Source organism: Engystomops pustulosus, chromosome 1 (assembly GCF_040894005.1).
Source record: "Engystomops pustulosus chromosome 1, aEngPut4.maternal, whole genome shotgun sequence".
Lineage (NCBI taxonomy): Eukaryota > Metazoa > Chordata > Amphibia > Anura > Leptodactylidae > Engystomops > Engystomops pustulosus.
In genome coordinates this window covers 239,294,726-239,366,814 of record NC_092411.1, presented here as the reverse complement: position 1 = coordinate 239,366,814, position 72,089 = coordinate 239,294,726, and positions in this window count along the sequence as shown.

Below are 72,089 nucleotides of genomic sequence, written 5' to 3'. Positions count from 1 at the left end.
AGGGGGGCAGCGGGAGCAAACAGAGGACCACGGGTGCGCCTGCCCTGCATTGCCCCTATTTCTAGAAACGTGTGACATTTTGCCTTTAAATACAGCCTTCTTGAATTTTATTTGGCAGGGGAAAAAATCCTGCACCTTACTGCAATGACTGAGAGCACAAAAATCAAGGGGTGGGGTTGGGGAGCGTTTCAATTTCCAAGATATACGCCGGGAATGAATAGAGCAATCCAGCCCCCAGCATAGGTACATGTTTCAGTACTTCCCTTGTCAGGACCAGATTCTTTTAGGGACTTTTATGGCACATATCTAGTATGTAGGGAGCATTTGGGAAATCGTCCTAACTAACCTGGACCAATCTCTGGACCCCTTCCCAGTGAGGCTGCTGTGTTTATTAAATTCCTGCATATACATATCCATGGTAAGATCCAACCATTATTGTACTTTTTTAAGTTGATTCATTGCTCATCTGTTGCTACCTTGGTGTTGATTTTTTTGAATATTGTGTTCAATTTTTTTCATGTAAAAGTTTTTAAAAGTAAAAGTTATGTTTTAATCTTACATTCTGTACCATTATTTGTTGTATGCTGTGGTCTCCAGTAATTTGTTTTTTACTTTTATATTAGTAGTTTACTAGTGCGGCCCCTTGAAGTTGAGCTGTATGACAGTGTGGCCCCTTGAAGTTGATCTGTATAACAATGCAGCCTTTGGAGCGATAAAGGTTGTGCACCCCTGCTTCAAGGCATATGAGCATTTCTATTCTGCATTTTAGCTACTTTTGAAGTAGTGCATTGAACAATACCCTCCACTGCCCTTTTAATAACATACTTTAAAAAAGAACAATGAATTTTCATAGTAATTAATTCCAATTTTCCAGTATTACGATGATTGATAACACAATTATAACTACAGTAGAACACCATCCAGAAAAGCAATTTAATGGAAAAGACATGAGACATCAGCCAGCATTGTGATGCAAAATACAGATTAATTCAAACTCCAAGAATTTAATAAACATGATTTTGAATTTTGTTTCTAAATAAGAAATGGAACAGTGATATCAAATATGACATTCAATTTGATCTCATAATATTATTCATTTCAGCCATTAAGATGGCAAAAACTGCTTTGATGGAAAATGGAATCTTCAAACGGTTTATGTCACAAATGCACATCTGCTGTCAAGATATTCTTCTAATGAGGCAAGAGCTGACAAAAGCAGGATGCAAGAGAACATATTTTTCAAAAAAAAAATTGTGTGTTGTACATGAAGAGTAAAATGTTTTTTTGTAATGAAAATATCAAATTTTAATTTTACAATTGACATGATAAGAATTTAGACATACTAATAAGCATAGACTTAGCAATATTATGTTCGTTTTTCATTGTTGATCAGTCATTCTTCTTAGCCATATTTTTGGATTTGAGCCCAGATCTGGCAATTATTATGGACAAACAATGAAATAGTAACTTGGACTAACTGTCATTGACAAAATTAACAGAATTAATTCCACAACTGTTAAATATTTGGGAAGGTCAATCCAAGAACAGTAGCATTAGATAAAGTATCAATGACTAGAAAATGGAAAACAGGACGTTAAATGGATTTCCAAGCTAAAATATTGATATCCGTTCGGAAAGTGTTGCAACTTATTCATTCATTTAAATGGGGAACTGATCTGTAGTAACTTTACCACTACGCAAAATGGAACTGTCTGCTACTTACTCCAATGAAAACATTAAAGTATTAAGAAGGAGCTACAGCTCTAATACCAAAGTCAGTATTATTAATCATATGCAAGTTCAGGAGGAAGTATCCAGCACACAAATTCTTTTCCATTAAAATGTTTCTTTAATTTTTTATAATGTTTTGTAACCCTCGTTGTTAATGTATTATCAAAATTTTTTCAAATTAAAAAAAAAAAGTTTCTTTATTCCGTATCGATTTAAAGGTCATGGCTATGAAAACTGCCATGTTTTTATAGCCATGATCTTTTAAGTGATAGGGAATAAATAAACATTTTAATGGAAAAGAATTTGTGTGCTGGATATTTTCTCCATTACTGACCTGTGGCCAGCGGAGTCTATTCTTTGAAAAAGCATGCGTTTTCAGTCCGTTTAAAAATGCATGTGTTTTAAAATCCATCAGTTAACCATTTACCATGCGTTTGGCTGCTTTGAACCTGTTTATCTGAATAGACAGACAGGTTTAAAGCAGCCAAACGCACGGTAAACAGTAAAAAGCGGTTGTGCTTTAAAAACGCATGGGTTTTTAAAACGTGTACGTTTCTACACGGACTGAAAACACAAAATAACACATTCTTGACTTCAATGTTAGTAACAAAAATACAGCATTTCACAGATTTACTCCCAACCTGTCTCTATCAGTCCTGCTGTATACAATTTTGGTTTTCCGGGGGTCAGAGAAATCTTCTGATTATGGACGGGCGTGCAAATTTCAAATATTTGCCAAGTTAGTAATTCCCTTTAGCCACTAACTAATCTCTGTTTAATTTTATTTTACTCTCTTTCAAACCAATCAGGAGGTAGGTTTAGGAAATATGCACATTGTTTAATTTGTGTTGTATACAATTTTGCTATTTTTTTCTGATGCATATAGTAAAATAAAAAGCTGTCTTAAAGGACATCTACCACTAGGATGAAGGTTGTAAACCGAGCACACTGACGTATCGGTGTGTACCCCCTATGGCAGGGTCTGCTCTGATTTTACTTCTTATACTTCTTATTCCCATTGGCTTAATTTGCATACTTTTAACCCCTTCCCGCCGCAGCCCTTTTTCGTTATTTGCGGTTTCATTTTTCACTCCCCACATTCAAAAATCTGAAACTTTTTTATTTTTCCATGTACAAAGCTGTGTTACAGCTTATTTTCTGCGTAACAAATTATACTTCAAAATGGTGGTATTTAATATTCCATGCCGTGTACTGGGAAGCGGGAAAAAAATTCCAAATGCAGTGAAATTGGTAAAAAAGCGCATTTGTGCCGTATTCTTGTGGGCTTGGATTTTACGGATTTCCTTGTATGCCCCAAATGACATGTCTATTTTATTCTTTGGGTCGGTACGATTATGGGGATAACAAATTTATATAGGTTTTATAATGTTTCATACATTTAAAAAAATTAAAACCTCCTGTACAAATTTTTTTGGGGGGATTTTGCCATCTTAACTTTTTTAAACTTTGGTGTACAGAGCTGTGGGTGGTGCTGTACGATCCTATCATATACTGCCATACTACAGTATGGCATTAAACTCAAAATAACAAAACAACACAACAACGTTTAACAGTACTAGCAGTAACAGAGGTCACTTAAGACCTAATCATAAAGGTAACTCCATTATGTCAGAGGTCACAATTATTGAATAAATACTAGACAAAAAAACTAGACAAAAAGATATACTACAAATAAACATGCAGTTATTTGAGAAAATATCAGACCCAAACAAGGATGAAAATCTGTGAGAGGGAAATCCCGTGGACCACAGTACCTGGTGTTCAGCCCCCGATGCTCGTTTCAACTCGCTGGTCTTTCTCAAGGGGTGAAACGAGAAAGACCAGCGAGTTGAAACGAGCGTCGGGGGCTGAACACCAGGTACTGTGGTCCATGGGATTTCCTTCTCACAGATTTTCATCCTTGTTTGGGTCTGATACTTTTTCAAATAACTGCATGTTTATATGTAGTATTTATTTGCTTATCTTCTGTGTCTGGGTATGAGTTTTTGTTATGTTGTGCAGTACACATTACTGCCAATAGGAGCTGCGCTCCCTTTGCACTACTCTATATACAGCTGTGTACCCTTACCTGGGTTGTTCATGCATTGTCTCTCCTGGAATTTTTTAGTGAATTTTTTAGTACATTTTAAAGAATCAATTTGTTATCAATAAAGTTTCTTTATTTTATAAGATTATTATTTGCATGGATTTCCTTCTTTTCGTCTAGTTTTTACAGTATGGCAGTATATGGGGATTTTACTCCTCATATATTACAATGTGCTGATAGCACATTTTAATGAATGGGTTAACCCAAAGTAACTTTGGGTCTTCATGAGACCCGACGCTACCATGGCGACAGATCGCCGCTTCCCGATGACGTCACAGGGAATGGCGATCCTCGGAAAGATGGTTGTGCCGGCACCGATCGCGGGTGTTACCGGTAAGCCTTTGCTGCAATATGCAGCAAAGACTTACCGGCTATGGAGAGGGCTCGGCCCGCTAGCCCTCTCCATGCACCGGGACCCCGCATGTGACGTACTGATACGTCACATGTCGGTAAGGGGTTCAAGTAATTTATTCTTAAAAACCAGGGAATAAGAAGCTTAAAGATACTGCCCGAGGAGACACACACCAGTATGTCAGTAGGCTTGGTTCACAATCCTTCATCCTGGTGATAGCTTTCCTTCAAATGAATTTTCTAAAAAGAAATTAAAGTGTTCAAAATTGTTTTATTTCAGTTTGTTCCGTTTGTTTTAATGATCTGTTATTTCAGACTTTAAAAGTTCTTTTTGGGAAAATGTCAAGTTAGTTTTCTCAAATTCTACTAATTTCTTATAAACGTTGCAATGGGGATAATAATAGTATGTTTTATTTTAATTTGGAATCCGAATTCATTGTTACAACAGGATGGCAAATTTGAAAGGGCATACTAGAGCAAACACAAAGAGGTTCCTAACACGAGAATAAATGAGAATCTGTTCATGTTTCTGATGGTTTGGAGACAAACCTCCTTCTTGAGATCAGAATTCTAATATGCAATGCATTGGCAGGAGGTAAGTATAGCACTGTAGAATTTGTTTCAAATAATTTGGACAACAAACTAGAGCAGATGGTATCTAACATCAATAATTTACATGACTGGTGTTAGCAGGACTGGAGGAAAATTTAGAATGATAAACGGAGACTGAATTTCATTTGAAAAAACAAAACAGTTGATTCTGTTTATAAATATGTCCTGTATTTGCTTAATGAAGATTTTTATTGCAGATTGTATAAGTTGTGGGCTAGAAACCATTTTTCAAGGAGTATTAAAATTCTTGTGCTTTATTATGAATTTATAATCGCATGCATAAAATCAGCCATGATTAAGAGTGTTGGGTGACACTAGAAATGCGTTGGCCTAGGAGGGCTGACTCTTGTGTCCTGTAATATAGCTGTTTCACCCTCTCCCATGCTTCCCCCTCCCTCTGCTCGCCGTAATCTCACAGCAGCAGAAACATTTTCAGCAAAAGTGGGAGGGGGAAGTGCTGTGCCACATTGTAACAGCCTTTGAAGTTGCAGTATAGAGGAGCTCTGGTAACGCCTTGTTAAAAGTTGAATCTATAGAGAAGGAGGTCATAGATAACAAATATAAGAAGATTACCACAGTAACAGTGCTTGGATCTATGAGTATTATCATGCTTGTTTTGTTGACACATTTCCTTGCATTGGCATTGTAAAAAATTTATATTGATATCTACCTTCCCTGACTGTTTTACACTTTTAGAAGTTTTACAAACTTTTTTTGCAAGCAAGCCCAAAATTAATGTTTAATGTTACTGTTTAACTGGATCCCGCTGCATGGAGAGGGCTCACGGGCTGAGCCCTCTCCATAGCCAGTAAGTCTTTGCTGCATATTGCAGCAAAGACTTACCGGTAACACCCGCGAGCGGTGTTATCACAGCCTCAAAAAGATAGCATCTTGCCTAAGATCGTCGCTCCCCGTCTCCATGGTAGCCTCTGGTCTACCCGAGGCTATTTCATTTTAACCCCTTCATTTCAATATGCTGATAGCACATTGTAATGAATGAAGAGGAAAATCCCCATATACTGCCATACTGTAGTATGGCAGTATATGATAGGATCGATCAGACAACCTAGGGTTAAAGAACCCTAGGGAGTCTGAAAAATAGTAAAAAGAAAACTAAAAAAAAAAACTGACATAAATATAAATACACAGTAAAAATCATAAACACATTAGGTATCGACGCGTCCGAAAATGCACTATCTATCAAAATATATTAACGGTTTTTCACTGCGTTTAACCCCGTAACGGAAAATAGCGCCCAAAGTCGAAAATGGCATTTTTTTGCCATTTTGAAAAATATTTTAAAAATCCATAAAAAGTGATCAAAAGGTCGTACAGTCCTAAAAATGATATCATGGAAAATATTATCAAATGTCTCAAAAAATGACACCATCCACAGCTCCGTACAACAAAGTATAAAAAAGTTATTAGCGCCAGAAGATGGCAAAATAAAAAAAAAAAATTGTACAAGAGGTTTTAATTTTTGTAAATGCATGAAAGCATTATAAAACCTTTACAAATTTGGTATCCCCGTAATCGTACCAACCCAAAGAATAAAGTAAACCTGTCATTTGGGGCGCTCAGTGAAAGCCGTAATATCCAAGCCCATAAGAAAATGGCGCAAATGCGTTTTTTCACCTTTTTCACTGCATTTGGAATTTTTTTCCCGCTTCCCAGTACATGGCATGGAATATTCAATACCATCACTATGAAGTGTAATTTGTTACGCAGAAAACAAGCCATCACACAGCTCTTTACGTGTAAAAATAAAAAAGTTATAGATTTTTAAAGGTGGGGAGTGAAAAATGGAAATGAAAAAACAGAAAGGGCCCTGTCCTTAACCGGTTAAAGGAAATCTGCTATCAAAATCCATCATGATAAACCAGGGGCACTTACTTATAGATCTAGGCACCGTGACTGTGGTAATCTTCTTATACTTTTTAGATCCATCCATTAACCCCTTAACGCCAAAGCCACTTTTCACCTTACTGGCACGGCCCATTTTTTCACATCAGCCCTGTGTCACTACAAGTGGTTATAACTTCGGAACACGTTAACATATCTAAGTGAATTTGAAATTGTTTTCTCGTGACACTTTGTACTTCATGTTGGTTGAAAAATTTTGGTGATATGTTTTGCGTTTATTTATGGAAAAAAACTGATATTTTGTAAAAATTTTGAAAAATTCTCGATTTTCGAAATTCAAAATGTTCTACTTTTCTCACACATAGTCATAACAGCAAAAACACTTGATAACTAAAATTAACCGAATGTCTGGTTTATGTCTCCATGTTTTTTTATGTATCCTCTCAATTTTGTAAGATCTAATGGGACTTTGAAAATTAGGTGCAATTTTTCACATTTTCATAAAAAACACAAACTTACGATATTGCGGGACCTGCTCAGATTTCAAGTCACTTTAAGAAGCCTGAATAAAAGTAAACCCCCATAAATTACCCCATTATAGAAACTACAAACCTTAATGTATGCAAAACAATGTTCATAAAGTTTGTTAATACTTTAATTGTTTTACAGGGGATAAAACAAAATTGTGTGCAATTTTGAAATTTTATTTTTTTTGGCTAAATGAATGTGTTTTTCAAAAAATGCTCAATTCTCCACAATTCTCAGCGGATAAAATACCAAATCTCTCCACAAAATTTGATACCCAATACCTCCTTAGTGCGCGAATACTCCATTTAAAGGTGTTAACCTGCTGTATGGGCACACGCCAGGACATTTAAGGGAAGCTGCGCCATTCAGAGCAGATTATGCATTGTCACCTTTTATTGGCTATACAATCTTTATTTTTGTTGGCATTTGGACAAATAAGGGCTTATTTTCAGCGACATTAGATGCACTTTACAAATAGTATTTTTAGTTGGTTCATTATCTTATTAATGAGATTTTATTAACTGTACATAGGGAAAGAAAATTGTTGACTTCTTTTCTTCTTGTATTTTTTTGGGGCTGTACACCGTAACATAAAAATAACATATTGGAGGTCATTTACTAAGGGCCCGAATTGCGTTTTCCCGACGTGTTACCCGAATATTTCTGATTTGCGCCGATTTCCCCTAAATTGCCCCAGAATTTTTGCGCATGCGATCGGATTGTGATGCATCAGCGCTGGCATGCACGTGACGGAAATCGGGGGGCGTGGCTGAACGAAAACCCGACGGATTCGGAAAAACCACCGCATTTAAAAAAAAAAAAGTTGGTAGTTTTTCCGAGTAGTGGACCCCCCAGTAAGTGCTGCCCGGGGGGGCGGGGGCTGTCTAGTGCAAAGGATATGCCGCGGACAGCGCTTCCTCCGATCGCAGGTGTTTGCGAACGCTGTTCGGTATAATATACAGCCGACACCCGCAACTTCTTGCACCGGCCCAATTTGGCAGCCGGTGCCAGAACCTGGACAAAGTACTATGTCACCATTTCCTTTCTGTCCTTGAAGTAGTACTACGTCCAAAGTCGGGAAGGGGTTAAGTACTTGTGCAGTGAGCACTTCCTTTGGTATTTTCCGTGCTGAGGGAGCAAGGGGAGAGTGTCACAGTGTAACAGTCTGTTTAGCCAGAGCACAGAGGGGATAGGGTAGTCCCTCAGAGGCATTAGCATCATTTTATGTTTAATTTATAAAGTTTATAAGGAAGGAGGCTATGGATACCAATTGATTTTGATGATTGATTTCCTTTAAGGAATATCATATTGATAAAACATCATGCCACACATGAACACATTGCAAAAAATTAAAGGCTCATCTTATTTATTAGGAGAGTTTAATGCTCCCTGTCTTCACATCAATAGAATTGTGTGTAAAATTAAGAAGCCCTGCAAACTACTTAATCTTCCGACTATCTTTAAAATGACACAGCTCTAGTAATACGTTTAATCCTGTAGATCATAACCCAAATATTTACGATATATACATAAAACTGTAATAACCAAATGTAGCTTTTATAGCCTTAAATCATATCACCAATAAATACACTTATAATAAGTTTTTAGTTTTAGCCCAAATTTTTTTTTAAAAAAGATGACTTGTAAAAGGCTATGCCTGTATAATAAATAAAGCATTATCTGAAGAGGTTGTTGAATCAGATGCATAAGATTACCATAATCATGGGGCACAGGGGAATAGCCATCATGACATTCCTTGTAATTTAAGCCACATTATTTATTGTCCATTCTGCAATTTTCTTAGCACTGCAATGCACAATCATTAATGATAATGGCTCCATATGTATTAGCTGAAATGTTTATGCGTTATAAATGTGAGCAGAAGTGTTTCTATTCCTGACAAAGATCCTGACTCATGCATCATTACAGTATTTTACTTGATGCTGCAAGATATATATATATATGGGAATTCATTACAGAGATTCCCCTTAACATATGTGCCCACATAGTATAATTTCATTGTAACAATGGTAATAGTAAAGAGCTAATAGTAGCACAAGCTGTGCAAGAATTGTAATGGCTTAATACTAGGTATGGGGTATATATTGTAGATTCCATAAGACACATACAAAAGTGGATCCAACCTCTTGGATGAAGTGCCAGCAGTAGTTATACTTGAAAAGACCATATTATTCAAGGAGTATGGCTAAGCAGGGCCACATCTGTCATGAGGCGGGATAAAGATCTAGTCTCACACGGTAGATTGCGGGCCCCTGAGAATTTGGCATTATATACCTACGGCTGGTGAACTGGCTGCATATAGTATCTATGGTGGAGTACTGGCTGTATATAGTATCTATGGTGGGGTACTGGCTGTATATACTAATGATGGGGTTGGTTGGCTGCATATACTTTCTATAGGGAGAATGTGACATTATATACTATATACTATTAAGAGTGGTAGGCTGGGTCCCTAGAAGAAGCCGGGAGACCTGGCGAAACATGGGACATTGTTTGTTCCAAATAGCAACTCAGGGACAGTACAATTATGAGGGTGATCATAGGTTGAATAATGTGGTGTAATAACGAGCGCATCACACACCACTCCTTACTCTGTTTCCGTATGACAGCGTAGACGCACACTGTCTCGTACTAGTGGGATAGATCTTACCTGACACAGGAAACTCCTGCATATTCAGTTAACAGATGAGAATAATTGGCATACAGCACTACTATTTATAATTTGATCTTACAGCACAATGGGCTCCCGAGACTGGGGTGTTTTCCTCCCTAAAACTGGGACCGGCCTACCACCCTCAATAACCCCTGGATGTGTTATCCTTATAAGTGTGGGGTTGTTTCATTTTGGAAGTGTTATACTACACAATTGGAGGACCTCCCTCTTATACTATACCTATTAATTAATGAGGTTCTGTGGTTTTTAAGTGACCCAGAAGAAATTATACTGGTGTCACTTATTTATATATATATGTATGTGAAAACATAAAAAAGTACACTTTTTTAATAAATAATAAATAAAAGTCTGACAAGGATGAACTCTGCCGCGATTCACTAAGATCGTGCACCCGATATCCTGCATGTGTCGATTCCCCGATATTGTCTGCCACCTTCTTCTTCTCAGTGTATGTAAGTGCATGGCTTGCGACACAATTTTGAAGTTAAATCCTGCGGTTTGTCCTAATCCGCCAGGAACACAATCCTTTTGCAGGTATGTAGGCAAAACTGTGTCAGCTGTGTCAAAATCCTGACCGCAGGCTTACACCTAAAACCTGAGCTCAGTAATTGTGTGGCCTCTGTAAACTGCGTGTCCTTAGGGGACCGGGGGTGTTCCAATAAGTGACACCTAGACGTCATACACTAAGGTAAGACGGCAGGTATAATGTATGTACTATATGTACCATTTATGTGTATTATATTGCCATCTAGGTGACACGTTTTCGAACAAATTTTCAGGCCTAGATGCTAGGAATGGATTACAGGACATGACACCATACCTTTCCCTTACAGACAGTCGGTTTAAGGGCGTGAGGTACCAACTGTACAGTCTTCATTTTTGTGTATCCAGTACATCAACAACCCGGGTGCCTGTGTCCAGATCCGTGGGCAGTTTGTCTCCCCTGCACTGCACATAGCCAGCACTTCCCAGAAAGTGCACCTTACCATCTGCACCCCTACATGCTGTAGTGTCCATGGACCATCTTTGCATATGGCATGGCCATATGCTGCTGGCCAGCTTTGGTTTTCCTTCTCATCTGATCCATAGATGAGCCGTGGGCGGCTCTTTCAATTACCTAGGGGGTATGCAACATCCCTACCACCTGACCAGGAGAATAAAACCCCTGGGCAGGGAGGAGCACCTGCCCCTTTACCACCAGCTCTCTTGAGCACAAGGTCTTAGCACATGGACTGAGTGAAGAGGGAGACAGGGTTCAGTACACCCTCAGTACTGACACTTAATCTAATCCCAGGACCAGAGTCAGAAGACTCAGAGCTGCAGCTTCCACAGTTTGGACAAAGCTTCACACAAATTTTCCCAGCCTGCATCTACTACCAGGGTGGTGCACTATTCCTGAAGACCACTCTCCATGACCACTTCAGTAATCCGAATCTGCTGTGAGACCGTTAAGGCCTGTTGCCTGCTTTTTGTTCAATAAAGAACCGTGAGTTATTTTGCACAACATTGCCTCCGTCTGATCCCTGGATACGACTGTCACCACCACAGGCTCCGCATCCATTACCCAGGGACTCATCCTACAGACACATAGGGGTTGCCCCAGGGAGATCCAGTACATCAGCCTCTCCCTCCATATTTCTTGCACACACCACCTGCTGGAGACCTGCCAGACTTTAGGTCCGCCCTCCGGTCCCCATACCAAGCACCGTGACATCAGCGTGCCCTAGGCCACAACCCCCAGCCACTTCGGTATTCTGGGCCTCGGATGCCTCCAGGCCCCAAGAACAGGCTAGGCCCCGGTGGGGGATGTTGCACATGCAATGCCCTAGGTATATCATAGTATTTGCACTAAAAAGGTGCATCTGTGTGCATATCCTGAAACAGTCCATATTTACTAAAAGCAAGCAACACTATTGTATTATCTGGGACAAACTGCACATGAGTGAGGTAAACTGCTCTACGGCAGATTGCACCAGTTTTCTTTACTTTATGTGTATCCAGCCAAGTGGGGCTTTATATTAGTTAATGTGAGACCAGAAATGGGAAGGGGAAATGGGCAGATTGGACAGGATGGAAAAGAAAGAGATTTTAAAAGATATCAAAAGATTGGCAAAAAAAATCTCACAAAGAGTTACTCTGATGTTTATTATAAACCGGATGTATTATGCAAAAATAAATAGGGAATTTTCCAGCGGTAAGAAAAAGACAAGATGTGCCAGATGTGAAGAAGAAGGTATAGATGACTTGCATATTCTCTAGGGTTGTAGTAAAATGAAGGATTTTTTGGAATAAGGTATTAGAAGAATTAAGGTAGTGTACAATATTTATCTGTCAAATACTTTACAGGGAATCTGTGATACAGAAGTGAATTCAACGGCCACAATAATAGTAGTAAAAAAGTGATACTTAATTCAAGAGTAGCTATAGCTAGGAAATGGATAGATAAAAATGCTCCCTCAATATCTTAGTGGAAAAGGATAGCAAAGTATTCCATGATAAATTAAATGGTTAACATACAGATAGAGGGGGGAGGTCAAAGACAACTCAAGGAGCCTGTTGACACTTGGAGTCCTTGGGCTGTGGAAAATATTTTATCTGAAGAGGCTTTGTCTATGATATCTAGATAATGGATTAGGGGGAGGGTAATTGGGGGAGTGAGGAGAGAGAGGAGTTATGGTTTTTTTTGCTTTGAGGGTATTGTTAGTGTGATGGGATAGGAAGAAAACATAAAACAGAATTAGAATAATCATTATTCAGGAAAGGTTGTGTTAAACTGTAAAACAATGATGATTCATTTGTATTTTTCAAAAAGTTTAAATATAAAAATATATGTAAAAACATTATGCGGTTCTGTATGTAATCAGTTCATGGAGTCTGGTATATATAATATATGGTGGGGCTGTACATATTATAGTTTATTTGGGGGACTATATAAAGGATGTTTATGTGGGGAATAGCATGTTCAGTCGTGTTGTGAGAATAATATATATTTAGGAACACAATCCTTTATAAAGTAGGATTTTTTAGGGGCGTAGTGTGGAGATGTACTGCATGAAGACGAAGACATTTGGCAGTGAATTCAACAGTGATAGACCATTGCTTGAAGACATCATAATGAAGTCCTTTTCCTGATGGAGAAGATTATATCCTGAAGGTTACTTGACGCTACTAATGGTTGTGTCACCAACTGACAACATAATGGGGGTCATTTACTAAGGGCCCGATTCGCGTTTTCCCGACGTGTTACCTGAATATTTCCGATTTGCGCCAATTTTCCCTGAATTGCCCCGGGATTTTGGCGCACGCAATCGGATTTTGGCGCACCGGCATGCACGCGACGGAAACCGGGGGGGGGGCGTGGCCGAAAGAAAACCCGACGGATTCGGAAAACCCACCGCATTTAAAAAAAAAATGCGTAGCGAAAATTGCACTTAGCTTCACTAGGAATAGGCTGGTGAATTTCAGGGCATTCCAGCGGACTTCAGCGCAGCAGCGCCAGGAGGAACTATCTTAGTGAATCCGACCGGACCCAAATCCACCGCACAGAACGCGCCGCTGGATCTCGAATGGGCCGGGTAAGTAAATCTGCCCCAATGTGTGAGGCAGTTCTCCTCACGTCTGTCTGTGGTGTTGTCAGCATATTGTCATTGGGTTGTAGATACTTTTTAAAGATTTTACTGCAATTTCATTGAGAAACGGATCAGTAAGCTGGGGCTCAATTTGGCAGGCATTTCGAATTTCAACTTAGGCAGCATAAAGGCTAGAATCGTACCTATACTGTATGTACAAAGAAATAAATATTGTATGTGAAATATTAAAAGGGTTGTCTACCTTCAGCAAATAATTGATATTGTTTCTGTAATGAAAAGTTCCGGTATATTATTTTCCATTATACTTTCTGTATCTGTTCCTCATGGTTTCTAAGTCTCTGCTTGCTGTTCTTCTATTGAAATCTTCATTGTTTATTTTCTGTGGATAAAAATGGTCCATGGTCATGTGATGTCATACAGGAGTGAGGCTTGTTATATCACACAGCTTTGATTACTCTCTGTGATATATTGAGCCATGCACTTGTGTAACATCAAATGACCATGGACCGTGCAGATTTCTCGAAATCCCTGAGCAATTGATACAAAAGTATATGGGAAAATTGTGCAACTTTTCATTACACAAACAAGATCAAAATGTAAATAGCATAGAATATGCTGGTCAAGAAGTTGACTGTGACATATACTTGAAAAACATTTTCCAAAAGGATATATTTAGCAGACATTATATCTCTGATGTAGTAGTAAAGTATATTTAATGTGTTAAAAATTTAACATGACCCTCTTCACCTTGATTACTTTCTGGAGAGTTAAATCAGAATAAAAAAAAAATCCCTTGAAAACAAAAACTTTGCTACAACGGAATATTGGATAATAAGTCTGAAGATGGGGCTTTGCTAGGTCTAAAGATCTCCTACTGGCAGCCCCATTTATCTCCTGGGCTTCCATTCTGAAGCCACACAGAAATCCTAATAACCACAGAGTTGCACAACTGATTAAAACCAACACTAACACAACATCTGTTGGGGAAGGGTGCCCTATATTACCAGGGGTGTGTACTTATTGGCAAGGGAGAAATTTGGTATGGGTGCACGAGCTGTTTAACCCCTTAACGGGTTATAAGGGATGTATGAAGAGGGCTCACGGGCTGAGTCCTCTTCATACAGAGGTGGGGGTTGTTGCATATTGCAGCAAACCCCCACCGCTAATAACCGCGGTTGGTGCTTGCTAGCAAAGTCGCCGGCGGCGCTTAAAAGACGGCGGCGCGCGGGCGCCGGCATCTTTATTACGATCGCTGCGCCCCCGAACGTCATCGGGGGGCGGCGATCGGTTGCCTTGGTAGCCTCGGGTAGCATCTGCAGATTCGTTACAATGAGCCAGTGGCTCATTGTATTGAATGTGCTGCAAAAATGCCATATATTGCAATACAGAAGTATTGCAGTATATGGTAGGAGCAATCTGACTATCTAGAGTTAATGTACCCTAGATGGTCTAAAAAATAGTGAAAAAAAAAAAAATAAAAAAAAAAGTTTAAAAAAATAAAAAAAATTAATAAAATATTAAAAGTTCAAATCACCCCCCTTTCCCTAGAACGGATATAAAACATAATAAACAGTAAAAATCACAAACATATTAGGTATCGCTGCATCCCAAAATGCCCGATCTATCAAAATATAAAAACTGTTATGGGTGGCGGTGACCTCCGAGGCGGGAAATGGCGCCCAAATGTCCGAAATGCGACTTTTACACCTTTTTACATAACATAAAAAATGAAATAAAAAATGATCAAAATGTCACACAGACCTCAAAATGGTAGCAATGAAAACGTCGCCTCATTTCGCAAAAAATGACCTCTCACCCATCTCCGTGCGCCAAAGTATGAAAAAGTTATTAGCATCAGAAGATGGCAAAATTTTTTTTTTCTTTTTTGTACACATTCGTTTAATTTTTGAAAATGTATTAAAACACAATAAAACCTATATAAATTTGGTATCACCGCGATCGCACCAAACCAAAGAATAAAGTAGGCATGTTATTTGGAGCGAAGAGTGAAAGTCGTAAAAACTGAGCCCACAAGAACGTTTTTTTTCAATTTTTCCACATTTGGAAATTTTTTTCAGCTTCGCAGTATTAAGCTTCGCATGTTAAAATAAATAACATCACGGGAAACTAAAATTTGTTACGCACAAAATAAGCCCTCACATAGGTCTGTACACTTAAAAATGAAAAAGTTATGTATTTTTGAAGTTGGAGAGCGAGAAATGAGCCAAAAAACCCTGCGTCCTTAAGGGGTTAAAATCTAGGAAAGTGAGCTATAGTATTAAGAATTTGGTGCAGTACATTTGTATACAGCCATCTTTTATGAGCTCCTGGTCTCAAGATTTGTGATGAGCGGACCCAAAACCAGATTTCAGTCGGAAGTTGGGATTTGGCTCACCCTTAATGCTGGTAACACCCATGATCATAAAGGGAAATGACAATAGTAGCACATGTGCCGCTGGCATTAAAATTCCATCTGGCACCATTGAAAGATTAACACCCATGATCGGTGGAAGTGTTACTATAAGGGTGAGAATTCCTGAGCCAAACATTCAGGTTTGGGTTTGCCCCAATTTGCCCAAACCCGAGCTTGAATGTTCTGTTCATACTTATTCAAGATTTCTCAGTGTAAATTCCTCCGCCGGAGTTCACGATCCATTGCCGGGTGAAAGTAAGTGCGTGTCCAGCGAGACTTTTTTTTTAAAAAATGCGGCGGTTTCTCCGAATCCGTCGGGTTTTCGTACAGCCACGCCCCCTGATTTCCATCGCGTGCGTGCCGGCGCCAATGTGCCACAATCCAATCGCGTGTGCCAATATCCCGGGGCAATACACGTAAAATCGGCGCAAAACTGATAAATTTGGCTAACCCGTCACAAAAACGCGAATCGGGCCCTTAGTAAATGACCCCCATTGTGTATGTATGATACTGTAGTTGTATGGCTTTGTTTACGCTGCTGTCATGTTACTCAAACCATGGCAACAGTGTGAACCATCACATTATGGCCCTAGCAGTACCTGGAAGACCCCATTGACCTATAATGCAGTCATTCTGGGATCTGTTGTGGTGGCTTTTGTTTGCACGTTTTGCTTGAGTGTTGCATGTGAAGTGGTTAAATATCACAATGAACTAGATACACCCTACCCCAGTGCAGCAAGGGGTAGACCTCATTACTTAATGTACTTGGCCTTTCTACAGTGGACTCCATTAAGGGACTGGAGTAAGTGATAGAGCTCTGTCATGTTAGAAAACTATTGTGACAGTAAGTAAATCTTGTCCCCCTCCTCTCCACACTAACTTTTGTGAAGATTGGTAGAAAACTAAATTTGTGCAAAGCTTTTTTTGCGCAACTGAAGTAGAAAAAAGTGAATCAATGCTTTGTACCTTTTTCTAAGCCATTACCACTGTAGCACATAATTGAATATTATTGGATGTAGGGTTCTCATACAGCCCAGGGCCCATGGAAACCTTAATATGCTCCAGTTGTTGTCACTGGTGAGAATTCATGTCAGTAGCACCTTTAGAAATAGGTTCTAATAGATTCTAAACCTAGCACACCGACATACTGGTGCGTGCCCCTCTGGCAGGATAAACTCTTCTTCTAACTTCTTATGCCCCTGCTGCTTTAAAATACCATGTGGGGGGGGGGACCAGAATGTAGCATGCTTGGTTTATGGATAATCCTTGATCCTGGTGGTAGATTTCCTTTAAAAATATTTTATATACAGTATATTATGAAAACAATATGTAAATCTATCATTTTTCATGTACAATATAATAAAGTTAGCTTTATAATTATTTCTTCATGAGCCGTAATCTTATTTTTTTCGTGAATGTCTTTCTTTAGCGTATGTAATTCTCTTTTTATTTGTTTTATGTATCAAGACATGAAGATTTCCAGATTGATTGCACAGAAGAGAAGCATAAGAAGAGAATAAAAAGCAAGTTGTCTTATCTGATCCTTTAGTTTTAACGTCCATGTGGATAAACTGTTCTCAAAAAGAGGCTCAAAGAACATTGAATCTGTTCCTTGAACACAAAGTATTAATATAATAAAACATTATAACAGGTAAAACTCTATAGTTGCCTGTCTCCCACTTTGATGAATATTTACTCGGTTACCTAAATTTGGTCCTAAGGGTCTGTCCTCAGAAATGCAGATGAAGATTAACTCATTTTTATGTTATAGTCTGTATACATTATTAATTTGTATAGAATTATCTCTTGTTTCAGGAACTGAGTGCTGCTTCTATGTAACTATATTTCCAAAGCACCTCAATAATCTACTAGCTAACCCAAAAGAGAGAAAAGGGGAAAAATAATTATTAAGTATTTGGATGAGTGGGTTTGGGTAAAGCAGGAGGGGTGGATCTACTGTATCTCTAAACTTATTTATCTTATGACTAATCAGAGTGCTTTGTCTAAGTGATCCTGAAAACTTCTCAGTTTTGTTGCAGGGTACCTACCTCCGTTTTAGGATCAGTTTGATGATGATTGATACACAAAGGTCCAAAAAAATCTGATGTATAGTATGGAAGGAACAGGGTGAGATACGATATAAAAACAGACCATAGTCATTGTAAGAGGAATTCGGTCATAAATGAAGAAGGGCTGGTAACACAGATGGTAAAAGAGACAATTAAAGAATGAACAGGCTAGATAAATGCCTTTTCAGGAACGCTAGTCAACTAATATCACTTTAGTAACTTCACTAGCAAAGGAAAGATTTCTTGGATTCATAGCCAATCCTGTATATAAAAAAAGAGGTTCATCTACATGGTAATTTTATGATTCCTATACTTAGAGTTGTACATGTACAGATTTAGGTGTACAGCTCCATAAAATATCTATATGTGAAGCATATAGATCTGATTTGGCGATCCTGCTATGATCCTGGCTAGGCCATGTGCTGTTCCCAGGATTCTGCCAGATCTTTGAGCTACTTAGCCTAAGAGAAAGCTTCCTGTGAGTTCCTGTACTTGTTCCTTCCCTGCTCTGCTGAATACCTGTTGTGACCTCGGACCTGACCTCCACATCTCAGCCACCTGCCCTGACTCTTTGCCTGTGTCTGACCACGAGCCTGGACTCCGAGTCTGTACCTTCACCTTGGCTGCCACCGCGCGTTGGTTGCACCTGTGGAACGGCCTGGTGGTATCCTGCTGCAGCAAGACCATCCTGCTTTGCGGTGGACTCTGGTGAAAACCAGGTGCCACTTAGACTCCGGTCCCAGGTGTTGGTCCATGGACCCCGTCGAGGTGCCGCTTCCGATACAGGCTGATATTTCCAGGGTTGTCGCCCAGCAGTCCCTGCAGATTGCTGCACATGGAGAACTACTTGGTCAAGCCACCGTCACACTCCAACAGCTGATTTGCTCTGTGCACCAGCTTCTGGTTCCAGTGACCACTCCCGCGGCACTTCCTGCAACCCCTCCCATTACTCCTACTTGTCCACCTGTGGCAGAACCTAGGCTCAGTCTCTCTATGCCTGAGAAGTATGATAGCGATCCCAAGTTGTGCAGGGTCATTATTACCCAGTGCTTGCTGCACATAGAACTGATGCCTTCCCAGTTTGTCACCGAACACTCTTAGGTGGCATTCATCGTCAGTCTACTTTCCGGGAAGGCCCTAGCCTGGGCTACACATGAATGGGACAGAGGCGATCCTGTCACAGCCACTTATATTGCATTCCTGGCTCAATTCCGCTCCGTGTTTGAGGAACCCACACGAGCCTCCTCTGCTAAAACTTCGCTGCTGGACCTGCATCAAGGAGACTCGACTGTGGGCGAGTAAGATGTCAAGTTCCATACGCTGGCTTCTGAGCTCTCCTGGGACGACGCTGCCCTGGCTGCTTTCAAAAAGGGATTGTCTACCCAGGTCAAGGACGCTTTGGCTGCTCATGATCTGCCGTCTACTCTGAGTAGTCTCGTCACCCTGGCCACCCGGATAGACGTGCAGTTCATGGAGCGTTTTGGGGAATTGCATCACAAGCAACCATAGACTCCGCTTCCACAGCCACCTTGTTTGGGTCCAGTCTCCCAAAGGCAGATCAAGCCTCCGGATGCACAGTCAGAAGTGTAGCCTATGCAAGTCGACAGAGCCTTTCTCTCAGTCAAGAAACGTTCCAGACATTGTTAGGAGAGCCTCTGTCTGTAATGTGCCTGTCCCGAGCACTTCATTGGGGCTTTTACTGTCCGTCCCCCTCTTCCAGAAGATGCCAGCACCTAGGGCTCCTGGGAATAATATCCCTGGGTGTGAATTCAGCTTCTCCACGCCTGACTTTTCCTGTGCTTCTTAGTGTCGGTACCAGTGCTCCTGTGCAAGTCTTGGCATTCTTGCACTCTGGTTCCGCAGGGAACTTTGTGGATGCCGCTCTTGTCTCCCGGCATCACATTCCAGTGGTTCCCCTCAAGCAACCCCTTGTCATCTCTTCAGTCAGTGGACAGCTTCTCTCCGATCCGATCCAGTACCGCTCTGAGCCTATCTGTCTTCAAGTTGGAGATCTTCACAAAGAACAGCTGTCATTCTACGTGCTGCCATGATCCACTTCACCGTTCCTCCTGGGTCTCGCACGGCTGCAACAACATGCTCCGGTCCTCAAGTGGAAAACGGGTGAGATCCTGCGTTGGGGTCCAGATTGCCACTCACGCTGCATGGTGTCACCCCCACATGTGATGACGTCTTCGGATGTTGTGGGAGTAGGGCCAGTTCCTCAGCATATCATCTCTCTTGTAGAACCTTCTCTATGGAAGAGGTTTCTTGGGACAAAGAAGAAGAGAAAGAGACCGAAGGAGGGAGGTACTGTCACGATTTCCCCAGTGATCCATGTCTCAGATTGTGGGCACACCTGTGCCCCTCTCTGTTGTGGCGCTGACCTGGTCCCTGGCCTGCTCTTACCTCTCCACGATCCCACTATGCTCCTGGCTGGTGCCGGTGCGCGTGCGCATGTCGGCACTCGAGGATTTAAAGGGCCAATGCACTGCTGATTGGCGCTGGCACTCCCTGGTTTCCTTATAGGCTGGCTGTTCCCAGGATTTCTTGCCGAATCTTCGAGCTACCTACCCTAAGAGAAAGCTTCCTGTGAGTTCCTGTACCTGTTCCTTCCCTGTTCTGCTGGGAAGGACCCGACCTCTGTGGCCTCGGACCCGACCTCTGACCTCCGCATCTCTGCCGGCCTGCCCTGACTTTCTGCCTGTGGATGACCACCAGCCTGCACTCCGATTCTGTACCTTCACCTCGGCACAATAGGACTACCTATAAATGTGTCTTTTTAATGCTATCAAATCATCTGTTGGATTTCACTTTTACAGTGATGACATGGGCACATATGGTATCTACAGCCAATCACTGGTGTAAGTGGGTCAGCGCTGTGGCCAATGATACATTATACTCTTTAACTGCAATATTATTAAAACATCTATATTTCTGCTACATTTTTGTTAATATGCCTCTCAGTCTATCATGTATAATGAATATATCACAAACTACTTATACAATTAATGTTTCTTGCAGTCAAATCAGCTCTGATTGCCATTAACCTAACATTAGCTTTTCAATAAGTTTAAATATCTATTATCTCAAAATCTTAATTTACGACCTGATTGGTCTGGACTTGAATGCTACTGTAAGGCTTGAAATACAGGTTTTAAAATGTAAGAGAGTCATAAAAAATATTCACAAACACACACATATGCAACAATGGACGATTAAAGAAAAAACATAATGAATTTAATCAGGTAGTAACCAGGAGGAGGTCATGTTATAAGTATAATTACACTTAGCGAGGCACCCACATGTGCCCTACACTCAAGTAAACTAAATCAAATGGCTGTAATTAAAATTATGAGTAATAAAAAATAACCACTTATATCATGGGCATAATTATACTCGGCATGGGAACCACAAAATCTATGGCCTGGCGAAGTAACCAAGCATGCATTAAAAGTAAAAAAAAAATTAAAGATCTGCAAAATTTCATAAAATCCTCCATACTAAATGAAAATGAGAATGAGTATATTTTAGTCATTTTACAAATATAGCAGTTGGAAATATCACCATTAGGCTAATGCTTTCAACTATTACACTTAGGGGAGACTACATAGCTATAAGAGAATGCACAGGAATGATTATTGTAATAACATTTTATAGGAGCATGAATTACATTGTAGGAGATCTTGTAAAACACAATCCAAAATAAAAGGAATTTACGTTCTGCTTACTGAATATAAGTATAAGTTATTTATCGAAGAAAAAAACTTACTGTAAATATGCAACTTATTATAAAGACTCTTAAAGAGACAATAATAACTCTTCAGGTTGAATATTACAGAGAAGGTTAAAGTACAGTTTTGTTTTGTAGCTCGTATACATTCGTTCGACATATTTGCAATTTCTAGGCTCAGGAGTCCAGTGGTTGGTCCTGCATTGTGATTGATAACTATCTGTATATGTACTTGAAGGCTGTCAATCAATAAGTGCAATCTGCCATTGGAATAAGCATGGAGGAACACAATCTTAAAGGGATATATATATACAACAATGTTCCCATGTGAAGATAATTCCCTATAAATGTAGCCATGTTGCCACATAGAACAAAATAGCTGTCCTTGGATTAAAAAATTAACTTTCATCTGAACACAACACCTTGGACCACTGAGCAACAGTCCACTTCTTTTTCTCCTTGGATCAGTTAATATGCGTCTGACATTGTCTATAGGTCAGGAATGGCGTGACACATGGAAAGCGATACTTTCAGCCATTGCCCTGAGTAGCTCTGTGTGTGGTGGCTCTTGAATCACTTACTCCTGCAGCAGTTCACTCCTTGTGAATCATGACAAAGGCTTTGGTTATCCAGGTTGCTTGTGCACCTTTTTCTACCACACTTTTTCCTTGCACTCAACTTTCCATTAATATGCTTTCATGCAGCACTCTGTGAACATCCAGCTTCTTTAGCAATGACCTTTTGTGGCTTATCCTCCTTTTGGAGTGCTCTGTGCAGAATGACTGCCTTCTGGACATCGGCCAAGTCAGCATCCTTCCTAATGATTGTGTCACCTACTGAACCAAACTAAATGATTAATTTTCTAATAATTTTAATTTTCTGAGATAATGGGGCTCATTTACTAAGGGTCTGAACGCCACACTTTCGTTGGGTTTCCCGAATATTTCCGATTTGCGCCGAATTTCCCCGGGATTTTGGCGCACACGATCGGATTGTGTCACATCGACGCTTCGTTTCACATGACAGAAATCGGGGGCGTTGCCTTCAGACAACCCTGACGGATTTGGAAAAACCACGGAATTTAAGATCAAGATCAGCACTTACATGCACCGGGATGAAGAAGGTGAACTCCGGCGGACCTCGGTACAGCAGCGACACCTGCTGGATATCGGGCGCAGGATCTTAGTGAATGCCGGCAGACCCTAATCAGTGTCGGACAAGTGCCGCGGTATCACAACTGGACCGGGTAAGTAAATGTGCCCCAATAACTTTTTGGGTTTCACAACATTAACATGAATAAACACTTGAAAAACTTCTCTCCGTTTGTAGCTACAGAATTTGATGGCTCTATATAAATATTATTAAAGATTATTGTTACTAATGATTATTATTATTAATATTTTTAATGTATCTGTCAAAGGAGTTGTGGAGGAGAGAATGCTTCAATTTGTTGCTCTGTACTGTTCTCTGTCCCCATACAGGTGCTGATTGTGTGTGCACCTTTTTAGTGGTTTTTATGTTTTTTGTGTCATTGCATTATGTATATTGAATGATTAAATGCATTGTGATATCGGTCCTTTGTTGCATAACTTTTTCTTTTGTTAATTTGGATTCTGCAGATCCCGACAAGTGAGTACAAGCGGAGAGATTGGGAGCGGGAAGCAAGAAGGCTAACAGCCTATGAGTTCCATGCCACTACTCTTGCGGAGTACTATCGGGTTGGCAGGATTCCGAGGGGAATCAGAGTGCATCTGCGTCCCACCTTCTTTGCAGAAAACCAGGAATACACAAAGAAATTTGAAGGGATTATAAACAAATGTTCTCTGGACATTATTCTATTAACAATTGATTTACAACAGTCTATTATCAAACTAAAAGAGATAATTAAAACTACTGAACAGCAGTGGATTCCCTATCCACAGAGGAATTTGAGAAATTGAAGACCACAATAGATAAATACTTGGAAGATTTTCGGGTGGAAATACAAGAAAAAAAGAAGAAGAAGTTCATCCGTGATTCTGAGGACTACTTACTTAAAAGGGTCTATAAATGGCAGGAATTACCAGGATCATCTTACCCGATATGGAGATCTATAAGAAGCGGATATGATTCATCCACTTCTGGCAGCGATCGCCAATATTTAAACAAAGATGGCCATCCTTTTTCCAGGCGAGGACGACCTCCAGGATGTACAAGAGGACTAGGAGAGCGGGGAGACATCACCAAAGATCGAGAGAATCCAGTAATGACGCAGGTATCCGACCACAACTCCCCTTCCTAGTTATAAACATTTCCTCTTAAAGTTTATCCTCGGATGAAAGGGACTTTCCTTTAGCCCAACAGAGACTTTAGACACCTTCAGTCTGGACATTGATCTTCAAAAGTTTTTTCATAACGTACGATTGAAGCGCATTTTTCAGCTGAGCCGAATTTATGGCCAACGGAAAGATCCGCAGAATCAGGAACAATGTTTAAATTATCAGATTTGGGTTTAACTAATAAGAGTCATTATAATCCACCGAAATCATACCACCCAGTAGAAACTTTTGTACAACTTGTGAATAGGGATATAGAAAAAGAAGTAACTAAAATAAAAAAGGTCTATATCATGTCAATCAAAACCTGTCTCCAACAGAGAGGCTGGCTCTTAAAGGTTTATTACATAATGATAAAATAACTATAAAACAGGCCGACAAAGGCGGATCCATCGTGGTGATGGACAAGACCGCCTATATAGATGAAATTATACGCCAGCTCTCTGATGGGGGCACGTATGAAAAATTGTCAAGAAATCCTTCTTCTGAAGTTAAGAAAAAAATTGATGCCTTAATCTGTAAAAATGTAAGTGATTCTGTTATTAAGTACATAAAACCCTACAAAATCCACCAGGGAGGCCTATAATGTCCTCCATGGATTCTTTGCTTTCACCATTGGAAATCACACTGGAAAAATTATTGACTCCGTTAACAAAGAAAATGCCTTCTTATCTCCTAGATACAGGAGATTTCCTAGGGGTCTTACATAATGTTGTTGTCTCAGATGAAAGTTGGCTAGTGACCATTGATGTTACTAGCCTATATACATCAATTGATCATTGTAAACGCACAAAGAAATTTCATACTGGAGAGTTTAAAATTGACTTTGGAAAGCAACTTTTTCATGTTCCAGGATGACTTCTATTTGCAGAAATGTGGAACCGCCATGGGGTCGAACATGGCCCCCCAATATGCAAATTTGTTCATGGCCTTTTTTGAAGATCGATTTGTTTATAATCACCCTTTATTTGAGAGACATATAAAAACTTGGAGACGCTTTATAGACGATATTTTGTGCATATGGGAGGGGCCACACAATGCCCTATTAAGTTTCCTAAATGACCTAAACTCAGTTTGGGAGGAGTTGAAATTTACCAGCTTGCGGTAAGCTTTCTAGATACCAAAGTAACAAAAGGAAGAGATGGCATCCTATTTTCAGACATTTATAGAAAAGAGACAGACAGAAATAGTCTTTTACATTTTGATAGTGCCCACCCATATTCAGTAAAAAAATAAATCCCTAGATCACAATTTTAGTGGGTGAATCACATAGTTACGGATCCCGCACTTAAACAAGAAAGAATTCTTGAGATGAAGAATAGATTCACACGGAGAGGATACCCCGTGAAATTGTTAGAAGAATCGAGTCAGGCACTAGCGACAGAAACTAGAGGGATTTTACCGTTTACCCATTGTCAGAAAGTTTCCCCCATTAATTTACAGAATTGACAAAGTAATTTGAAAACATTGGCATGTGATAAAGGAAACATACCCACAGATTTTGGAGTTTCAAGAGCCCCAACAGATAAGCAATAAGAGATTACCAACATTAAAAAATAAATTATTGAGAGCAGACTTCGGTAGTGAAAAGAAGGTGAGGCGCTAGACTCTATTAGCAATAAGAAAAAATAGTACTTTTTCGTGCCTGGCTTGCCAACAATGTAGTAATGTGAACAAGGCAGACTCCTTTTTTCATCCACACTCAGGGAAGACATATAAAATTAAAAGTTACTTCACATGTAATTCAAAGGATGTTATATACATTATAAAATGTCCATGTGGCCTTCTATATGTGGGTGAAACACGCCAGCGTGTAGCAGACCGCCTAGGTCAACACAAATCCACAATTAGGAGGGAAAACCTATTACTCCCACTGCCGGCACATTTCAAAAACCATAATCATTCTTTACCCCAGTTAAAATATCAAGTAATCGATAAAGTGGATCCACCGAGACGGGGGGGAGACATAATGAAACTTTTGCTACAAAAAGAGGCTTTCTGGATACATGAATTAAAAACCTTGGAGCCACATGGCTTAAATTCTGATTATGAAAGCTCATGTAACCTCATCACTAATTATTATTTTCTCCTACAGACACAGAATGTTTGAGCGCATCAGAATAGTGGGGAGAAGACACGGTATAGAAAAAAACTTCTTACACTGACATACTAATAACATGTTCAGTGAAGTTGCTAACCTTGTACTAACAGTATCATAATATTTGTATTATAATATTGAAAAACGTGATAACAATATTGTATTCTTGAAGGTTTTTTGTTAAAGTAAGGTTTTCGAATATATAGGAACGATGGTTCCGTTTTGAATGTTAGATTGTTAATGGTCACATGATCAATGCCGGGTCACGTGACATAGTCATGTGATCGTGACGTGACTGACGTGAGTGAATGAAGCGGCTCACCGGAAGTGACATACTTTGATTGTCGTGGCTCACCGGAAGTGACATACTTTGATTGACACAGCTCACCGGAAGTTACATACTTTGCAGGAATGTCAGATGCCTTAAAAGCTCACACATGGGAGGAAGACGCCAGCTGATGAAGGCCCAGGAGAGCCGAAAAAACGTGTTTTACTGCGTGACTTGTGTATACTTGATTTGTTACATGCTCCGAAAATAAAAGGAGGAATTTTGCTTTCACCTCGAGGTGCCGGGATTTTTTCATTTTTATACTGTTAATTTGTATCATGGTTTGATGCAGTGCCTGCCTTAAACTGTATGCTCCTTCACTTAAGGACACTTTCAAAGTTTTCCCAATTTTTCAGACTGACTGACATACCTTTCTAGCCATAATACAAATTCTAACAGTCTATTCAGTAGGACCATCAGCTGTGTATCCACCTGACTTCTGCACAACACAACTGATGGCCCCATCCCCATTTATAAGACAAGAAATCCCACCTATTAAACCTGACAGGGCACACCTGTGATGTGAAAACCTTTTCAGGTGACTACCTCTTGAAGCTCATTAAGAGAATGCCAAGAGCGTGCAAAGCATTAATCAAAGGGAAAGGTGGCTACTTTGAAGAATCTAGAGTATAAGACATAATTTCAGTTGTTTCACACTTTTTTGTTAAGTATATAATTCATAGTTGTTAAGTGTGGTAATTCATAGCTGTGATGACTTCAATGTGAATCTACAATTTTTAAAGTCATGAAAATATAGAAAACACTTTGAATGAGAAGGTGTGTTCAAACACGATCCGCTGACCCTAAGGGTCAATGCGATCCGCTGACCCTTAGTAAATAATGAATCTGATGTGCCCAAATGTGTTACACAGAAAACAAGCCTCATACAGCTCTGCACATGGAAAATGAATAGGTAGGGAAGGGTAGGGAGTGAAAAAAGAAAACAAAAGAAAAAATTCTGCGTTCTTAAGGGGTTAATATTACATTTTTTTATCAATATGTGGTCAACTTGAACGTTCTATTGCAGAAAAAAATAAAGTATTAAACAATCAAAAAGGATGATTTGTAACTCATTTTATATTGTCATTTCAGGTATTCATTAAATTATTTCATGCTAGTTTTACATTAGATATTTTTGAACAAATTATAAAATTAATGATCGAATGTGCACAAAAATCATCCCTATAATTAAGTGAACTATTATTTAATTGAACTATGAAATGATTTCAAAATGTAACCTCCACTTTTTGCTACTTTTTTAAACCAAATATGTCAGTGTAGTCTATTTCCATGGCAACTACAGTACAGTGCCAATATTGAATATGCACTTTTATCTACAGACTAGAAATGATGAAGCTGGTGTTGCATTCTTACAAAAGTTAGAAAATTATGTATCCCTTTGTAGAATGGTAGACTAGCCCAGGAAAGTGTGGAGTTTTCTTTTTTGAGGAAATACTATCTGGAGGCTTATAATCTAGGGAGCACAGCCTTTCTATTACTATGGACACATGCAATAAAATATTCATATTTTATATAAGTGATAGGTACACATATCTGAATGCACTATATGATGTAGGTTTTTGTGACATTCTAAGCAGTTGTACACATTTGTATTGGATTTGTCTTGATGCTAAATGCATGAAATGCTAATGTATAGATATGAAAAATAACAGCACTATATAAAAATACTCTTGAAATTATTATGGCTTCATCTGTTATTCTAACTTTAAAAGCAAGCATCTAATACTAGATATGCAGTAGTAATCATGGAGTCTAAGGTGTCTAAGTGTCAGTATTTCTATATAATAATTGAGTTTATCTTCTGTTAAAATTTATTCAAATGTAAAGATTTTGTTTAATATTCATGAAATAATGTATATATGCATCTCCTGAAAACCTTTTGCGTTCATTTACAATGCCCACTGTGGCCCCTCGATGAATAGTTATACTATTCCAGATTTTTTGAAATTCTTCTCACTACACACAGTATTCTAGTGTCTAAGTCATGGATTATGTGGAAAAACATAGTTATAAAATCAAGTCCCCTAGAATGGGATTTAAAAGAAAAAAAAAACCTAGAAGTTTATGGACTTTGAAAGGTGTTCTTGAATGAAACCCACAGTGATTCTGCCAAATTTTCAAAAACTAAACTAAGGTTCACAAACACTTTATATTTTTTGGTATTGTAACAGCGTTTGATTCATTTTTTGAGCCCTAAAAAAGAAGAATAAGCATAAACTTCCTTAATAATAAGTGAAACAACTTTGAGAACCCAGAGCATGGTATTGGACCAGAGGAATCAGAATAATAGATTTCAAATACGCCAACCTTATGTATGTTTACTGATTTAGCTCCTATACCCCCCCCCCCCCTTTTAAAGTGATATCTGCTGATCATACACTATGGAAAAGGCACAGCTAAGACAGACATAGTCCTACAGTATGTTACTAGGCTTCACTATCAGTCCCAACTCTGTGATTTACATGACATGAATTCCAGCACCTTGATTTTATGCTTCATAGAAGGATAGAAAAAGGTAGAGGCATTTTCAAAAGTTGTCATCCATGATGCATGATGAAATAAATAAATAAATAAAAAATAAAAATGCTACTGTTTGAACCAGTCACAAGATGCAATCATATATACGGAGTCCAAAGTCAATTGGACTGTAGAGAAACCTGGAGCTTGATATCTGGTATTTGCTGGATAACAGATGGGAGAAGAAAACAGGATGGGTTAGTAAAGAGAGAGTTGAAGTTTCTTGCGTTTAGGGAATGTGATGGGTTTTAAGAATAGATTGAGGTTAGTACTTGAATAGAGAGTTTAGTATGTGGAAGACTTAATGTTAGAGATTTTAACTGTATGAAATGGGCAGATTCTAAAGATGTTTTTCTTTAGCGGCATGAGGGCATAAGGGATTGAATAGTGCAAAGGAGAGGTCAGGGTCCAGTACAAACCCAAGACTTCGGGCCTGCTACCAGAAATGGAGAGGTCAGGGTTGGGTGCCGGATAGTAGATGGTGGAAAGACAAGAAGTTCAGTCTAAGAAAGATTATGTTTCATGTTAAAGACAGCAAAGAGAAAATCAATGGTGTTGTGAAGTATGGCAGGGGTGATATTATGTGCAGAAATATACAGATCGGTATCATCAGCATAAAGATAACACTGAAAACCAAATCTGCAGATGGTTTGTTGTCAGTCTATATTCTCAGTATGCTGGATATACTAGGACAGCTTTACTTACAGTGACTCATACTGATAACTTTAATGCATTTAGACACTGACATGTTGGTTTGTTAACATGCAAGGCACAAAAATATTATAGGAAGCACATTTTACATGTAATGCAAATTATTTACCAGTTATCTTTTCCTAATATTTATATATATATTATTAATATATTAGTAGCAAAAAAAGGGAAAAGTCACTACTAAACCTGATTACATCTTGAGTCACGTCCATAGGGGATTGGACGATCATCTGGCCTAAGATTGATCCATGTAAGGAAACAGGATTGCTTGTGGTGCATCTGAATTAATGGGAACCTTATATGCCGGTGGATTAGTGTTCACCTCGTCTCTCTTTTCCTCATGCAAGTGAAGCTGACGTATTGTACGTGTACGTACGGCGCATGCGCAATTAAACTGGAGTACTATCTCAGCTTTACTTGCCACATCGCTAGAAGAGGTGCCGGTCTAGGATCTGCAGATGTGAGTCCGATGTGTCTCGTCAGACTTACATCAAAGTGGGTGATGTACAGCCGTCCTACAGGTCAATTTTGGACTCTAAAATACAGGTCCATATGCATCTTCAGCTGTTTGAGGGTCCCAAATCAACCTGTCAGGTCCTCTTCAAGCAAGGCTAGAATAAGCTGAAATGCGTAGGTTTTTCCTCTCACCTACCATGCATGATCTGTATGTGTTTTGAATACATCTTTAATAAAGACTTTTCATTTGTAGGTTCCATAGCAATCCTGTTTGTGCACTTGTATAATTAATACAAGTTATTATAATCATGACAGTTTCAGCCAAATAATCTCTAATTTATACAAATATTTTGAGATTTTATTTTTTTGAGTTCATGCATTTTAGATGTTATGCAGAGTATTCATCTCCTGCAAACCTATTGTGTTCATTTACATAACCCCAGGTGGCACTTTGAAATAGAGATACAACTTCAGCCTTATCAAAATTCCATCCGAAAGCATACTCTAGGGCCAAGTTTATGGTTTATATGTGGAAAGACATACAAATAAATTTCCATTAATATATCAGAGTTGCATACAGATTACTGAAAATTGAAATGTGGACCCGGCCCCGTAATCTTGTATTCTAAGTTAAGGTTTAAATCCTTGATTGAAAATGTCGATAGATGAAAACATTTCTGACTCCTGAAAATAACATATTTAAAAAATAATTTTTAAATCTTCTTAAACTTAAATCTGTTCTGATACAGACATAGGGAAACATTGGAAGTACTGTAGCAATGGCTGCTAACAAGACATTATGCAGCTGTGGATGCTGGTGCTAAGAATAGCCCTGCAAAAATGTTTTCTGCAGCTCAGCACCTGCACATTGTGCATGTCATGTGGGGACACACTACTTAATCAAAGGTTACAATACACTTTTTGGTATAATGAAATAAAATACAAGGATATGCTATATCTACAGTAACTGTAGCATCGTAATGCTATGACAAATATATGCTAGAAATGATGAAAAAGCCAAACAATTGTTAATAGGCAATTTACAACAAACTAGAAATATTGTAAGTGATTACTATAAAATGTATGTAACAAAGGAAAGGAAAGTGTGAATTAATATCAAAATCTATTTTAATTAATAGTACACTGATAATTCAGCCCCACTGCATATGACATGCATTTTCATAGTGTTCTGAGGATTCAAAATATCAAATATTAGTGAGTGGTATCAGTGCTTCACCTTTACTTTAAAGTTCATGATACCTACGGGCAGATGTAAGCAACTCAGGACTTTAAGGAACCTAATACCAAACAACCCCTTCCCCCACAAACCACACAACATACATTTTAGATGTCTTTTTTACATGCTCTCAATTCATGTGATTAGAGTCACCATTCTTCTAAAAGAGACTGTTATTGATGGGCAGCTGCAATATAGAGTCAATGTAGAAAAAGAATTCTGGCATTCTGCACCAGATATAGGTTAGAAATCCTTAGCCTTATTGTTCATCCATATTGTTAAACTTTACATACAGCATACAATGACCAAATTCAGGTGGAAAACAAATGGCCTGCGAGTTTCAGGCATGCACTACTCCCTTACTCATGGCTGAAAACCCGAGATGGACATCTTTGCAGATAGAACAGTGTACACACATGCAAAGTTACATCTTGAACTTCAAACTACGGGAACAAGTTGAACCCAAAACAACATCAAAATCATAGAGCAACGCGTGAGTTAATTATTTCTGCAGGAAGTACATTGTACATTACAGTAAGGTCTTAAACTTGGTTGTGATGACCCTATCTGTAAAAAAGTCTACAGATAATGAAACACAAGTTTGTTTCTAACATTCATGCCAATAGGTATTAGTTTAAAACTTATATCCAGTGAGCTTCAAGTGCCCACAAAATCCTCTATCTATCTATCTATCTATCTATCTATCTATCTATCTATCTATCTATCTATCTATCTATCTATCTAATCAAGGTGTACCTGTTTAACAACAGTTGTTTCCAAAGAAGAAACCCTACCCTGGTGGCAATTGATAAAATGTGATGCCCTGGATAGAGATGTTTTCCTTTCTAACAGCTGCATGTTTTTAGTCTAGAACGATTCTGGATATCCCTAACATGTTCCAAAAACGTTGTTTAAAACAACTCACATAAACCTTAGCACAAAGTGAACACCTAACAGTAAATATCATAAAATCACTATTACAGTTTAGATAATCATTAGAGATGAGCGAACATACTCGTCCGAGCTTGATGCTCGTTCGAGCATTAGCGTACTCGAAACTGCTCGTTGCTCGGACGAATACTTCGCCTGCTCGAGAAAATGGCATCTCCCGCCGTTTTGCTTTTTGGCGGCCAGAAACAGAGCCAATCACAAGCCAGGAGACTCTGCACTCCACCCAGCATGACGTGGTACCCTTACACGTCGATAACAGTGGTTGGCTGGCCAGATCAGGTGACCCTGGAATAGACTAGCCCCTGCCCGCGCTGCTCGGATCATTCTGTGTCTGGATGCCGCTAGGGAGAGAGCTGCTGCTGGTCAGGGAAAGCGTTAGGGTGTTCTATTAGAATAGTGTTAGGCAGGAGTGATTCTACAAGAACCCAACAGTCCTTCTTAGGGCTACAATAACGTTATACATTTTTTTTTTATTTGCTTGTGGCTGGGCTAGCTGGCACTGGTAGTGCAGCTAGTACCATATTGTGAGGAATTTGCAGGGGGACTTGCTACCGTTGTGTTTAGCTCTTAGTGACACACATATCCACCTCAAACACCAAAGTGGGACAATTTATTAGGGGTTTGATTAGAAAGAGTCTGCTGATTTTTTTTTTTTTTACCTTTATTTCATTTTATAGCTCAAACTCATCTTGCAAAGCAGTGTGCTTTCAGTGTCGGCTACAAAATAGCCATAGGAGAACCCCAACGGCTTACTTAGGCCTACAATAGCGTTATATTTTCCTTTTTTTTTGTTTGCTTGTGGCTGGGCTTGCTGGCATTAGTAGTGCAGCTAGTAACATATTGTGAGGAATTTTCTGGGAGACCTGCTACCGTTGTGTTTAGCTCTTAGTGACACACATATCCACCTCAAACACCGCAGTGGGACAATTTATTAGGGGTTTGATTAGAATTAGACAGAGTCTTCTGATTTTTTATTTTTTTTTACCTTTATTTCATTTTATAGCTCAAACTCATCTTGCAAAGCAGTGTGCTTTCAGTGTCGGCTACAAAATAGCCATAGGAGAATCCCAACGGCTTACTTAGGCCTACAATAGCGTTATATTTTCCTTTTTTTTGTTTGCTTGTGGCTGGGCTTGCTGGCATTAGTAGTGCAGCTAGTACCATATTGTGAGGAATTTGCTGGGAGACCTGCGACCGTTGTGTTTAGCTCTTAGTGACACGCATATCCACCTCAAACACCGTAGTGGGACAATTTATTAGGGGTTTGATTAGAATTAGGCAGAGTCTGCTGATTTTTTTTTTTTTTTTTTACCTTTATTTCATTTTATAGCTCAAACTCATCAGGCACAGCACAAAATCCAGTTGTGTGCTGTCAGTGTAGGTTAGAAACTAGCCATAGCAATAGGATAGCATCGTTTTGTTAAAAAAAAATAAAAATAAAAAAAAATAAACACAAAAAAAAAAAAAATTAAACGTTTACACTTTAATTTGGAAAATGTTTAACCCGAGGGCTAGGGTTGAGGACGAGGGCGTGGACGTGGGCGTCCAACTACTGCAGGGGTCAGAGGCTGTGGTCCTGGGCGGGGTGAGACACCACCTGCTGATGAGGGAGCAGGGGAACGCCGCAGCGCTACACTCCCTAGGTTCATCATGTCTCAAGTTACTGGGACTCGTGGTAGAGCACTGTTGAGGCCAGAACAGTGTGAAGAGGTGATGTCGTGGATTGCGGACAATGCTTCTAGCCATTTGTCCACCAGTCAGTCTTCCACGCAGTCCACCATGTCACCGAAATCAGCACTCCTCCGGCTCCTCCACCTCAGCCTCCTTCCCCCCAGTCTGCCCCCTCCCAGCAAAATTTGGCATTTGAAGCGGCATACTCTGAGGAACTGTTTTCTGGACCCTTCCCACAGTCACAAACCACTTGTCCGATTGCTGCTGAGCAATTTTCCGATGCCCAGGTTTTCCACCAGTCGCAGTCTGTGGGTGATGATGACATTATTGACGTAGTGGAAGAAGTGTGTAAAGAGGTGTCGGACGATGAGGAGACACGGTTGTCAGACAGTGGTGAAGTTGTTGTCAGGGCAGGAAGTCCGAGGGGGGAGCAGACTGAGGGATCGGAGGATAATGAGGTGACAGACCCAAGCTGGGTTGATAGGCCGGGTGAACACAGTGCTTCTGAGATGGAGGCGAGTCCTATAGCAGAACAGGTTGGAAGAGGCAGTGGTGGGGCCAGACAGAGAGGCAGGGCGAGAGCTGATGCATCAGCGCCAAATGTTGCCCGTAGTCAAGCTCCCGTGGCGAGGGCTAGATTTTCAGAAGTCTGGAGGTTCTTTAAAGAAACACCGGATGACCGACGGACTGTGGTGTGCAACCTTTGCCAAACCAGGATCAGCAGGGGTTCCACCACTACTAGCTTAACTACCACCAGTATGCGCAGGCATATGAATGCTAAACACCCCACTCAATGGCACCAAGCCCGTTCACCTCCGGCCGGGCACACCACTGCTCCTTCCCCTGTGTCATCTGCTAGTCAGCCCCCTGCCCAGGACCACGAAAACCCCATCTTCGCCTCTACGATCCTCCACAGCATCCACCAGCGTTCAGCTCTCCATACCCCAGAGGTTGGAGCGCAAAAGGAAGTATAGCGCAACCCACCCACACGCCCAAGCCCTCAACGTCCACATCTCCAAGTTGCTTAGCCTGGAGATGCTGCCCTATAGGCTGAAAGAGACCGAGGCCTTTCGAAACCTCATGGTGGCGGCCGCCCCTCGGTATTCGGTCCCCACCCGCCACTACTTTTCCCGATGTGCTGTCCCAGCCCTGCACAAGCACGTGTCAGAGAACATCATCCGTGCCCTGACCAACGCCGTTTCTGACAAGGTCCACCTGACCACGGACACGTGGACGAGTGCTGCCGGGCAGGGCCACTATATATCGCTGACGGCACATTGGGTTAACTTGGTGGAGGCTGGGACCGAGTCTGACCCTGGGGCTGCTCATATACTGCCGACGCCGAGGATTGCGGGGCCTACCTCGGTCCAGGTCTCAAAGGCCTACTATGCCTCCTCCTCCTCCCACCCCTCCTCCACCTCCGAATTACCATCCGTGGCCATGGCGCCATCAGTCGGTAGCTCTAGGCACAGCAGCAGTACCATTGCTAAGCGACAGCAGGCGGTGCTCAAACTGCTGAGCCTAGGCGATAAAAGGCACACCGCCCAAGAGCTATTACAGAGCATCAAGGCGCAGACTGATCTGTGGCTGGCACCGCTGAACCTGAAGCCAGGCATGGTTGTGTGTGACAACGGCCGTAACCTGGTGGCGGCTCTGCAACTCGGCAGACTGACACATGTGCCATGCCTGGCCCATGTGTTAAATCTCATAGTTCAGCGTTTCCTCAAGACATACCCCAATCTGTCTGATTTGCTCACAAAGGTTTTTGGCACAAAGGTTTTGAACTTCCACGAAAGTTCGTCTCGAATAACGAGTACCCGAGCATTTTAATGCTCGCTCATCTCTAATAATCATTAATGTAAAATCTACCGGTGTTTAAATTTTTGAAAAATGCAGGTTTTACAGGTGAATGTTTTACATGGATATTAACCGCATTTGAAACAAGCACTATCATGTAGCCATTTCCATATATATCCCTTTTGTCAGATTGAAACTAACTGGGAGAGACATGACTGCCTATAGTGGGAGATTTTCTTGCTACAACCTTGCGATCCATGGACAAAATTTTGGCCAAACTGTCATCTTCCTGAGTCAAGCTACCCCACCTCCTAACTGACAATGACACTGGAATGAGTAAGTTGAAAGTGGCTGTGTGTGACTTGCCAAAAAGAATTCCTAAGGGAGGGGGAAATGAGTGCTTCCAGAGAGACATTGGCTCCCTTAACAAACCTTCCCCAGGAATTCTCTTCCATATCTTTTAACCCCTTGTTCCTGAATGGGGCAGGGTTAACATTATCAGTAGCAGTTAGAAGCCGGGTTAGCTTGACTGTATGTTGGAGCTCCCCCCGCCTCCATGACTGGATCTTTAGCAACAGAGGATATCAATAAAAGTCTTTTATAGAAAAATGGTAGCTTAAAACACATGAAGGTGTCTTCAGTAAAAATTGTATAAAGACATCTAAAAGCTACAGTACAGGCAGTCCCCGCGTTACGTACAAAATAGGTTCTGTAGGTTTGTTCTTAAGTTGAATTTGTATGTAAGTCGGAACTGTATAGTTTATAATTGTAACCCCAGCCAGAATCTTTTTGGTCTCTGTTACAATTGGGTTTTAAAAATTTTGGATTGTCATAAGAACCAGTAGTAACAATAAATCTTAATTGTAGACACCTGTGATAACTGTTATAACTGTTTATTGTAGCCTAAGGCTAAAGTACAATAAATTACCAATATCCAGAGGTCCGTTTGTAACTAGGGGTCGCCTGTAAGTCGGGTGTTCTTAAGTAGGGGAGCGCCTGTATATGGTTTGTCAGGGGAAGTTGTGGTTTAGGGAGCCACTGGTGATAGTTTCCCTTTAAAGAAAAGATCATATATAAATTGCCAATTAGAATTTTAGAGGGGATATGTCTTTTTTATTTACATCTTCTATACTAAAGCACAAATAAGCCCAACATTATGTAGAATATGGAAACTGTAATGTAACTTCGGTGGACACTTCTCTTCTGAGATGTATTAATTAGTAAATGTTTACATTTCCCATAACATAACAATTCTGGAACATATTTTCTCACTTTGAACAGAAATTTAAATAGAGTTTTATCGATTTGGGTGTGGTTTCATGTACACACAAACTGTCCATGGATAGGCTATATTACAAGGAAAATAGAAACACCCAGCTCATACATTTCCTGGGTTTATTATATATATTTATATATTTGCTTTGGACAAACTGCTTTGTAAGAAGTTTCCACAACAAAAAGGTGAACAAAGGATGAAACTGTTGCCTGCTACCAGGAGCAGAAGTGAATTATAATATAGGAGGCAGTAGCCAGGGTACAAGTCTTCTAGGAGGTCCATGGCCACCTAAATCACCCACCAAATGTTATACTACACCCTACACCCATGATATCCTTGTACCTGTTCCTGCTCTCAATGCACATGAAGGTCCTCAAAAGGTCCTAAAACTGCAGATTGAAAGCAGGCAGAATAGACAACTCTTCCATTCTCCAAAAAGCTGATTCTAGTACCATATGTAGGAAGTGATTCCAGACTTGTGAGGGCTATAATATTCGTTTCATACAGCCCAGGGCCCATGGCAGTATTAATCCACCCCTGACTAGGAGCCTTTATACTAACCTGTAGTCTAGAAGAGCAAGCACTCAGTATAACTGTAGGTGAAGTGAGACATTGCACAGCAGTCAATATAATACATTATAAATCCGTTTCTCCAGCTCGAGAGACATTTTGGGTTGCTTTTCTGTTTACTATAGATGTTTAGAAACCTCTAGATCAGATAGACAGCTGTTATTAGAATAAATATATATATATATGTTTTGCTCTTCCCCAGCTCTAAAATATAAAGTGCTAATATATGAGCAATATGAGAGTAATATCAGACTGCTTGTTATGTGCATGCATGAGGACTGACCACTTTGGGGCTTATTTAATAAGGGGCTGTGGATTGCATTTCCGTCGGGTTTTTCAATGTTTTCAGGGATCCCGCCGCTGGGATCAGGATTTAGCTTGCGATTGTGTCATACTCGATTGGATTATGGTGCAATCGCGCCAACTTTCATGCGACACAAATTGGGGCGCCGGCTGTTGGACGATCCGACGGATTCAGACTCAGCACGGGATTTAACTTTAAAATTGTGTTGCAAGACAAGCACTTACATACCCCGGCAGGAAGAAGGTGAACTCCGGCGGACCTGAGAGGGGAAGCGACATATTCAGGAAATCGGGTGCATGATCTTAGTGAATTGCGGCACAGTGCATTGTCATCGGAAAATGCAATTTAGGGAACTCCTCCCGACCGTGTAAGTAAATGTGCCCCTTTGTCTCCTCTTCTCTTACTTATGTTTTCATCTAGATAAGGAAAGACATGCTGACCAGGGAGACAAACATTACTGTTAGAAGAGAGTACTCATAGAATACTATTGCCAGGCAGAGAGCAGAAAGGGTTAAAACACACTGCTGCAGAGAGAGCCTAAATTTGCTGGCAGTCTGGCTATACCAACTATACAGGCTGAAATATGGATCTCCTTATCAATAGAGAGATAAAGCTCTTACTAAGGTGAGGCAAAATGTACACAACACTCATCCTGGCAGAATATTAAAATTATTTCAAACAACAGTTACTCTTTAATAATATCCTATCATATCAATGGTAAAATTGTTATCAATCTGAGAGACACGTTAAAGGAAATCTACCATCAAAATCAAATGTGATCCAGACACAGTGGGGCACATGTATTATCGCATCTGCGCCCCAAAAATGCCGGGATTTTAATGTTTTTTTGGCGGATCATTTGTAATGTGTTTGGGCCAGAAAGAACAGATGTTTCCGACTATTCCGACTCCTCCTCTTTTTTTGGCACAAGTGGGCGTGGCCTAATGTTTCCACATTATCATCCACATTTATATGTATTTTGTCTGCATTTTAAGGCGCAATTTTTGGCGCCCAATAGTCCAGGAAGAAAATGGTAAAATGGTCAGATAGCAAAATGAAGGCACAGTCCATGTCATTAAGGCGCACATGTCATTGATGTCGGCATTTTTATGGCGCCCGACTGATCAGTTCCGTCTACCTATTAATTACTAGCAGCCTTGCCCCACTTAAATACATCGGGCTGTGCTTTGCGGAGACTGATCTCCGATGACGACAGACGTGCTTGTGCCACAATTAGTAAATCCCCCCCACAGTGACTTTGGTAATCTTCTTATATTTGTTATCTATTACATCATTCCTCCTAAAATCAACTTAACAAATGCTAATGAGCCAGAAGGGCTCTGGGGGCATTACCCTAGCCTCTCCGTGCTGCAGCTTTACAGGCTGTTACGCTGTGCAGGAGCACCTTTCCTTTTCTGTTATGTGCTGAAACATTGGGGCAGATTTACTTACCCGGCCCATTCGCGATCCAGCGGCACTATCTCTGCGGTGGATTCAGGTCTACCAGCGATTCACTAAGGCAGTTCCTCCAACGTCCACCAGGTGTCGGTGCTGCGCTGAAGTCCGCCGAGGTCCGCCGGAGTTCACGATCCTATAATTGGTGAAAGTAAGCGCATGTCCCGCGACACTTTTTTTTTTAAAAATGCGTCTGTTTCTCCGAATCCATCGGGTTTTCGTACGGCCACGCCCCCGATTTCATTCTCGTGCCGATGCGCCACAATGCGATCGCGTGCGCCAAAAACCCGGGGCAATACAGGGAAAATCGGCGCAAATCGGAAAAATTCGGGTAATACGTCGGGAAAACACGAATCGGGCCTTTAGTAAATGACCCCCATTATCTGCTGTAGTAAGAATACAGCAGGCAGAGGGTGGGGGAGTGCTGAGGGAGCAGAGGGAGGGAGAGGCCTGCTCCTGGACAGTGTAACACCTTTGAAACTATAAAATAAAGATTTCTACATCTTAAAAACTTTTGCATTCATTTAGACCATAATTTTGATGATATAAGCAGCCTACATGTTTCAGGTGTACAATGGTCATGGCCAAAAGCGTATCGTACACTTGAAACTTGATGGCTTATATCACTGAAATTATGCTCTGCATTTTTTGGCGCAGAAGCCTGTTTGCATGTTTCTATGCACCCTGTGACACTACAGCATCGGGGTGCTCTAGTAACACCCCCCAGAGCCCTTCTGGTTTGTTAGCATAATTTTTTTTATCATAATTTTTCTAAAGTTGACTTTAGAAGGAGGCCATGGATAACAACTATAAGAAGATTACCACAGTCACAGTGCCTGGATCTGACAATAGGTTTCGGCACTTTCTATCCTGCTGTGTGTAGCTGGAGATGAAGTAGTTTTATGGGAGGCAGCTCTACTCTCAGGATGAGTATTTTTCTTTTGTAAACCATTAAGATCCCATCTCTTTTCTCTAGAGTTTAGCACTTTATGTAATGTACAGTATGTTACAGTGTTAAGTAACACTTATTTCACACTTTGTCTTTTCTCAGACAGTTTCTAATTATCAATTTTGTTAATTAGTTCTTTAATTTACTTGTGCTTCTTAAGAGATAGCAATTTACATTCTATTCCCATTAAGCCATAGATTTTACAGTAGACTTTAGTAAATAGTTGGAATTCTTATTTCATTGCTATATTTATTCCGTAAGGCCTGTATGTGTTCAAAAGCAATAGGACAAATTTGTTAATGCAATATTTAGTACTCGCATTCAAATACTTTTTCTAAATTTGCAGACTCTGGATCAGTGACCCAATTACATTGGCAGCCGCACAAGCCCATGTCTTAATCCTGCTTCTTCCATATTTGTTTCCTTTGTATTATTTAATTTAAAACTGCAAAATCGGAGGCAATGTGCGGAAGTTTTAGGATACATGTTCTGTCTTTTCTTAATCTTTTTGTAAGCTATTATATATTGAATACATAATGTGATTAACTACTTTAAAGAGGACTTGTCACCAGGCCTTTCCCCAGTAAACTACTAGACCCCTAAGGTAAGGTATGAAATATATTTTCTAGAATTTCTTCTTTTGTGTGAAATCTTACCCATTTACCTAAAATAATTCTCCTCCAAAGTCAGGCAAATATGACTCTTATAAACCCATTTTCACATTAAATGATTTAAAGGACATCTACCACCATCTCAGTGGTAGACTGTCCTGTAATGCACCCGCGTTACCTGTTGGGGATGACTGAGCTTTTTTTAGATTCCTCCAGGGCCTCCGTCAGAGCCAGAAAATAAGGTTATAAAAATATTCAAATGAGCCAGAGGTACTCAGGGTCACATCGACCAAGCACCTCCTGGCTCCTCAATACCTAATTTATGCACGCCCCTGCTTCACTGTTATGCACCCCTCCTAGCCCTCTCTGTGGCCAGACAGCAGGGTGATGTCACCAGCTGATATGCATGCGACTGATCACATGGTCATGACGCCAGTAAAGGTCTTTTAGCCTACAAGTGGCCACAGTGTGTTCTGCTAGCCAGCTGTCACTAGACTGACTGTTCTCTGACTACATTGTTTAGGTAGGTGAGGGGGGCAGCTTTAGAATGACTAGGTACACACCTCAATATAAAAGGGTTAAAATTAGTCAATTCATACTCATGGCAATCGCATATAGTACATGTAAGTTGCTAACAGGTTAAGGCGTTATCGAGTCACAGAACATAAAATGGTGGCAGTAGGAAATACATTTGTCCTTGCCAATAACAAGCCCTTACATGGATTTTTAAATGGAAAAAAAGATTTCTATAAACATTCATTCATGTATCATTAAATTTTCATGTGTCTAGATACTAGTTTTTACCTTTAGGCAATATAAACCTTTAGGCAAACTTTGCTTCTTTGAGCAACCATAAAGCTAGCTTCTTCTCAAAACTCCCGTTTTTCTGTGCGGCTCTTTTTATGTTGCCTTGGAGGCCGCCAGTGACCCCGCATGTGTTCTTGTAACTACCTTTATTGAACAGAAGAGCAACAATTTTATGCATTTCACAGGATGACGCCACAAGAGTTTTTTGTCCCATTTTGTCAACAAAATGTACTGGTCACAGGAAGGACATTTGACATCTGCTGTTTTGAGAAATGATTATTGGACACAGAGGCGACTAACAAAAAGAGCTCTGCAGGGGGTCATTTTTTTCTCAGAGACCAAACAAATATCCTCAAACATTTTAAAACATTTGAAAAATTTTGTATTGGTTTTAGAACAAGAAATTTTCAACTTTTGGCTGGAGAACATGTCAGGAATAACAAATATGTTAAAAAGAGTGCCACAAATGTAACAATTTCTTTAGGAATACATGACTTATATATGAGCATATTTGCTGTATTTTATGTTTATAATATATCTATATATCTATATCTATATATATATACAGTATATATATGACAATTATTGATTTTATTGTTGTATTCGTCTGAATTTGTATAATGTTTAGCATTTGTTAATTCATAAATCTGCTAGATTTCTTTTACCAGAAAAGGATATACTGAGCCATTAGCCAGTGTAATTCTTTTTTTTAAATTACCGGTAGTTATTGAGTTAATTGTATCTAGAGTATATGTAAAAAATTGCTATACAAATATGCAAATATAAAATTTCAATGGTTCAATACAACTGTTTTAGTAAATATAGACAGTCCCCGACTTAAGGACACCCGACTTACAAACGACTTCTCGTTGCATTTACTTTTGCCTGTATTACGAGATGATTATCTGTATTATTTGTGCATTATTATCTGCATTATTTGTGTGGTGTAGTGGCACCAGACTGCACATACTGGTTTCTTTAAAATTACACCACCTGTGGTTAATTGTGGTTTTAAAAAGAAAAAATTAAATAAAATTTCATGAATGTTAAGTTGTTTTAAATACCCCCTTTTTCTGGTATTATACAGATGGACAACTTGATGTTGACTCCAGGCTGCAATGATCAACTGAAAGAGTTATCAAAAGTGTCTGTAATAAAGCTTAATTGCTAATCCTTGTTAAAATGAGAACCCAAAATTTTGAAAATCCAATTGTGACAGTGCCAAAAAATTATTTGACTAGAGTTATACTTAAAAAAATATTCCTGTTCTGACTTACATACAAATTCAACTTAAGAATAATACTAAATAACCCATCTTGTATGTATATTTTAATGGATTCTTGGTTTCTCCCCTTCCACCTCATCACTTGTTGCTCTGGCAGCACTGTTTGGCGTCCCTAATGTAATGCACTACACACCTTCTGGTTTTGTCCTGTTCCCACACCACAGAAATGCAGGTCACCATTCGACCAATGATGAGCATTTCCTTAGGTTAGACACTCGGGGTATGTAGTGCAGAGGGGACTTGAATAGGCAGTACCAATACCAATACCACTGCAAAATACAAAGCACAACATATTTAGCAGTATCTGATGATACTCATAGAGCTCTATTTTTCCCGTATGTCATATGACTGTCTGTGATATGCAGAATGACCCCATATGGATTCTAAGATTAGCTCAAAATTAATACAACAAAGGAATATTCAACTTTTGATGTGGATTCCAGATGTGAAAAACTCAACATGAGTAAAAGTGAGATTTGGCGATGTCACTTTTAGGCTTTGTCTTTGTTACTAAGCAACGGTCCAAAAATATATTTTCATTGCGACAAACAGCACAGTTGAAAATGATTCATTCGGGAATGCAATTAATTACTATGGGGAACTTTATTTGTATACAATAATGTAGCAAACATGTTTATTATTTATTGTTACTACTTGAGCACACCTCCCCAGCTATGATAACCCGGAACGACAGTATACCTGCCATATGCAAAATATATTTATCCTTTAAACTCAGTGCGACATACTTTATGCTCAGATTGGCCAAATATACATTTTTATATTTTTGGGACAGATGGAGAATAGTTGGTAAGTTTATGTGATGTATTTTTTTCTGACAAAAGATAACAGAAGGCAGAAGCTGTCACATTAGATGTGAAGAGGTTGGGATTCCCTATCTATATTTAGGCAGTTTTAGTTGCTGAATGAACAGTTACATAGCAGTAAAAGGGAGAAAGCCACTGTTGGTGAGAACCAGGGTTTTCTGAGGCTTTTAAACTGAATGTCCATTCTTGTACCATACATAAAATAAGATTAAAGGGGGTTGTCCGAGACTTTCCAAAAAAAAACAAAGATGGGCAGAGGGGAGCTGCTTAAAAAAACCTAAACATGCACTTACTGGCGCCCTTTGGGTGGCTGGCTGGGGTGGCCGGCCACGCCAACAGCATTCTATATACGAGACGGGTGTGTGTCAGGTCCGGCCCGAAGCTGAATGCAGTGCTGCTTTTTGCTTTTTTGGAAAGTCTCAGACAACCCCTTTATATACTAGACTGGCTGAATGTAGACATGATCCAATCTAAGCGCAATAAAATCAATGTGTACAAGGCTCCTTGACCAGATGGGTTACACCCCAGAGTTCTTAAAGAACTCAGTTCTGTTATTGCTGTACCGCTGGCTAAAATCTTCAGGGATTCCGTAATGTCTGGTGTGGTGCCAAGTGACTGGCGCAAGGCAAATGTGGTGCCAATATATAAAAAGGGCTCTAGAACTTTGCCAGGCAATTACAGGCCTGTAAGCTTTACTTCCATTGTGGGGAAAATATTGGAAGGGTTAGTAAAAGACTATATGGAGTATGTGACATCAAATAGTATAATAAGTGACAGCCAGCATGGGTTTACTAAAAATAGAAGTTGTCAAACTAACCTGATCTGCTTCTATGAAGAGGTGAGCGGATCCCTGGATGGTGGAGCTGCTGAGGATATTGTGTTCTTGGACTTTGCAAAGGCATTTGACACTGTCCCTCATAGACACCTAATCGGTAAAATAAGGGCTATTGGTTTGGCAGAAAACATTTGCAATTGGATTGAGAACTGGCTGAAGGATCATATCCAGAGAGCTGTGGTCAATTATTCCTACTTGGAAAGGTTATGAGTGGTGTACCCCAGGTTTCTGTGCTTGGCCCACTACTATTTAATATATTTATTAATGATATAGAGGTAGGAATTAATAGCACTGTGTCTATTTTTGCAGATGACACCAAGATGTGTAGTGTAATGCAGTCTATTGAGGATGTTCAAAGGCTGCAGGGTGACTTGGACAAACTGAGTGTTTGGTCGTCCACTTGGCAAATGAGGTTCAATGTGGATAAATGTAAGGTTATGCAGTTGGGGGCTAGTAATCCAAAGGCAAAATATGTCCTTGGGGGAGTAAATCTGGGAGAGTCCCTTGTTAAGAAGGACCTGGGCGGCACTACCCTGTTTCCACGAAAATAAGACAGTGTCTTATATTAATTTTTGCTCCTAAAGAGTCTCTAGGTCTTATTTTCAGGGGATTCTTATTTTTCCATGAACAAGAATTTACATTTAACATTGAACAAAAAAATCTACTTCTCTAACATACTTATGACTCTCCAAACTTTGAATTTCATGCTGTATTTCTTCTCCATTTCTATTAGAATCATTGGCCCCAGTTTCTCATGTTTAGTAAAAGCACTTTCCATAAATGACCCTTCTTATCCTGGTAGCTGCTGGTATCACATTGCAGCACAACAGCCAGTGATTTAGTTCCATGAATTCTTCCCTATGTCACAATCTTCTGCAGTATCTAAAATATCTACTAATACTCATGTATGGCGTGGGGGGACCTACTGCAATAACTGTTGCTAGGTCTTATTTTAAGGGGAGGCCTTATATTTCTAAGCCTGAACAAAATTGTACTAGGTCTTATTTTCGGGGGAAGTCTTATTTTAGGGGAAACAGGGTAGTAGATCATAAATAGCATGCAATGTCAATCAGCTGCCTCTAAAGCCAGCAAGATCTTGTCATTTATCAAAACTGGTATGAACTCTCATGATAAGGATGTAATATTACCACTGTACAAGGCATTGGTTTGGCCTCACCTGGAATATGCTGAACAGTTCTGGGCACCGGTCCATAAAAAGGATGCCCTGGAGCTGGAGTAGGTTCAACGTAGAGCCACAAAAATGATAAGGGGTATGGGGGTCCTAGTTATGAGGATTAAAACAACTAGATTTATTTAGTCTGGAAAAGGGACGACTACGTGGGGACATGATTAATTTATATAATTATATGAATGGTCCATACAAAAAATATGGTGGTAAGTTGTTTCAGATTAAATCAAATCAAAAGACGAGGGGGTACTGTCTCCATCTGGAGAAATCAAGGTTTAATCACCAGAGGCAACAGGGATTTTTTACTATGAGAACTGTCAATCTGTGGAATAGCCTGCCTCAGGTGCTGGTCACAGCAGGGACAGCAGAGAGCTTCAAGAAGGGTCTAGATGCCTTTTTACACCTAAATAACATTGACAGTTATGTTATATAGAATTGTTTCCCCTAAATCCCTTACTCATGCAATCCCTTCCCTTCCTTGGTTGAACTTGATGGACAAGTGTCTTTTTTCAACCGTATATTGATGATACTATGATACTATGAATAATAAATCTTTACTTATATAGAACCATCATATTCTGCAGTGCTTCACAGATCATGGAAAATATGTACAAGCAAATAAAAAGAGTAATAACATGGTCAAATGAAACAATAATTGTAAGGGCCCTGCTCGCAATAGCTTACAGTCTATGAGGAGCACAGGGGGTGACATGCTTATACAATGCTCGATCCATTCTGTATATCCCTGTGGCTACTGCTAACTCTGGGGGGCATCCCTGTAGCTGTTGGCTACTCTATGAGGCAAACCTGGGGCTGATGGCTACTCTGGGGGGCATCTCTGTGACAACTAGCTACTCTGTGGGGCATTCTTTTGATGGCTGGCTACTCTATGGGGAATCAACCCTGTGACTGATGGCTACTGTATGGGGCATCCTTGTGATTGATGGCTACAACGCAGGGCCTCCCTTTGACTGCTGGCTACTCTGGGGAGCATCATTGTGGCTGCCTACTAATCTGCGGGGCATCCCTGTGAAAGCCTGCTACTGTGTGGGGCATCCCTGGGATTGATGGCTACTCTACGGGGCATCCCTGCGACTACTGGCTACTCTGGGGAGAATCCCTGTGGCTTCGGCTACTCTGAAGGGCATCCCTGTGACAGCTGGCTACTCTGTGGGGGCATCCCTGTGTCTGTTGGCTACTCTGTGAGGCATGCCTGTAACTGCTGGCTTCTCTTGGGGGCATGTGTGTGACAGCTAGCTACTCTGGAGAGCATTTCTGTGGCTGCTGGCTACTCTGTGGGGCATCCCGGTGTTGGCTGAATACTGTCGGGGCATCTCTGTGAAGGCTGGCCTCCCTGATGGCTGGCTACTCTGTGAGGCATACCTGTGACACTATGTGGGGTCTCTCTGTCATGACTGGCCACTCTGTGGGACATCCTTGTGTTTGCTAGCTGCTCTGTGGGCTATCCTTGTGACTGCTGCCTACCCTGGGGGACATCCCTGTGAATTCTGGCTACTATGTGGGGCATCTCTGTGACTGCTGGCTCCAATATCCATGACTAATTTTTTTTTTTCCAGTTACTAAGCTCCTAGTGAGCTTGTTATCTGCGGGACTTCCCAGGGGCACCATTTAACATTTAATGCAATAGACTGAGAAGTTGGATAAAAAGGTACAAGATTAAGGATAAAGAGTGGTACTTAAGTCCTAACATGTTGGCACATGTTGGTTTGGACAGTGGAGGGACGTGGGGTCTTTAGTTGTTTGAACGTCCCAGGGCCCATGGGACACTTGATCCACCACTGGAGCTGAGAACAATGTTAACCCTACATCAAACTCCAAATGTTTCCTTCTCAATTTTAGAAAGAAGTGGGGGTAGCTAAACAACAGCATTTGTCTAAATATGTCATGCTTTTCTATGTCTGTGTAGTTCCTGAAAATGTAAATTGCTATAGCAATATTAAGTACACTACAATAAAAGTTGTCAGCCACTAAATTAGCACATCTACTGAAAGATTGGTTTAGTCACAGCAATCTTTGCAGGGAATATAAAAAACGTGAATATCCCTAATAAGAAGATGGGATTCAGTCACGGGCTGGAGAAAATACAATGGAGTAAAACGCTAGATTGTAAACTGCTGCCATATTCATAATGGAATAGAAAATGCAATGCTGACAAATACTGTAAATGCTGAAGCAGAGACCCCAAGGTCTTTCCTGCTGCTGAATTCTGCTGAAAACAATCCACTGAGTCTTAGAGAAATCCCAGAAGCTGCGCTTTAATCCATCAGGCAGATTGTAGTAGTAAAGCCACTGTGGTCACCCAGAAACACAGCGCACGGGTCTCATTTAAATCACATTACTCGCTGTCAATTTACATCCACCCAGTAGTCCTTAAAAACAAAGCACTTATGGATAGACAATTGGTGACCTAGTGCATACGACAAGTCCTTGACTCGAAGAAGGGTTTCGTTGTTTGCACATCTTATTGAGAGCTTCTGTACCTGAGAGTGATATATCACTGAACTGCTGTGCCTCCTAGTAGATGGAAATGTGCAGGACCCGTATTGTTATTAAAATCACAGAATTAACTCACAAATTACAAAAGGTTAAAACCGTTTCTATGATACGGCCAAGGATTGATCTCTACTATAAATGTACAAATAATTCCAGTTGGTACTATGAATTTTAGAGAATTTTTGCTGCATTTATGTGTAACATACACCTCTGGAGTGCCTTATATAAAGGTATTGAAATTTGCTTATTATTTGATTTTTTCCTGTACAAATTTCTGTGTATTCCTCAATGGGGCTCTTTTACTAGGGTGGGCGGACCGCACAAACGTCAGATATTCCGACTATTACCATTTTGCGTCACATTTAAAAGGGGATTGTGGCGCACGCGATCGGATTTTGGCGCATCAGCAATGGCTTTCATGCAACAGAAATCGAGGGGTGGACCGTTGGACGATCCGACGGATTCGGACTGAGCGCAGGATTTAACATTAAATTGTGTTGCAAGACAATGCACTTACATACTCCGGGAAGAATTTTGGTGAATTGGGTCATCTTCGGCGGACCGTTCGGATTGGGGATTGCGACAGGATCGGGTAAGTAAATGTGCCGCAATGTGTTTTTCTAGAAGTTTTCATTCTCAGTATAGGTCTTCACTATGTTTTCAGCGGGGTGTAACACACTGTTATGGTAGCCCTTGAGCAGGAACTTATAGGGGCACACTTACCCACAGAGTCACCGGAGTTCACTGAAAGTGCATTGGCTGTGTATAATGCAGCGTGCAGCTATTCACTAAGATTGTGCGCCTGAAATCATGAATGTGTCGCTTCCCCGCTCTGGTCCGACAGAGTTCACCATCTTTTCTGTGGTGCATTTTCAACATAGGTCTTACGATACAATTTAAAAGTTAAATACCGCACTCAATCGGAATTAGTCAGACCGTCCGACGGCACGTCCCCTAATTTGTGTCCCATGAAAGCCAGTGCAACTGTCTGCTGGACTATGGTGCTGAACCTACTTGTAAAACCCGCCACCTGTTTCTCCTGATTAGAACCGCCCTGAGTTTACCTTGATTGGTCTACCTATATATGTGTCACTGACACTTCCTGCTTGTGTTAGTATTGTGTTCAGTTTACTGAGTACAGCCTGTACACCCAGGAGACCTCCTGGCTGGAGATATTCTTCTAGTTCCTTGGAACATCACCGTTGCTGACTGCAAGTTGTCTTTACTGCACCTGAGATACAACAGACTTTTACTCTGGTCTCTACACTCCTATTCAAGACTGGTACTGCAGCCCCCTGCAGGCTACCAGTGTACTGCCTCCAGCAGGAATCCAGTAGTCAGGTAAGGCAGAGACCTGACTACTGGATTCCTGCTCCCATCTCACTAGATTCGTGAAAAGAATTCTGTCGATACAGGAAAGAAGTGGGAGCCTTGTTCTTTCCACTACAACTATCCCTGCCTACTTGCTGACCCTGGGGTAAATTGCAGGCAACAACAGGACAACGGTCCCTACTCTGGGATTGTGCACAGTACAGAAAACAACAAAGAAGACAGACAAAATCAAACTAGAAGCAATAGGGGTCATATGCACAGCAAAAGCACAATTGATGTAGATTTAGTAGAGCAAAAGAGTTTTCTAACAAGCACCTGTAAATGAATGAATAAGGAATATATGCAGTGACTAGATACTGCTCAGATGCTTGGTGAAACATCCAGCAAACTGATATGAACATATGCTGAAGACTTAGATCCTGATACACTAACTAGCAAATTACATTTTTTATTATTTATTGAAAGAAAAACATTTCAATAACGAAAAATTAAAACATAGAATTAAGAATATAAACCAATTATTAATCATATCGGTGTTATAATAGCAACACAGTTCCACAGATTTCTCCGATATTTGGCACATTTCAGCTATGTCAGTGAAAAATGCACTATGCATCTTAAAGATTCTCCTATCAAAATATCCCCCACATATCCCCCTCATTGTGCAGTGATTTCCTTCACCCTGTTGTTATTGTGTTTCATTCAACCTTTACACTAACTTGTACATGATGTCCCTCTCATGTAGCTACAGAGGACTATGGCTCCATTAAGCATATGTAATTCTCATATATATTTTCTAATATCCTACCCTTTACCATATCTCAGCATTTGCTTTCTTTTCAAATTACCCCAATTTGCCTGCTTTTATGAAACAAGCCTTTTCTGGCTCCTTATTAGCACAGACATGTGCAATTCTTTTCCACATGTCTGCCTTGCACTCCTATTCTTTACTTTCTCTACATACAATAATTTCCAATAGAAATTTTGAAAACCAAAAAGGTCATTCTTTGATTGAACATGACTCTCTGATCTTCACACAACCTTTTGAAATGCTATTAACTATCATTTTGACTGTCTTAAAATTCCATCCTTTTCTTTTCTTTTCATCTTTACTTTTATTTTAATTTAATTTGGTTTATTCCTATTTTGAAAATCTATACATATATACTTCATATTTCAAGTTACTTCTTGTTAAAATACAAAAAAATAGTTTGAGATTAAATGGAATAAGTATTAATATTGTATTAAAACTATAGTGTGAAGTAGTGATGTTATATATATTTTTTTTTCAGAAATGAAAGAACTCCTAAGCGATCTTTTGATTGTTCTTGTATATATATGTCTTGCCCATATTTATCTATATGATTTATCACCTCAATTATAAAATATCTTGGTGTTACACTTCTTATATTTTTTGTTCTACTTGCCGTTGTTTATTCTGCTAAGGCAATAAAAGTTTAGTTTTATAATTAGAATTTAATACATCTTTTTACAATAAAAGTATTTAACATCACATAAGAAGACTTACTATCTTATTACCTTATTATCATAGTATCTTTTGTATGCAGCATTTCCAATATTTATAAATAAACCATACAAAATATAAAAAGTGCGGAAATGGTAGAGGCAGAGGTCAAGTCCAGTAACTGGAGGACAACTCTCACCTGGGAAATATGAAGAAACACGACTTCACGGGTTGTGAAGCCAGGCAACAGCTTCCTAAAACTAGTACTAGAGGTTAATGCAGTCAGGGAGTTCAGAAATACTTTGAGAGATGCAAGGCCAACTCAAATAGAAAAGAAGGTCAGTGATTAGCTGCAGCCGAAGGGTTCAGGAAATGTCTGGAGCATTTTGTTCATTTGTGTTACAGTTCCACTTATTAATTGTAACATTTATCTATTATTATCATCATATTATTTATTATTTAAAAACATTTAAATAAAGTATATATAAAGCAAATGATGTGCTTTATTGAATTGTACAAAAATAAATTTCTAAACATACACAAAGCAGCAAATCTATAGCAAAACAAGAGGTGAAGACACATAGTAATATCTAGGAATCTAACACTTAAGATCTTGATTCAGAAATATTTTTCACACTTCCATCCAATAATCACAGCACCAAAGGCATTTAAAGTAGTGAGATGTCTGGTGTGGAATGTCTGGTTGACATGACATGTTATTTAGATTCTTTAGTGACAGATAATTAATTTCTTTTTTGTTAGAAATCATGTGTGTGTGTTTCATAAACACCTCTAGGCTTCTTTCATGAGGGTATTTTGTTCAAATTTTCCATATTTAAACAGTTTATGTGAGACCATGTGGAGATAATGCTAAAGTTTAACTCCTTACAGACTTCAATAAAATTCCAAATGTTAATTCAGTTTATTTGGAAGTAAGGTTAAAGTAGAGAAGTGATAGACTGGTTAGAAAATAGCATGCCCAGAGACCTGACCATAGAAAGCAGCCATACTTTTGAAGCTCAACATAAAAACATGGGTGCCATCAGGGCATCAAGGGGCATAAAGGTGGTTTGGCTTGGGGCAAAGTAGGCCAACATGGGGTGTTTCTACCTCCACCTGTGTTAAAGCCTGTTAACATTCAGGCTTAAAAGTTTGCAAGTTGTAGCGCAATTCTATTCCAGGTAGAATTAGCCAGTGCTGCTGGCCAACAGGTGGAGCCAACTAATGCAGCCAATGTGGTGGGGGTAGTGTCCAACATCATACAGCGAGGCACTTTACACCAGCATATGATAAATATCCCACTAAGATTGTAAGTGCAAAATCTAGACAAATGATTATACTTTACAAAACAATCTCTATTAACTTTTAGGGCAACCTATTTATCACCTTTTATGGCAACCTATTTAACAACCAAACAAAGAGCATTAATTAGGTTATGGTGTTACATTTCCAATTGTTCAAGTCACTTTGGGTTACTCTATATGGCATTGGTGGGTTGTGAACATTTTGTAAACTAAAAAACCCATAAAAATCCTAAAAAGGTCTTCAAAAATAAAATAATGAACAAGTAGCTGTGCTTTTTATCATCTCTAGAGTACAGCATTGAGAGTCTCTGAAGCAGAACACTCATATTAAAGATTACTCATGGTCTAGTGCCTAAAAGTAGCTGTAGATGTAAAGATTAATGTTTATGATCCATATAATCATTATGCCTATGCTAATAAGAACAATTAGTTCTAACTGAAAGGAATTTCCTCTTTTGGTTAGTAAAGTTAATGTTCAAGCTTTATAATTTTTCTTGGTCATTTACTTTACTACTATCCACGGATCAAATATGTGTAAAAGATGTGATACTTCCCTCAAAATAAACCATATTTTAGTCAAAGTTTAAATCCAAAACTCACACGGGAAGATGACTTTCCTCTCTTGGCATCTCTAAGGCTTGGTTTTTAAAAGTTGACATAAAGGGGTATAACGGTGAGCAGGGCAGGCGAGGGTGGAGGTAAGAGCTGAATCCTGGCACAGGTGATAACTGAATTCTATACTAGACAGAAATATTCGGCATGTTATGTTCCAGTGGGATATTGTTAAGACTGGCACACGATGCACCCATTCTGTATGAATTCCCCTGATCTCTCATGTGACATATGCTCTTTAAAGTTTATTTGGAAGTGAGATTAAAGTAGAGAAATGATAAACTGATTGGCCTGGAGACCTTACCATGAAAAGAAGCCATAAATTTGGCAGAGACTGCCCGTATTAACAGAGCCGCTTAATGGATATGAGCGTTTTTTTTGTGGCGGCAGGGGGAATTTTAAGACTGGCATTGAACCACTTAATGACCACCAATACATTTTTTTACGTTGGTCACTAAGGGACTTTAGCCTGCATTCTGCACAGATCCCCGTGCAAGAAAGAGCAGTAACCTGGCTGTCATGTGACAGCCGGGCCTTTGCTCTAACAGTCCGGATCAGAACAACATGTAATCTGGACTGTTAACCAATTATATCCTGCGGTAAATGATATGACTGTCGGATCTACATACCTGGTGAGGGAGGGGACACCCTCCCTTATCCTATTAGCAACCCGCAATGGAAAGGTCTATGGGCCTGTCCTGGGCATTACCTGCCCCTGGATAGAGCACAGGCTGACATTATTAAGCACCGCAATACATTGCATAGAATATAAATTACCATCACTAGGAAGTAGAATTTGTTACACAGAAAACAAGCCCTTATTCAGCTACCCCTTGAAAAAAAGAAAACAAAATGGAGTAGTTTTCTGGAGAGAATGGGTTTCTGGTACCTCAGGGGGTCTGCAAACATGTCTGGGCCCCTGAAAGCTCAAATCAAAATCAACATATACAAATAAAATAAGACATTAACAGTCATATGAAACAATATAAATGCATTTAAAGTCTATAAGGAAAAAGGGGTTAATACAAGATGTGTAAGAGCTTGTATAATGGTGCAGACATTTTTATAAGGGAATGGAATAAAATAATTTAATGAATAAACATGCTGCTTCTTGAACCAGCCATTAGCAGTCATCTTATATAGATCAAAAGACATCTAGGTTTTCTTTATAACATTGTGCTAGAACCGTCATTAGGTGCCAGGGTTGCAAATTTTGCATAAATTGCAAGATGAAAAAGTCTTACTTGTAACTTTACAATGTTCATCATTGTAGGACATGGGGTCTTTTTGGTGGAAGGGGGATCCTTTATACCTTCCATCAGAAACTTCCATTCTTCAATTATTTCGCTTCGATGATGAAGCAGATTTACAGTAGCTCCCTGTGGAGATGTAAAGTTAGACATGCTGATGGGAAGTCCATCTGCATATGTGGAAAATCTTTTTCTTGTTTTGCATGGTTTCTACAATCACAAAAAATATCAGATCGGTAGTAAATGCTTCATTCTGGTGATAGCTTTCCTATTTCTCTCCTCTATGCGAACACATTTGCAATGTAATATCTCAAACGTATTAAACCTGGTGTAGTTTTGTCTGGCAGGCATTGATTTCAATATTCAGAAACGCTTGGTGCCGCCACTAATCATTTATCTTTGCTTGGTTACAACTAGTGCCATTTTCACCTTTGTAATAATTGTAATAACTGATGCATGTGGCATGACTATTGCATTTCCATTGCAAATATATGGTCACATAAATACACAATGTAACCACTATCCAATTCCAGAAGAATTAAAATACATATATTCATCTTTTTAACTTCTTGCCCTATAAAGCTCTAGATTAAAATGTGTTCTGTACCACTGGCAGATATTGTGGCTGGAATCGCAATGCAATAGTTAAGATGTACATCCGTCGTAAATGAACTGAAACTAAATTGGAAGATTTTTTCTTCCATTCAATCTCGATTCCACATTCTTTAATCCAGAAGTTTTCACTCCTGCAATAGGTGCCAGATTTTCCTCCAGCAGTGACATATGCAGTGACTGAAACTATAAATAGGATTATGTCTAGTTAAACCCCATTAGAAATGTGTCCGGATTTTCAAACTACATTAAACTGTGACAATATAACAAGGAATTGCAGGTGGATGACAAATGAAGAACACGCACAATCTTTTTCTTTGTTCTATGAATTTTCCTTCTTCACAAAACATATTATAAAAGTACATTACAAAAGGCCATTGAAAAAAAAAATCAATATAATGTGCCCGTACAAACTTTGTCCTAGAATAAAGCGCAGAGCAAAAAATCTCAAATAGTATGAAAATGCATTATGGCGCCAATTGAAAAAGGCTTATCCTAATTGTAGTACCATTCATATGACACTCATGTCCTAAAAGTTACAACGTCTCCCTTGATAACAATAGTAATAAAAACAATCATCATCATCCAAATAATTATATGTGTGGGAATTTCCCAGATTTGCTGGTCATGGTACAACTATTTTTAGAAAGAGCGGTAATATGATTAACCAGTTTATGTTTTTTCCTCAGAAATCCCCTCATCGTCAGCCATAAAAGATACAAATGTAGCCATACTGAAGGCCCACTTCACCTTTTAAGAAACTTTGATCAGTTGTTCAATGTGTGTATGTGAGGAGTAACACTATTTGTGCTCATTATGTGACTTGAACATTTCATTTTCTAAGAACTTTTTTTTCTACAGCTGTCGATGAGTTTGAAATACACTGTGGGCTAGTAGGAGATTTTGGGGTGCATTAAACATGCAGTGTACATGCAGTGCAATTTTTGGTCATGGACTTTCTGCCTTTCCCCACCTACATGCCACATTTTTGAGTAGTGGGTGTGAAGGGAAGCAGAGCTGGCCAGGGCATTGCTATAACCTGCCCCAGAATCTTGATGCAGGTTATAGCTGAATTCTATTCCAGACAGGTCCTGGCATTGAATTTCTTCCCATGGCTTACCAGATATATTAAGAGATACCTATAATATATGCCGAGAAATGGGCATATATAATTCTCCACTTTGTTCCTGAGACTCACTGCTTTGCCTTCTCCCTTTATCGACTTTCTGCATAATCTCACACCTTCGTGAGCTTATCTCTTGCTTTTTTCAAGATGGAATCCAGAGATGTTTCAGAATCCAAAACAGATGAGAAAGGAAAGACAGATAAGCAGATGAGGGAGCACAAGGAATCTAATGAGATAAATTATAATGTTCCTTGTGCTCACTTGGACTATAGATTTGACTAAAAACTGTCAAGTTAAACAATATTGTAACTGTTCAATATTAGTATGTCATTGAGTTGAACTTCACTACTTTTACCCACTTTCTTCTTGTATTCCATTTTTTGAGAGTATTCCCAGGTATTGTTGCAGCTTTGCCTGCAAATCATGCATATTTAAAGGTTGCCGAAATTGGTGTTCCAGCTGGTATGATAAATGCTTAGTTGGGCCGAGGAAGTGTTTTAATCTGGCTATGAGCCTCTCTCCGTTGTCTAAAATATTACATATATCTCAAATATCATCTCCTCACTTCACAGAACACAGCTGGAGAAAAAACTGCAATACCCAAAAGGGTAGTGGATGTTTACCCAATCGTCTCCTCATGTAGTTATTATTACCTATCGTTGTCGGCATGTAAACACGCGAACACAGCTGGAGAGCAGGATAGAACACAGCTGGAGCTCTGCATGCGCGTGCACTCAATCATAGGATGTCCACCATTTTTGTATATATATGTATATATATATATATATATATATATATATATGTGTGTGTGTGTTTGTGACCACTTGTATCTAGGTATCTAGCTCTAGAAAGGCTCACACCTTGAGCCGAAATTTCACTGCTATGGAATAAATCCACTTGAATTTACCTTTATCTGGACTCTTGGAGTGCTGTTATTATATCTTTATTCTATTATTGGATAACATATTGCCTGGCCCTTTACAGCGAGAACCGATTACTGATTATCAGCTTTTTTGTTGCATTGTGCTGCTCCCCAGAGGGAGGGATGCAGAGCCCCCAAAGGTCCTTGCTTGGGCCTCTTGTAGAAAATGTAAAAAGCGGGCAGCACTCCAGGTTCAAAATCAAAAGTTGGTGATCTTTATTGAACAAGTGGCGACGTTATATATATATTATATTATATATATTATATATATATATATATATATATACATTAACACAAATACACATATCAATAACTCAAACAGGGGAAATCGTCATAAGCTTTCCTTAGTTCACTAATTTGATAATTTCTGAGTAGGTTTTTTTGCACAAATACTCTACATATTTTATGTATAACACTGGTTTCAGGACATGTAGAAATGTATAGCAATAATAATTAAAAGTAAGAGAAAGTCAAAGTTAACTCTCAGCACGAGACAAAAAACCATGCTGATCCAAATTTACAACTGTACTTGTGAGTCAAGAACTACATGTTGCTCAGAAAGTCTCCCACTGCTTATTTTAAATAATAACAGGGAATTATGAAAGGAAGGTTTTTTCAGATACATATTTAATATGGTCGATCTTGAAAAAACAGAAGTGCAAACAGTAGAGACATGCAGCATGTATGTTTAACAAATCTCAAGACTATAAATAATTCTTGTTTGCATTAAAGACTTTAAACTATTTTCATGCAAAAAGGAATTTAATAATATTTTAATTATTCAAATAAATCTTTCATATTACATCCAAGGAAAGCTGCCAACATGTATTTACCAATGGCTCTGTGCATGTTAAGGAATCCGCTATTACAAGCAGGGACTTCTCTTCTTTTATTGTTTATTTATGTACATTTATTTCTTGACTATTTTTTATTTGCTAATTGGACAGTTGTAAAAAATTTGTAAATATGCTGGCTCTATGATAATAGCAGTTATTATTTTCAAATATACCGACAGCTCCCTTGCTGATGGCATTTAATTAACACCTGCATCAGGGCCATCATCCATTGTGGGTGTTAACTATGCTAACACCCACCATCATGTATGTATGAAGAGTGCCCAGCCTTTGAGCAACCCCCATACGTTTTTATTGTCACTGTGACATACTATAGGTAGTCCAGGGTTTATGCACAAGATAAATTCATAGGTTCAAAGCGAAACATGTGTCGAGTGGTGACACAGTCTATGGGAATAGTCCCCTGGGACTAAAGTCTGTGGACTCCCTGGACCACCGTGGGGATATAGATGCTAGCCACAACCCAGGAGCGGAGTCTAAGTGGACTCCTGGTCTTCGCCAGAGCCCGCCACAAAGTGGGATGGTCTTGCTGCGGAGGGGAGCCACCAGGTCGCTCCACGGGTGCGACTAGACCGGCGGTAGCAGCCAAGGTAGGGACACAGGGCAGGCAGGACCACGGGAAGGCAGGACCACAGGAAGGCAGGACCTCGGGATGGCAGGACCTCGGATGGATGGCTGGCAGGACCCTGCATGGACATTTGGCAGGACCTCGGATGGACATTTGGCAGGGCCTCGGATGGATGGCTGGCAGGGCCTAGGATGGACGGTTGGCAGGACCTCGGATGGACGGCTGGCAGGACCTCTGACCGCCACAGGATAACCAGACCGCCACAGGATTACAGGACCGCCACAGGATTACAGGACCGCCACAGGATTACAGGACCGCCACAAGATTACAGGACCACCACAGGATACGGAAACACCGAAACACTACAGGAACAACACAGTAACACGGGAACACCATGGGAACACAGGAACACCACAGGAACACAGGAACACCACAGGAACACGGGAACACGGAGGCGCCTGGAAATGCTCAGGAATCACGGAGGTGTCTGGAAATGCTCAGGAGCTTTCTCTTCAGCAAAATGACCTGAAGATCCAGCAGGGGATGCTGGAAGCCGCCAGGTTATATAGCGGAGCCGGGATGCCAGCGGCAATAAGGAGGACACTGGCCCTTTAAATTCCTGGAGACTTGGGCACGCACGCCTTAGTGAGCGGGGACACCCGGGGTCGTCCAACAGCAGGAGCACCGCCTTATGGGCCGGAGCCAGTAGCCGGGAGATGTAAGTATCGAGCTGGGGAAGCAAGGACGTTTGCATCCGGAATCCAAAATGACACAACCCACAACTCCGTACATATAAGTATGAAAACGTTATAAGCACCAGAAAATGGCAAAAAAAAAAAATTGTACAGAAAGTTTTAATTTTTGTAAATGTTTGAAAACATTATAAAACCAATACAAATTTGTTATCCCCATGATCGTACTGACCCAAAGAATAAATTAAAAATGTCATTTGGGGCATACAGTGAAAGCGGTGAAATGCAAGCACACAAGAAAATGGCGCTAATGCGTTTTTCATAATTTTCACTGCATTTGGAATTTTTTTCCTGCTTCCCAGTACAGGGCATGGAATATTCAATACCATCACTATGAAGTGCAGTTTATTATGCAGAAAACAAGCCCCCATACAGCTCTTTATGGGTAAAAATAAAAAGGTTATAGATTTGTGAACATGGGGAGTGAAAAATGGAAGTAAAAAAACAAAAAAGGGCCAGGTCGTTTAGGGGTTAATTCACCTATTGAGCTAAATATTCTAATTTTCTCTATTAATATGCTATCTATTAGGTTACTTTCTTCTAGTATTTGAATATTTTCTTTCCCTGCAGAACAGAACAGAATAAGCAGAAAGCCAATAAGGTTCCTGAAATACTCCAAGTAATATATAAGGAGCACTTACCACCGCATGTGTTGTAGCGGCACAATAACAGACAGCTGTAGCAGGCCAATATTCCTTAGAAAAAAGGGTTGCAAGGTTCTTTCAGCTTTACCAGTCAGGTTAATAAGTTTTCAATGCCACCGTCGACATCAAAAGTGTGAAAATGCAGCATGATGGCATAAAAACAGGGGAGAGAATAAAGATAGTGCTACCGCATTCTGTCAAAAGTAATTGAATTTCAAATTTTAAGTCTAAGGCTTTATCAAAAAAGTTTGATCAAGAATAAAATTACTGAAACAAAGGATATGCCCAGAGTCATGTGTAGAGCACAAAGAAGAAAGCCTTTTATTTTTTGGAGAACTAAAATATTCTGTTTAGCTGTTTTATCAGTGTGATAAAAAAAATCATTTCCTACTCAAATTATAAAAGACTAAAGAAAAACACAACATATTGATAAACAATCCCCATAAGGGGGAAAACACACAAAATCATTTGTAGTCAAAGCTACAAAAGTCTCCAAAATCCGATTCCATCAATCACTTAGCTCCTTCATTTAGGAAAACTTAAATCTAAATAAACAAATTAAATGATCCCTAAAAGTTTAGTTATAGCAGAAATGGGAAAATGTTTTTCAATTAAAAAACTAGCTATTATTAATGAATAAGTGGATGGTAATGGATTCAGAAATAAACCTTTTGGTATATCCCCAAATATATAGAATCAGAGATCATTTAGAGTTGGAATCAGTTATCTCAAATTAGGATATGGTTCTTAACCCCTTCCTGACATTTGACGTAATAGTACTGCATCGCGGGAGGTGCGTTCCCGCAAAATGCAGTACTATTACATCATGCATTCAGGAGCCGGTGCCAGAAGCTGCAGGTGTCAGCTATATATTATAGTCGTCACCTGCCTCTAACACCCACGATCGGAGATTGCTCCGATCACGGGTGTTAACCCCTAACACGCCGTGGTCACACTGACTGCTGCATGTTAAGGGCATTGGACGCGATTCGGATTCCCCAGCGACGCTTACCGCGGGGGTCCGCTGCTCCTATCCTCCTACGTGAGCCGGGTCTGTGACTTTTAGTAGGCTGTAACACACTGAGCACACTGTTACACACTGGGGCAGATTTACTTACCCGGCCCATTCGCGATCCAGCGGTGCGTTCTCTCCGCTGGATTCGGCTCTGGCAGGGATTCATTAAGGTAGTTCCTCCAATGTCCACCAGGTGGCGCTCCTGCGCTGAAGAGCATCGGAACGCACTGGAGTTTTCGTTCGGCCACGCCCCCCGATTTCCGTCGCGTGCATGCAAGCGCTGATGCGCCACAATCCGATCGCGTGCGCCAAAATCCCGGGGCAATTCAGGGAAAATCGCCGCTAATCAGAAATATTTGGGTACCACGTTGGGAAAGCGCGAATCGAGCCCTTAAAAAATGACCCCCACTGTGTAAGGTGAAGAATAGCTTGAACAAGCGATCAGTGGATCGCTTGTTCAAGCTAACCTGTAAAAGTAAATTAAAAAAGTTAAAAACATTAAATAAAAACATTTTTTTAATAAAAAGAATTAATTAAATAAAGTTAAAGTTCCCTAACACAAGTATTCCCTATACACATGCAATAATGTGAAAAAAACACAAAATCGGCAAAAAAACACACATATTGGTATTGCTGCGTCCGTAACAATCCGTACAATAACTCAGTAACATTATTGGACCCACTCGGTGAACGCCGTAAAAACAAAACTCAAAAAACTTGCCAAAAATGTACATTTTTCATAAAATCTCTACACAAAAATGTTCTAAAAAGTGATCAAAAAAAGTTATGTGCACCAAAATGGTACCACTGAAAAAGAACAACTTAATACGTAAAAAATAAGCCCTAAACTAGCTCTGTTAACCAAATAATATTAAAGTTACATCTCCGAAAAGATGGCGATGCAAAAAACAAATGACATTTCCTCTATATTAGTTTTTATCCAGTAAAATTGTAAAAATAAATGAAACTATATAAATGAGGTATCACCGTAATCGTAGTGACCTATGGAATAAAGATGGTACAGTATTTTTAGTGTACGGTGTACGACCCGCAAAAAATACGAAAAAAAGTAAAACAAAATTGACAATTTTCTTTTCATCCATACATTCAAGAGTTAATAACATCTCATCAATAAGCTAATGACCAACTAAAATGAAGTATTTGTAAAGTGCATCTCATGTCACAAAAAATAAGCCCTTATGTGTCCAAATTGCCAAAAAAATAAAGACTGTATAGCCAATAAAAGTGACAAAGCATAATCTGCTCTGAATGGCGCAGCTTCCCTTCAATGCCCTGGCGTGTGCCCATACAGCAGGTTACCACTACATATGGGGGATTGTTATACTCGGGAGGGATTGGGTATAAAATTTTGTGAAGTGTTTTGGTCTTTTATCCACTGAGAATTTGTACATATTTGAAAAACACATTCATTTAGCCAAAACTTTCAAAATTGCATCCGATTTTGTTTTAACCCCTGTAAAACAATTAAAGGGTTAACAAACTTCATAAAAGTTCTTTTACGTACATTGAGGGGTCCCCTTTAAGGAGGGACAGGGAAAGAGGGGTAAAAGGAAGCACTATGAAAGACCAAATTGAGTCTGAATAATTGCAGTAAAAAATACTTTATTAATGACTATTTAAGACATAATGATAAAAGCAGGATGAGAATCCTCAGACAATGCTGAGGGGGAATGACAGTGCAAGGTGGCGACAACAAATGAGAAAGTCGTCACCCCGGGCAGACATAGGAGGAATTACACATGGACAAAGCATGCACATGTAATAGGTAAGGACAGAAGGTACATATAATGAAGGCAACAGGTGTAAAGTGGCACACAGCTGCTAACATGCATAAACATAGGTAATGTGCACAAACAGGTAGAGATAATACCTTACCAATGAACAAGAGGTGAGATGAAGTGGACCTCCACTGTCCGGGATGGCGATATCCCGGACAGTACCTTTTGTTTTTGTGTATGCTCATGGGAAGCCTCTCTTTGGTGTGTTACTTACCATACCGGTCCAACCCACACTTTATTACGTACCACATGGATCTGGACTTACTTGGTATATAGGTTTGATACCTTCACCTCCCTTCTCTCTCCCTTCCTGATTCTCCTGTTGTTTTGGGTACATTGAGGGGTGTAGTTTCTATAAAAGGGTAATTTATGGGATTTTACTTTTATTTAGGTCTCTCAAAGTGATTTGAAACCTGAGCAGGTCCCTCAATAGCAGGATTTTGCTTTTTTTATGAAAATGTGAAAAAACGCACCTTAACATCTCACAAAAATTTTAGTATATGTATAAAAAAACCATGTCCACATAAAGAATACATTTAGTGAATGTTAGTTATTAAGTATTTTTGCGGTTATGACTATGTATGGAAAAAGTAGAACATTTTGAAGTTTGAAAATCAAGAATTTTTCCAAATTTTCACCAAATATCTGATTTTCTCATAAATAAATGCAAAACATACCACCAAAATTTTTCAACTAACATAAAGTACAAAGTGTCATGAGAAAACAATTTTAAAATCACTTGGATATGTTAAAGCGGTTCAAAGTTATAACCATTTAAATTGACACAGGCAGATTTGAAAAAATGGGCCGTGTCAGGAAGGTGAAAAGTGGCTTCGGCGTTAAGGGGTTAAAGGACACCTGTCATCAGGTCTCTGTCACTATTTCTGAACCACTATCTGCTGAAGCAGGTCACAAGGATCCATCCCAGCCATTATCTAGTCAATTCATACGTTATAAAATCTATTATGTAAATGAGGCTAGTCACATGGTCAGAGGCAGTGATGTCACAGCTGTTATTCCTCCCCTCGACCCCCCCTGCTCATGTCTTTGTGTAACGTATAGTAAAGCATTGCTAGTGTGCTTTACTATACGTGCTTTATCTGCTGACATGCTCTCCCTCCTAATACACATGTGTGAGACAGACATCAGCTACACATGTACCTGACATGATCTGCTATAATATGGCTGCCTGGAGCTGTTGTAGCTCTCCTATACACACAGGCTGCAGGGGGCGCCAGCACCAGGAAGCACATGGAGGAGCCATTACACCATTGTACATCACATCATTATACAGGCTGTTAGTCAAGCACTGGGGGTGTGGCTGTGCCTCCCACTCATTGAATATGCTAATGACTCATTGGACATCTCACAGGTCATTTGCATACAGCTTTAGGACCTCATTGCTTAAATGTACAGGCATGTACAGGGACAATGAAGGGATAGAGGCAATGCTTTCTAATGGCAGTTTATGAAAATATATTTAGGGGGTTGTTTTGCCTGACGAGTTTTCTTTAAACCAGTTTTTTTACAAACAGGCCTGTTTCTACAACTGGGTGAGGTGTGCCACTACCCGCAGCGCTGGCCAGATATAGGGTGCATGGCCATCACCTCCTCTACACCAAGGAATATGACTCTGAGGTTGCTTCCCAGCACACTGATGCTTCTATCACTTTGAGTAAGCAGATTACTATAGACAAAAGCCCTGAATGTGCTGGGACGCTGCACATGTCCAACAAGCCTCTGCTTCCCAGGACCGGGACAGGATAAGGCTTCCTTCATAAGCATCACAGAACTGCCCTTCTGCTCCATGTGACTCTAGGAAGGGAGGTCACATGTCAGATAATTTGTATACAGTCTCTTAAGAACCATTTGAAAATGTTACCATAATTTAAAAAAAAAAAATGTTTTACTGTTTTAACCTTTTGATGCAAAATATCTTTGAATCCATTACATGGTTAAAGAAGCTGTCCACTTTCAGGAAATTATTGATATTGTTCATGTAATGTAAAGTTGTACAGTTTTTAATATACTTTCTATATCAATTCTAGATCTCTGCTTGTTGTCCTGCTATAGAAAGCTTCTATATTTATTCCAGTGGATAGAAAACTGTCCATGTCTTGTGATGGACATGCAAGTGCCTGAGAAATTAATACAGAAAATATATTGGAAATTTATATAACTTTTCATTACACAAAACCTTAGCAGCACCAGCAACAGTGGATTATAATATCGGCGGTTCTGTATCCCGGGGCCCATGACCATCTAAACCCCCTAACAAATTTGTATACCTTCCCCCATAAAATGCTTGTACATCTCTTCCTGTTCTCAATACAAATGTACACTATATAAGAGTAATTTCTGGACCTTTGAGTGTCCCCCATCCTGCATTCCCAAAGAAGCTTGATTCTAGTACCATAATTAGGAAGTGAATTCCAGTCTTGTAGGGGCTATAATATTCAGTATTTAATATTGAGTCTAGTGCCATCTTAATTTGCCCCGGTAGCCAAGACTCTGTCAGATCCGCTGGAAGGGTCACCATGTTCGCTGGTCCTTCCACCCTCCGTGCTGACAATGCTAGCGATCTTCCCCAAGTTTCTGCACGTCTCCGCTCTAGCTCCACCTCCTGTCCGCAGCGAGGTATCCCTGGTGCACGCTCGCGGCAGAGGGGATCCAGGATGCGCACTCTTTAGGCAAGTTAATGCTGTCGGTCTACTGAATCAACCTGCGTTCCTGCTCCTATGGGATTCTGGGGGCGGATCTCAGGCTGCATAAATTGGATCTGGAAGTTCCACCTGTGCTAGTGGTTGTCCTTCTGGAACTCACAGCTCTGCTGGATTCCTGGTCTCCTGTTCTCCCTTCGTGTTGCTTGTTTCTTCCCGGTATTGTATTTTACCAGTTAGTTTACTATTCCTTGACTAGCCTTTTTTGATCTTTATGTATTTTCTGGTGTGACCCTGCGGTTCTGCTCACTCTTCTATGTTCTGAGTCTGTTCATCTTTAGTTCTCTTTTCTTGCATAAATTTTCTTTGATGTCTTGAATCCCATTTGTTTCATCATTGTTCATCCTGTTTTTTCCCTCTGTCTGAATACTGTCTTAACCCTCACACTTCAGTTTTCTGTCCGTACAACCTCAGCAACCTCAGTGGCTGACAGACCTATGTGGGTTGATACATTCTAATAGTATAAAATGCCAGAATGCACCATCTCACTTGATACCCAATTTTTTCTGGGTATGCAGGGCATTGAAGGGAAGTTGTTACATTCAAAGCATATTGGTTTGCTTTGCCCCAAGAGGAACAGAAAAAAATTGATACTTATTTTTGGGGGACCGAAAAAATATGTTAATATAATTTGTTTCAGCAGTGGCATGTTTTTAGAACTTCTGTATTTTTGTGTTGAGAGTGCTGGTTGAGGGCTTATTTTGCAAGATGAGTTGTTCTTTTCAGTTGTATCATTTTAGACCCCATAACCTTTTTGATCACTTTTTAGAACTTTTTTTGTCAAGGTATTTGAAGAAGTCTTTAGAATTTTTTTTACAGTGTTCACCATGGGGATCCATTTATGTTTCATATTTATTGTACAGATTCTTATGCATGCTTATGTGTTTTTCTATTTTTTATACTTTATCCGATATTTATATAGACTGTGTTTCAGTGATTTTAACTTTGTTAATATTTAATTTATTATACAATTTTTTTCACTTATCCTTTTCTTTTATTTTTGTAAATTTGGACATAAATAAGCAATGCTCTGATTGCTTGTTCAAGTCCAAATCACTGTAAGGCAATACTAATGTATACAGTTGCAGCCAGGCCCTACATCAGGCAGCACTGGGTTACACAACTGACCTTGGAGCTGCTAGGGAAAGGATTGGATCACCCTGGTAAGTGACTTAGGTGATCTGATCCAAGGCGAAGGGTGCCTGCATTCCCCCTATATTCCGGAGTTATGCAAGGGGTTTACAACTGTGATTGGAGTTATATCCAATCATGGATGTTACAGGAGAGTGACATCCAGAGCTTCTTGCATTGGCTCCGCTTGTAAGCCAGTGCCAGAAGCATGAGGTAATAGTACTGCATGGGTCAGCAAGTCACCGAATAGAATGGATTAGGCTGGAATAGGTTTCAGGTGCATTTGAAGACCCTGAGTATTGATGAGCAGACCCCTACTGCAAAGTTTGGGTCTGTACTGAGAATGGCAAGTTTGGCACCAATGACCGCAGAAAACATGGCAAGCTTGTTGATTGACTGCTGAGCAGCCAATCAACAAAAATTACCATATTTAGCAGGATTGTGATTGGCTAGGTGGGACAGTTGACCCTGCAGTATAAGAGGCATGGAGACATATCCATTAGAGGAGACAGAGGTAGGGAGAGGTTTCTGAAGTCAGACAGGCAGGGACTTGGCAAAAATGAACAATTGCTCTTTTCAGGGCAATTGATTGGTGAGAGGAGTCTGCTGTGGTTAGGAACAGTCAGAAATCTGAAATATGGGAACTCCACCACTAGTGGATTCTCTAGGATATTATTTTCTGTCTGGGTGGTTGCCCAGTAATCAACTCTGATGGCTATGGAAAAAAACCTGGCCTTTCCTTTCACTGCCTTAAAATAGCTCAATTATTGCCTTATGCTATTCAAACAACCTTACCAGCACATGTAAAGTGGAGTTCCAGCTGGTTGGCACATCACATATTGGGTATGAACACCAAAGTTCCTCTGCATTGCAGATAGGTGATCAGCAGGAGGATGGGAATGCAGAAAGTGTGCCAAAATGGCACACAACTAATGCAGGAAGCCGGGCATGTCTGCTTAATAAGGAAGGAAGTTTTGCACCACCAAGTTACGCACATGAGCTAGGCACGAGATATGCATGAAGCTGACTTGGAAAGCTTCTTGTAATATTTTTGTTAATAGTTTCTGTTTTTGTAAAAAAAAAAGTTTCTGTTCTTCCACAAAGTTTGTTTTTCCACTACACTGGTATTAGCTTCACAGGCTACAATATGCATCATTTTTTGGAATATACAGAGCTAAAGTATCAATTTTGATGAGTTGCATTCTCTTTATTCCCACTTATTAATTCACAATTACCATTCTTTAGGTGCCATACCTTTTCTGACCTTCTATTTGCATTTATGTACATAACCCTTTCAAGGCCAGGGCCTTATGATGCCCGAATGTCTCCAGCATAATGCTATCTTTTCAAATGCCATATTCTAAAGATGATTTTTGTTTTCTCTTTTAAGACACACATTGTTATTTAGTGTTCACTTGAACTTTTGTTGAGTTTCATGTAATAGAAAATGCGCAATCATTTTCTTTTTGGAATTTAATGTTATTAGTTTAATAAGACAAGTTTATTTAAAAAATCCTTTCATCTTTACCATTCTTTTATGCATACCATTACCAAATATGTGCATTCTGTATAACAGATATTGCTACTTTATAATGTCAGAAAACAAGGATTATTCATTAGCATTTGTTAATTAACACAAAATGGACAGTCTTCAATGTAACCATATGAGCAGGGGTCACTAAAACTAGTATAAATTAAATAAGTTGAGATACCATAATTTCTGCTACACAGACTTATTATTAAATGCAAAGTAAAATGCATCCATGTCCCAGAAAGTAATCTATGATGGTAAAAGATATTTAACATAATTTTTCCTCAAATTATTTGTCACAGTTTGGAGGGGGCGAACTGCCAGAGAGTCTCTTAGGGAAGAGTCTATGAGTCCTCTGGACCACCGCAGGGGTTGGTATCTCAGTCGCGGTGGCAGTCAAGGTAACAGATGCAGGAAACAGTCAAAGCCTGGGGTGACAGCAGGGACACAGGGAAACTCTGGTAACGGCCCGAGCCTAGGATGACAGCAGGAACATAAGGGAATACTGGTAACCCTGGTACGGTCTGAAAACACTGCTAGGCTGGAACCCTGGAAGGCACAGCGGGAGCAGGACGGCAGGAGTACAAAATGGCTGGAAATCACTGCTAGGCAGGAACGGACCATAGGAACGGGCCACAGGATACACGGGAATGGGCCACAGGATACACGGGAATGGACCACAGGATACACAGGAATGGCAGGACCTCAGGATGGCCACCGGAATACAGGACCGCTACAGGAATACAGGACCGCCGCAGGAATTCAGGACCGCCGCAGGAATACAGGACCGCCGCAGGAATACAGGACCGCCGCAGGAATATACAGCAACACGGAGGAACACAGGAAACCCAGGAACACAGAGGTACACTGGAGTACAGATACACGGACGAATCCTGGGAACGCAGGAGCATAGAGGAACACTTCGAACCACAGAAGGGCTTTCACTTCAGGGGAAAAGTCTTGAAGATCCGGCTGGGAGCAACCGGATTATATAGTCAAGCGACAATCAGGAGGATTCTGGCCCTTTAAGTTCAGAAAAGCCGGCGCGCGCACCCTAGTGAGTGGGGATGCCTGGCCTAGTCGGGACTGGAGCAGAGCCTGGAGCCGGTTGAGCAGAATCTGGGTGGACACTGTGCCACAAGGAAGGGCACGGCTGTACCCGCGATCCGTACTGAGGATTGCAGGTACGGCTGTGACATTATTATTATTGTTATTACCATTTTTTTATGCTGCAAAAGATTTAGATCCTGGGAGTGTGAGTGGTTTTATTATTTTCAAACATTATGTCATGAGTGGGCGTCTTTTGCTAACTTTATTTTTAGATTTCTCACTTGGAGAAAGAAGTCCTTGTCTGTTGCTGCATTTTATAAAGCTTTCAGTTGAGGTACATTTAAGCTTTGATTTCTGAATATAGAATATTTTTTAAGGTTTTCACAATAACTTTAATAAGATAAACAACAGTTTAAATGTAACAAGAAGAGAAACTGCAGCACCTGATCAAGGGCTACTGACTTAATATTGGGTCATCTGTACATTTTTTTCAGATTTAGTGGTGAAGAAATTCTAAATTTCCCTACTTAAATATGTTAAGTATCTGGAATTTCCTCTTAAGGCAATACATTATTTCTAAAATGATGTTCCAGAAAGCCTAATAATACTAATGTAATCTTCTGATGCTTCTTACACAACTCTTACAACTTCTTGAATTGTTCTGTTAAAACATTGGTGGCAAAAGAGGTAAAGGATAAATACCCTAGTGACATTCAGCAGGTAAAATAAGTATTGAGTTTGCTACCAGTTTTTCTAAGTGAATATATTTCTGATGTCTATTATTCCAAGATCTGTGGAAAGTTTATGGATAGTCATGATGTTACCACTGAAAACAGTGATTAGAAAGCAATCCTGATACTTCGTTATAAATAATCTCAGCAGGTTTAACTAATGACCTATAAAAAGGTCTTACTACCAATGTGCAACACATGTTGGGAGCAAACAATGAGCTATCTAAGGACCTTCACAATCTTATTGTTGCCAAACATATTGATGACATTGGCTATATAAGAATTTCTAAACTACTGAAGGTCCCAATGAGCACTGTTGGGAATAAACCTGGAAGTAGAAAGAACCACAAACCGGCCAGGACCAGTGATATATATATGGTCAGTTGAGAGATCTATCCAAAGGTCTTTGAATAACTAGGCCTATGGCCAGGTCAAGGGAACATCCTCTATGTCTAAGGGAGAGGCGGTTCTACCATCACCGTAGACAGGAGGCATCCTCTACACCTAGAGGAGAGGCCATTCTACCATTACCGTAGACATAGGGCATCCTCTACACCTAGAGGAGAGGAGGTTCTATCATCAACATAGACAGGGGGCATCCTCTACACCTAGAGGAGAGACAGTTCTACCATCACCATAGACAGGGGGCATCCTCTACACCTAGAGGAGAGGAGGTTCTACCATCACTATAGACAGGAGGTATCCTCTACACCTAGAGGAGAGGCAGTGCTACCATCACCAAAGACAGGGGGCATTATCTACACCTAGAGGAGAGGCGGTTCTGCCATCACCATAGACAGGAGGTAACCTCTACACCTAGAGGAGAGGTGGTACTACCATCACCATAGACAGAGGGCATCCTCTACACCTATAGAAATGTTGGTTCTACCATCACCATAGACAGAGGGAATCCTCTACACCTATAGAAGAGGTGGTTCTACCAATCGCTGATTATTTGAACATGTTCAAGAAAGATAATATCACATCATGTGGGAATAAATCTTTTTGTAAGTAGTTTGTGTTGATCCAGGGAGTTAATCTCATGCCATATTAGGGGTCGGGAAGGAATGTTTTCTTGCTTTAGCACAATAGGCATTAGCCTCGCAGGGTTTTTGCCTTCTTCTAGATAAGCATAGTATAATTTAGAGATGAGCGAACATACTCGTCCGAGCTTGATGCTCGTTCGAGCATTAGCGTACTCGAAACTGCTCATTGCTCGGACGAATACTTCGCCCGCTCGAGAAAATGGCAGCTCCCGCCGTTTTGCTTTTTGGCGGCCAGAAACAGAGCCAATCACAAGCCAGGAGACTCTGCACTCCACCCAGCATGACGTGGTACCCTTACACGTCGATAGCAGTGGTTGGCTGGCCAGATCAGGTGACCCTGGGATAGACTAGCCGCTGCCCGCGCTGCTCGGATCATTCTGTGTCTGGATGCTGCTAGGGAGAGAGCTGCTGCTGGTCAGGGAAAGCGTTAGGGTGTTCTATTAGCTTACTGTTAGGCAGGAGTGATTCTACAACAACCCAACAGCCCTTCTTAGGGCTACAATAACGTTATACTTTTTTTTTTTTTGTTTGCTTGTGGCTGGGCTTGCTGGCACTAGTAGTGCAGCTAGTACCATATTGTGAGGAATTTGCAGGGGGACTTGCTACCGTTGTGTTTAGCTCTTAGTGACACACATATCCACCTCAAACACCAATGTGGGAAAATTTATTAGGGGTTTGATTTCAATTAGGCACAGTCTGCCATTTACTTTTTATTTTACGTTTATTTTTTCATAACTCAGCGTCATCTCATCTGGCATAGCAGTGTGCTTTCATACTTGGCTAGAAAATAGCCATAGGAGAATCCAAACGGCTTACTTACGCCTACAATAGCGTTATATATATTTTATTTCTGGTTGATCTGCTGGTGGCTGTCCTTGCTGCAGTGCATCTACTAGCCAATTGTGAGGAATTTGGAGTGAGACTTGCGACCGCTGTGTTTAGCGCTTAGTGACGCACATATTCATCGCAAAGACCGAAGTGGGAAAATTTATTAGGGGTTTGATTTCAATTAGGCACAGTCTGGCAGTTTCTTTTTATTTTACGTTTATTTTTTCATAACTCAGCATCATCTCATCAGTGTGCTTTCATACTTGGCTAGAAAATAGCCAAAGGAGAATCCAAACGGCTTACTTACGCCTACAATAGCGTTATATATATTTTATTTCTGGTTGATCTGCTGGTGGCTGTCCTTGCTGCAGTGCATCTACTAGCCAA